We start from the raw sequence: 65,769 nt of genomic DNA on the forward strand, positions 1-65,769 counted from the left end.
AATAATAATTCTTGTTGTTGTTGTTATTATTATTTAAAGACTAAAGAGGACTTTTTTTAGACCCCTGTGCATTTTTTTGTAGAATATCAAATACACAAAAACATATTTTGCATGGATCAACTGGAAAAAACTTAAGAATTCCTCTTGATATTTATAAAATGCTGTATATAAATGTAATTTTTTTTTGGAAACTATGTTTAATAACCTTTATTTTAATTATTTTTTTATTGAAAAGCATTTATCGTTAAAATGAAATAGTAAGTCTAAAATGTCATAGTTCTTAACAATATTTTTATATAAAATATTAGAAATGAACTTGCCAACTGCCTTTTAAAAATATTTCTCCTTTTATCACCTCAGACATAATTTTTCATTGGCATATTTGGGTCAAAGACGAGACGTCCCATTTCCACACACAAAAGAGATTTTATATTCATAGAAAGCATATTACAATCGAGCAAACTGTCTGCTTTAATCTTTTAATCTTTGTTAAAATAAATTGTCAAGATAATATGCATGAATAAATGTTCTGTTGCCCTTCAGCGTAAGAGATATATTTATGTAAAAAAAAACACTGATACTTTTGTTGTTACTGATATTTTAATTTTTTTTTATAATACTGATCATTTTATTAAAAAGGTGTATTGTAAAATAAATAATAAGATCAGTGATTTTAAATTCTTTGTGACAAATGAGTAAAACTGCTTTGAAAGACATCGGCAAAGTCTCATAATTTAAAATGATTAATAAGATTGATTTAAAATTATTTAAAAAGGATTAATAAGCCTGACTTGTTGGTAAATAAACTAGAAATTGTGGTTGAATGTAAACATGCATATCATATACTACATTTATTATTGTATCTATATATATATATATATATATATATATATATATATATATATATATATATATATATATATATATATATATATATATATATATATATATATAGCCTTTTTATTGTAAAAATAAAAAAGGGAAAGAATAAATGATTTAAACAAATGAAGTGTTATTAAATTAAACAGGACACATCAGGATGCATGACAAAAATAAGGCATATTACAATTTAAAGCTGGAAACACCCATTTTTGTCTCAGACCCAAATACACACCTGTGCAGACACACATGCATATCCAATCAAATACAAAAGAAAGTGAACAGACACACAATAAATATACAAAAAAGCATTTAATAAAACTCAATTTAAAAACAAAGACTGCTAATAAATTCATACCACACCTTGACTGTAAAAAATATATATTTGTGCAGGGTTTGAGAGCAGCTCCTGAATCTCACGGTTCAGTCCAACAGACAAACAGCAGCGCTTCACTGACCCAGATGTGTCATCCAGTCAAAGTGTCCTGCATCATGCAAGAGTTACAGGAGGTTAAGCTGACTGCTCTCACTGACAGACAAGAACTCTGCGACTGGAGCTAAGTACACTTTTGACTGACAGCTACATTTATGCCAGAAAGGTTAACAGCGCATTTTAATACCAACATCCTGCAACATCTGCCACTGGCCATGAAACTCAACCTGGATTGTTTTATTTAAAGCAAGCAGAACAAAATGGTGATACACATATACTTATTAATATCATTATATGAATATTGTTATATTTAATAACAGTAATATTACAAAGCTAATGTCTATTTAATTCATTTCTTAGTTTTTTAATTTATTTTATATTTAAAGTAAAAATTATGATAATAATAATAATAATAATAAGTATACTTCTTCTTCTTATTATTATTATTATTATTATTATTATCATTATTATCATTATTATTATCGTAATCCTGATTTTATTTAATAACATTAACATTACAATTCTAAAGTTTATTCATTTTTATTTAAATTTTTTGGGTTTGTTTCATATTTATAAAATAATAATAATAATAACAATTATTATTATTATTATTATTATCATTATTATTATCATCTTCATTATCTTTATCCTGATTTTATTTAATAACAACATTACAATGAAAATATTTATTTATTTTTATTTATTTGTTATTTTATTTGTTATTTGTGTTTGTTTTATATTCATATAATAATAATAATAATAATAATAATAATAATAATAATAATAATAATAATATTATTATTATTATTATTATCTTTCCCAGAGATGGGTTGCGGGTGGATGTGCTGGATAAGTTGGTGTTTTATTTCACTGTGGCGACCCTGGATTAAAAAAGGGACTAAGCCGAAAAGAAAATGAATGAATGAATAATTATTATTATCATTATTATTATTATTATTATCATCATCATCATTATCATCATCAGCAGCATCCTTTTTCATTTTAAAACAAGAAAATTATAGTATTAATTTTTATACATTTTATGTATCTGTTTGTTTTTGTGTTTGTTATTATTATTATTATTATTATTATTATTATTATTATCATTTTTATTATCATCATCATCATCACCACCATCCTCTTTTTTATAAGAATAAAATTATAATGTTAATGTTTACTAATTTTATTTATTTATTTGTTTTTGTATTTATTATTATTATTATCATCATCACCATCATTTCTTTTACAACAATAAAATTACATTGCTAATATTTATTCCTTTTATTTGATTGTTTGTTTGTTTTTACTTATTCGTATTATTATTATTATTATTATTATTATTATTATTATTAATAATTATTTTAATTAGCTTTATTCTTGGCATAAATTGCCATCTTTGTTGTTTCCTTCTCATTAAATATTTTTATTTGCATTCGATGTTTGACTAATGTTAATTTTATGCCTTCTATGTAACATTACAGCCAAAAAAATTTTTACTTCCAGTATAGAAAACCCCCTTAAAGACTTGATTTGATTAATTCCTATTGATAATTAAATGCGCATAACATTTTAAAGTTTTTATTTATTCTGTACATATTTTTCAAATATTGTAAATGTTTTTTTAAACCCCTGCCTAAAATAAAAAACATTTCTAAATTTTTTTCTGTGCATAAGTTTTGAAACATTTAAATGAGTATTTTTGCACTGTCCTGGAATTTTAAGATAACTGAATAAAAATGATAAAAATGCCCACATGAAAAGAAATACTATAGTAATTTAGAATAGATACCATACTGGTAAAGTGTATTATGGTGTATATAATACATATTAGGCGAGGCAGTGGCGCAGTAGGTAGTGCTGTCGCCTCACAGCAAGAAAGTCGCTGGTTCGAGCCTCGGCTCAGTTGGTGCTTCTGTGTGGAGTTTGCATGTTCTCCCTGGCTTCACGTGGGTTTCCTCCGGGTGCTCCGATTTCCCCCACACTCCAAAGACATGCGGTACAGGTGAATTGGGTAGGCTAAATTGTCCGTAGTGTATGAGTGTGTGTGTGAATGTGGGTGTGGATGTTTCCCAGAGATGGGTTGCGGCTGGAAGGGCATCTGCTGCATAAAAACTTGCTGGATAAGTTGGCGGTTCATTCTGCTGTGGCGACCCCGGATTAATAAAGGGACTAAGCCGACAAGAAATGAATAATACATATTAGTATTCACAGCACTTTGTTATTGAATGCTGCAGCATTAACTATAGTGAACTAATAAACCGTAATAAACACTGTAGTAGCCTATACTTTAGTCTTTAAAGTAAAGTGTGATGTATTGTACTATAATATAGCCTATCCTAGTGTAGAAAACTACAGTATTGGGTTATTTGTTCATATTACTATAGTCATTGGGTTACCATAGGTTATAGAATTACCACAACATACAAATTCCAATACTTTACTGTAGTACAGTTTCAAAACACTGTGATATTGTCTATGAATATCTTTCTGGTCAATTTCTTGTTTTCCATACAAGGTTTATTGTTAGAATTTGATGGTTTATAATGTTTAACTGTGTTTAAAACATCATAACTTCTGTCATGGTTTCTAGTGCGTGTTTATAAACACATCCCTAAGAAAGGTATTACGCTTGGTGTTCACGCATCTTATCCTAACGAGACAGGCTATGCCAACTATGAAAGCAAATTGTAAACATGCGCAACAGCTTATAAAAAACAAAACAATCCTGACCTTGTGTTGAAAGTTGTCCAGTGTCTGTGGTGCTCTCGACATCTTCTCTGTACTCGCCGACACTACAAACATCAGCGCAGCATCACTCACTTTACACCCAGCAACTGGAGCGCGTTCTCATATCTGCGCTCTGATTGGGCGAGCGTCAGAGTGACGTCAGACTCGGCGCGCCCACGGTGCTATTGATATTCAGTAAAGAGGTAGAATTACTTTACTGTCATTCAAGAGGTGCTACTACAGGACGTGAACGAAAGCTACAAACACACACACAAACAAACAATCTAAGTTATGGAAATATGTGAGGGAAAAGTTAAAATAGGTCATATTTATGATTATTTTACAGTCTATTCATATTTAAAAAACTTTTAAAATTTTTAACATGTCAGCACAACTGTTGCCTACTTAAAAGCATAGTTCACCAAAAAATGAAACTGTCCACCTCACCATAAAACCAAAACACTCCAGTGGTTTTAAACTTTGATGGGGTTTTTCTTCTGTTGTACACAAAACATTCATTCATTCTTTTCGGCCTATTAATCAGGGGTCGCCACAGCGGAAAGAACTGCCAACTTATCCAGCATGTGTTTTTACACAGCAGATACCCTTCCAGCCACAACGCAACAGTTACCAAATTACACCTTGTTCCCTGAGAGGGGGAACGGAAATGCTATGTGGAAAACTTCCACTATGGGGATTTTGTCAGAATCCAATCATCTGAAAGAGTATAAAAACGGGCCAATAAGTTGGCGGCGTCAGCGTTCGCAGCTAGCGTCAATGACAATTAGACTGGTTGTAAAGAGGCAGCTTGTGCCACGCTAGACATCCTTTTCTAGCTGAAAGAGCCTTTTACAGCTACTAGCTAAGGGACAATCGTTGTGGCGAAGGAACATAGCATTTCCGTTCCCCACCTTAGGGAACAAGGGTTAATTTAGTAACTGTTGCGTTCACCTTCAGGAGGGGAACTTCAATGCTATGTGGAAAACTTTTACTATGGAGAAATTATGGAAAACGCTACAACGAAAGAATCTTACATGAGCACACCTGTATCACCAGAGACGCAGTCTTTCAATGTGACCCCTGGCATTTACTTACCTTATTTACCTGTTTTGGTTTAGATATATTTTTCGGAGAGTCGTAAAAATAAACCTAGTTACATTCTAGGAATTTTAGATACAACAGTATGTTGGGAAAGCGTTCAGTCCCAATAGGGAGGATGCTGCGGAGGCCACCTGCAGCCTAAATGGGGAGACCTTGTGGCAAACAGCAAATGGACTAGCCCTGATAAGGGGGAGTGCTCATATGAGAACATGGTTAGCGGGAGGGACAACACAAGCCTGCCTAGAGGGGGGACTATATCATGGCTGAGTGAGTATATGGAATCGCCAGTGGGATCACACATAGCAGGCAGCTATACCCAGAACGCAGGCTGACCAACAGGCATGCCAGCAATGTAACGGGCCAACACCTGAATCCTCCGCTGAGTCAGATGCTTGGGGCCTCGGAGAAACTCTGCAGGGTTCGCCAGGTGGGAAACTCAGCTGACAAAGCAAGAAAGCGTACGTATCTTTGTGTTAGAGAAAAAGGTGCAGCAAGCGTTTTACAACACCTAACCAAATTTTTTTGTTCAACGGGGTTTCCCAGCACAAGTGAGGAAATTGGTTCCACTCAAAGATAAAAAAATCTTGCAATATATTAGGTGTAGCCCAGCCCACAGCTCTACAATGTCTGTTAAAGAAGCGCCGTGTGCAAACACCCAAGAGGGTGCGCGCTCCGAGTGGAGTGCTCTCACTCCTGGGGGAAACGGCTCGCCCTGGCTCTGATAAGTGAGTGAGATGGCATCCACTGTTCAGTGGGCTGTTCCAACCACTGTTAGATATGACACTTCTCTTCTGCCAATCACCGTAACAGATAAGGAGCTGCTCAGAGGATCTAAAGCTCTGAGTATGGACTGTATAATATGCAAAACGCGAACAAGATACAGCAATAAAAGCGTCAGGTCTGCATCCTCTGTGGTCAGCGATTGCAGGTTCACTACGTTTCCCAGCGCGCCGCCATCGTCGCGTCCTCAGAGCGGGGATGATTGTAACGCCAACCCCTCAGTACGGAGGGGACAGCCTTAGCTCCAGCCAACTAAAAGAAGATAGCATCACACTGATCTGGCATGTTTGGGCTTTCTTCTCGGACAGAAGTATACCACACCGTGAATAGACTCCACTTCAGGGCGTAGGCATGCCTCAAAGAGTCTATAGTCTGAGTGACGCTGTTAACCACATAAATGGTAGGTCACCTAAGTCCTCCGTGCTCCATTTATGGACCACACGTGAGGTTCCATAGATCTCGGCACGGGTGCCAAACGGTGCCTGTCACCAGAGAAGAAACTTCTTCCAGGGGACGTGCCAGGGAGGGGCCATCACGAGGAGAGAGCGAAAATACAGGTCCGATTGAGCCAATACATAGACCTGTTCCTCACCCTCCCTAACTTTACACTGTATCTGTGCGAATAGGCTCACTGGAGAAATGAGTATTATGCATGCCCTAGGGCCAGCTGTGTAGCCAGTGTGCAGAACGCAGTGATTTTGTTGTGTATGACTCCGGGGGAGCAAACGGCAAGCGAGCTGAAACATCTGGCAACAGCGGATACCCCAGTGCGGTTGATATACACCATGTTGCCGTGCTGTCTGTCCTGACCAGCTTGTGTTTCCCTTCTAACAACGGTAAAAGTTCAAAACACGCAGATCTAGGATTGGCCATAGCCCACCGGGCTTATTTTTGGTTACGATGAAGTACTGCCTGTAAAACCTGCTCTCAATCTTAGCTGGAGGGACTGGTTTGATTGCATCCTTCACAAGGAGGACAGCAATCTCCTCTCGCAAGACAGGGGCGGGCACAAGGGCACAAGTTTCGCAAGATGAATCGCATAGCCAAGTCTGATTGTGCAAATGTGCCGTTTTGATTGGCTGGCCTATGCTAACTAGGCAGGCAGAGCCCTCGCAAGTGACTTAATTTGCAAGATCATTGACATACCAGTGGTTGGGCAGCGCAGAGTAAGCGTGCTCAACCAGGGAGCGCTGGGGTCAGGCTCAGGGGGAGGGGCTAGGAGTGTGAGAGAAAGGAGCCTCTGCACTCCTCGAGCCACTGTCGAAGTGTACCAATCCTGCAAGCTGGAAGGCATAGTGCCCCAGACTGGCAGTGTTCGGGCTGTCACATCCAGGGAAGGGGAAGAATGCTCTTTCTCTGAGGATTTGATGGCATTTTTTTTTCTTTTTTAAACGCCGTTAGTTGAAGAGCCCCGCCCTCCACGAGGGAAAGAGCAAATTCTCTCTTCTTCAGATGGCCTGTCTCAGGGGCGCTTAGGGACGGAAGGCTTAGAAGCTCTTGCCTTCTTAACATCCACCATATAAAACCGATATAGTCAGTTCAGCCGCGGAGCTAGGGGAAAAACCATCACCAGACCCACAGCCGAAGCAGCCAAGGAAAGCACGGCCATCATGCCTGCTTTTAGATCCGACGCCACGCTCACCACCCCTGAGGGAGGGAGCGGGTTCGCATCCTCATCAGACATTGTCAGCCCATCCTGCGATGCAGAGATGGACATCTGAGCGTCTGTATCATGAAGTGAAAGGGCAACCATCCGAGGATGGAGCGATTCTCTTGCCTGAAGCTTGGATGGAGCGCATATAGGTCCGTGAGCCTGACGGCAGGGGATTTACTCCCACTGTGTCCCTCAGATCTACCTGACTGCAACAGCGGTGCAGGGGACAACTGGGGTTGGTGGGCCTTTTGAAAGAGCAAGCCACGATCTTAACTGGCAACAGACATGCCAACGCAGTGATGGCATGCACTGCCCCATCAACATGCTGGACCCCCAGACATGAAACGCAGCGCTCGTGCCCATTATCCGAGGACAGGAAACCACCGCATCCAAAAGAAGTGCTGCACAACCGTGTTGTTCTTTTAGAAAAACTTACCGCTCTAGAGGACTGGATCCAAAGGATGCGAAGCAAGGGAGAAACCCAGCTCGACCATCTGCCACTGCGTGTCACACACTCTGGACAGAAGCCAGCTGCTTTCTCGTTCTCTCTCTGTAGACAGTTGGAGAAAATCCTAAGTGACTCTCTCAGAAGCTTTGTGAAAGGCTCTGAAAGCGAAAAGGATGTCTAGCGTGGCACGAACTGCGTCTTTATAACCAGTCTAATTGTCATTAACACCAGCTGTGCACGCTGACGCCGCCAAATCATTGGCATTTCATTGGCCCGTTTTTATACTCTTTCAGATGATTGGATTCTGACAAAATCCCCATAGTGGAAGTTTTCCACATAGCATTGCAGTTTCCCTCCCAAAGGGGAACCTACACACTCTTGCATTTACACATTATGACCAATTTAGTTCATTCAATTCGTCTATAGCACATGTCTTTGGACTTTGGGTGAAACTGGAGAACTTGGAGGAAACCCACGCGAACACTGGGAGAACATGCAAGCTCTACACAGAAATGCAAACTGACCATGCTGGGACTCGAAATAGCGACCTTTCTGATGTGAGGAGAAAGCTCTACTCATTGCACCCCTGTGTCTTCACAAAACAAGATATTTCAAATAAATAATTTAGCCACTGACATCTATACAGGAACAAAAAATGCATTGGAAGTCAATGGATCTTCTTCCACCAACATTTTTCAATATATTTTTATTTGTGTTCAACGAAGAAAGAAACTCAAACAGGTTTGGAAGAAGTGTGGAGGGAGGGTAAATGATTTCCAAGTTTTGGGTGAACTATCCCTTTAAAAAAAGTCTAAGTTTAAATAAAATTTTAGAAATAATAAGAAAATCATCTTTCATCTCTGGGGCGACTCGGTGGCTCAGTCGCTGGTTCGAGTCTGGGTTGGGTCAGTTGGCATTTCTGTGTGGAGTTTGCATGTTCTCTCAGTGTTCGCGTGGGTTTCCTCTGGGTGCTCTTGCTCTATAGGTGAATTGAACAAACCAAATTTGTGTGAATGAGAGTGTATGGGTGTTTCCCAGTACTGGGTTGCAGCTGGAAGAGCATCAGCTGTGTAAAACATGTTGAATAAGTTGGCAGTTCTTCCTGCTGTTTCGACCCCCAATTAATAAAGTGTTTAGGCTGAATTTAATCAATGAAGGAATAAATCTTTTATCTCTTTTGGTTTTGCGTTCCATTTAGAATCGCATACACTAAAAAAATATTTGTTAATTAACAGTTTCTGTATTTTGAAGTTTCCATTAATTTATGGTTTTGAATTGCATTATTGAATTTGATTTTATTTATTAAATTGGATAGCCCCTTGAGATGAACCATCTCATTTTCGAGATTCCCTAAATGTTGGAATGCCTAACATTATGGAGTGTTGAGTTATGCTTTGTCGACTTTTGATGTTGAAAATTCAACTCTGCAGTTTAAAAAAGGTACTTTTGTTGACATTTTAGTACTTTGAGACAAGATATTGTTTAAGAAATAATATATAGAGAAATAAGTCTGTAAAATAACTGTAAAATGTTCTGGCAGCTTATTACCAGGTTTTTGCAGCATGATATACAACACCAACCCAGAAAATATATCACTTCAACTATTAAAAATGTTAATAAATGTCACTTTTCACATAAGAAAAACCCAATAATGCAATTCAAAAACCTAAATAAGTGGGGAAAAACCATGAATCACAAAATACAGAAAAACTGAATGAATGAATGATGGTATGTCTTTAAACATTTTTGTGGCACATTTTGGTTGTAAATAAATACATTTCAAAAGTCATTTCTAAAATAGCTATACAGAAGAAAATGCTAAATTTACATTTAGTTTAATTAAATTCTTCTAAATGTCTTTATGGCATTGCGATGGTGCAGTGGGTAGCTTGAGGCAAGAGGGTTGCCGGTTCAAGTTGGCATTTCAGTGTGGAGTTAGCATGTTCTCCCTGTTTTCGCGTGGGTTTCCTCTTGGTACTTCGGTTTCCCCCACAGTCCAAAGACATGTGCTATAGGTAAATTAAATAAATAAATCGTCCGTAGTATATGTGTGTGAATAAATGTGTATGGGTGTTTCCAAGCGTTGGGTAAAACATATGCTGGAAAGTTGGCGGTTCATTCCACTGTGGGGACACCTGATTAATAAAGGGACTAGGCCGAAAAGAAAATGAATGAATGAATGAATTGTGTTTAACCTAATGAAAGAAAAACATTTTCAGTTCTATAAGTCTTTATTGCATGATTTAGTTGTAAATATGTTGTAAAACATTGTTTCCAAATAATAGTTTTTTAAAAATTAAATTACATATTCATACACACATACACACTGATTCTATTTTAAGTTTTTACTAAATACTTATTTTAACATACTGTATCTTCCAGATTGAAGCAAAATGCTTAAAGACAAAAAATAGAAAACATGTGCAAGTAAACAAAGAAACAAAAAAAATCTTTAAAATAATGAAAATACAGATTTTCCTTAAAAAGCATTAATGTATAGCCTATAGCAAGTAGTAATATATATATATATATATATATATATATATATATATATATATATATATATATATATATATATATATATATATTCATATATATGTGTGTGTGTGTGTGTGTGTGTGTGTGTGATATATATTCTTCTTCTTCCCAGAATCACAGCTTTCAATTTCAATTATTAAATGAACACTCTGCTAATTAAAAGTTGCCACAAGATGGCAGAATAGACCTCGACACCCAGCAGGATGAGTCTAAAACCGGTTGTTTACAGTCTCCATGTATTACAAGTGCCTTCGTCAGAGCGATTTGTTCTCAGAAATTCACAGAAATGGAGAAACCAGATGCAAAAGTGAGAACAGCAGTGGATCAGGCGTCCAAGAACATCTCCAGGACTCAATAAAGCAATTAAACAGCTAAATGCACCTTGTAATGCACAGCTGATTCAATTCAGCATTATAATTGATTGCATTATTTCCCGTAAGTGCCACAAATGAAGCTCAGTAAGTGACGCTAAATGTGATGGATATTCTGTGAGGCCTGATGTTTTAAATCCAGCTCCGTGATTTCTCCACAGTCGACATCCATTATGGTATTAGAGATTAGTGGCTGCGCTGGAGGAAAAAATCAAACTCGCTTTATATTCAATCGAATCAAGTGAGTCTGGCTAAAGTGACCGAGCATTTAGTCCTACGAGCTCTTAAAGGCCCTGCCACAGAGCCAAGACAGACTATATTTTATTTTGCATCAAGTGAAGTCCAGTGGTGCATGGGCAATAGGTCTCCTTAAACGTTTTGACTTTGGGAAGACCTGTAAAGTTATTTAATATTAAATCATTTGTGATTTTTATATACATTGTCTTGGATACTCAAAGGCAAAAGAAAAGTGTGTTTTCAGCATAAAACATAACAAATAATCAGCAGCTGACCAACACCCACACTTTGCATCGACCCGCATAAATGCATTTCTGCCAGAGCAGCACACCCACTATCTTAACCTTATAAATCTCAATTACTGCTTTTGCATGAATGCTGCATTGCTTTATCAGAGTAATGGTTAGGCCCATTGTGTTTTCCATTGTTATAAAGCAAAGCTTTTTATTTTAAGTTGCAGAATTTAACAGCACAGTGTCAGGCTGTTAAAATAAATGTTTTTAACATCAAAAAACACCCAAAAATGTTTTTATCTTTAAAAGAAGATGTGAAGATCCTGTTTTTATACAGTGTATCTGAAATTCACTGTCAATTGTATGAGAACAAGACGAGAGTGATTGGTGACTAACTTTTTTGTTATTTTCTGTGACATTTTATAATGTTCTGATGATGTTTCATGATTAATGTGTGGTATTTTGAGAACTAGGAACTTTCTTTGTTGATCTTTGTCATAACTTTTAGTTGTAGAATTCTCATTCTACAACTAAAAGGAATCCTTAATGGTTCTGTATTAGCATATATGATTCCATGAAGAACATTTAACATCCATTACATACACAAAAAGAAATTGTTACAATTGAACTTTTTTTACAAATTTTTTTTTACATTTTTTTAAAGTCACTGAAGGAAAGGTCTTTTAGGGAACCAGAAATGTTACTTGCATTCAGGAAAATATGTTTAAAAACAAATGCAGCAATGTTTTCTAAACATTCCCAAATATTTATAAATGTTGAATTTTGTCTTAAAAAGTAAGTCATAGGTTTTGAGTAGGTAGTGCTGTCGCCTCACAGCAAGAAGGTCGCTGGGTCGCTGGTTCGAACCTCGGCTCAGTTGGCGTTTCTGTGTGGAGTTTGCATGTTCTCCCTGCCTGCGTGTGGGTTTCCTCTGGGTGCTCTGGTTTCCGCCATGGGTTGCATGGGTTGCGGCTGGAAGGGCATCTGCTGTGTAAAAACTTGCTGGATAAGTTGGCGGTTCATTCCACTGTGGCGACCCTGGATTAATAAAGGGACTAAGCTGACAAGAAAATGAATGAATATATATATATATATATATATATATATATATATATATATATATATATATATATATATATATATATATATATATATATATATATTAGGTTTTTTTTCACCTTTATTTTGATAGGACAGTAGAGATTTCAGACAGGAAGCATTGAGAGCAGAGACAGGAAGGATCAGGAAAGAACCTCAAGCCAGGAATCAAACTCAGGTCGGCGCAAACACGTCAACACACAGTACCACTTGGCTATTGGCAACAACATGATAAATATTTTTGAAAATATTTGACATTTTTATTAGCCTGTTATCTTTTATATTTCTGAATTGTTATTAGTCTTTTAATCACAAAAGAATGCTCAAAAGATGACTTTAGAGTTATACAGTATGCAAGATGTAATAATAGCAATTGGTAGCAGATTTTACGTAATTTTCCATCACATTTTCTCAAAAAGTGTAAATGCTCCCACGATGTTTTTGGTTAACGTTTGGCTTTTTATTATTATTATTTTTATTATTATTATTTTTTTTTTTGTTCTTTTTTTCTGTTCCAGAATGCTGCAGATGTAGAAATGACATTTGTGGGAGAAACCTATTATCAGTGGTGGAAAGAGTAAAGTACAATCATGCTCATGTAAAACTACTATTACTTGCTCAAAAATGTAGTTAAAGTACAGTAAAAGTATCTGTTGTAATTATTACGCAAAGTGTGCGTAAGGTGCCCTTTTAAAAGTTCTCAAGACTAGTGAGTATTACCATGTGAACAGCTGATGCAATTTGTGCAGGCATGTGTAAATTTAACATTCTGTAATGAAAAGGTCATTTAACCATGTTTTAGTGTAATCATACAGTAAACATCTTAAATCTTTTCATCAGTGTCTAAACAATCTCAGATTTAGTTCGTGTAAAAAATTCGGACATTTTTAGTGCTTCCAAACACTTTGCTGCTTTTATAAAGTGCCTATGTCTTTAGGTTGTTATTCTATGTGTGATTTGATTGGATGGGAATCACAGGACTGATTTTTCTATCTAGCCAATTCCCATAAACAAGAATAAAGTAGAGTTGTGACTGCAGGTTGAAGGAAAATAATGAAGCAAAAGTACCGATACAACACTAAAAATGTACTCAAGGGAAAATAAAAGTACACATGTTTAATACTAGTAAATTACAATCCATGAGAAAAAATACTCAATTACAGTAGTTTGAATATTTGTAATTTGTTACTTTACAACACTGCCCATTATCTAGTTATTTTTAAGTTTCTTTCTTTCTTTCTTTCTTTCTTTCTTTCTTTCTTTCCTTTTTCGTTATTCGCATGTGTATATATAAATAGCCCTAATGGTTATTTTTCGTGATTTGGGCTAGCCTTTCAATAACCATTTGTTACCATTTGTAATAAGTTAATTAATTTCACAATAATTGTTTTCACAGGTCTACAACGGCTTAAGGTTAAGCAAATATTTGCCGCTTTTCGCTAGACTCCACCTTTAAACATGGGAAAATGCCTGAACCCACCAAATGTTTTCCCGTTTTGTAAACCAGCCGAGCTGTTTTGTTTACACTATCAAGTCAATCTAGCAGCACACCGTTATTCACACTAATAACAACCCGAGAGAGGCGTGGCCAGAGGCGGGGCTGTATTTAAAAGCAGCACGTAATTGGCTGGAAGCAGAGATACACGTGGGAGCGCACATATTGTCCCTCTCGCCTCTAATCTTGCCTGTAGTCATAACGGCGAAACGGAATCACACCGAACGACTCTTGAGACCCACGAGAAGTTCATTGAAGAACTACATTTCGACACAATGAGAACTTTATCACGCTTGTTTGCTAGTTTCCCACTTCTTGCGGCGTGTTTTCTGGCTGTTTCTGTCTCCACAGCGAGCGGTGAGTGTTTTTGTTTTCGTCTGTTTTTTGAGGGCTGTAGACACAGCATGGCAAACTACGTTACAATTATAAACAAAGCGAGTTTAAGTCGCTTTTTGTTTAATTTAAGGTTATTTATTTGAATGGTCAAAATACCAAACAGCGTATTTCATTAATATATTTACCTTATATATGCAGAGTTTCTAGTTTCATACATTTGGCAATGAATGAATGAATGGTTTCTAGTGTACATTCCTACGCTATCGTATTGTAAACAAGTCTTGGCACATTATGTAAAGTCCTTGCAGACATCTTGTTGATGTCTCTCAAAATGTATATTATTCGTGTCTGTACTTGCGTTTATTGCTCTGGGCTGTATTTCTTTGTCCTTTTGTTACACTTTTGTGTACAAAACATCATGTCCTGATTTTAATCCATTACCAATGACCCACAGGCTTGATACTTTTATAGCTGCGTGGTCAGATGTGGGAGAGCATTGAGCTTTAATTTCATGCATTGCCAACTCTTGTGTTAAAGAGAAAATTCAGAAAATAACTTCTTTTCTTAAGCAAAGCATTTGAGAATATATTTAGTCATAATATATAGCCTTGGTCCTCATAAAGTGCAAGTCAATTGTACTTTGAGAGTCAAAAAAATCATATACAGGAGCACTAAAATAGGCCCCACTTTATATGAAGCGGTATTAACTACTATGTACTTACATATAAACTAATAATTTGTTACAATGCACATATTATATACATTTATGTTTTTACATTGTATTACATATTTAATGAATTGTCTGCTTGTTGTTACATCTGTAGTTAATTTCTGTTTTTACATGTATAAAAACACTTAACCCACTTACTTGTACTATCGAAACATCCCTAACCTTACCCATATTTCACCTCAATAGCAAAATAAGTATCATAATATACAAAATGACCACAATAAGTACAGTAAATGCCACTTATAAAAATAAATTTGGACCAATCCCAGTACATCCTGATGACATTGATTGTATGCGATTTAATATTGTTTTCTATTAATTCACAGCAAATGCTTCTGAGCACATTCACAACAATCTGGTGCATATCCTAAATGTAAATAATGTCTAGTTTATTGCACAGACTGACTGTTTTGCTTGAAAATACAGCAATGCTATCACAATCCACATGTATTAGTTTTGTTTTGTCTGTATGTGTTCATAATGACTCTCAAAACTGCTGGATTTCATTTTATGAATCACCAAAGACTACAGCTTCAGTAATGATATATTTTAACATAGCACTGAAAAATGAGTCATTTGGATAGCCAATAGGATGGTTAACATTAAAAATGACCTATTATAAATTGTTTGGTAATGTCTAGAGTTGAATTGTTTTAATTTGTACTATGAAATTGGCACAAATATTCATTTTTGGTCCATCCGGAAGTTGTTCTCTGTTTAAGAGCACACGTCACTATCTGTTGTTGAGCCTCAGGCCGAGATCTGGCTCCACTCTGTAGGTGTGGCTCAAGTGACCAAATCACTGAGTCACTTCCCTTGAATGTGACCACTTTAATATGCTGCGTAGGCCAGGACACTTCCTGCCACTAATGACCAGTGCTGCACGACAGGTTTGAGCAAACTTTGGCAAATTCATCCTGTTTCCCGTAGCGTTGACTGCTTTTTGATTGGTTTGTGGTTGTGCTCCAGAGAGTTTTCCATGTCAGAGCATTTTCTGTGGAGTTTCCACCTCCTTCATCTTCCTTGTTCACACTTCAAGTGATGAAATTGGCACTGAGGGATGTTTAAATGGAGTTAAACAAACAGTTCAAACAGGGACTTTGTTCATCGTTTACTTATTTTAATGTATTTTCAAAGTCTGTGATTTTTCTTCATGCAAGTCAAAAGGGAGATGTTCAGCAGAATGTTCATGCTGCTATTTTCTATTTAATTAAAGTTAATGGTGGTGGCTAGAATAATTAAACACTATAAAATTGTATGACATGTATACTGTATACTTTTTTTTTAATAATCTTATATTATAAGCAAAAATACTTTTTATAATCCTAAATTCAACATTAAAGAATTACCACATTTTGTCATTTATTAATAGAAAGTTATCTAGATGAATGTCTGAAATCATATTTACTTTTGCATGTTTAAATATGCCATTATGTCAAATTTGATGTCAAAGATGCCAATCATTATTTGTACTAACTGGTCCATAACAAGTCATAAAATTGGAATATTTGCATATTGAAATAAACTTATTTGCTTACTCCCTGGGCCATTTATATCGAAGTTGATATTTAGCCGCACCATATTAGTGTTTTGTAACATCTAGTTTTTATGAGGTGCAGTGATGGACTGGCCATAGGGAGCACCATGACATTTCCCGGTGGTCTGATGGTCTATCTTGCCTGCCACCATGATTCTGGCCTGCTGTCCCAGCCCTGATGAGGTGGGTTAGCCCAACGCTCAAGCCCTAACTTGGAGGACCAGGATATACATTATGGATAATTTAGCTTACCCAATTCACCTACAGCACATGTCTTTGGACTGCGGGGGAAACCGGAGCACCCAGAGGAAACCCACATGAATACGATGAGAACATGCAAACTCCACACAGAAATGCCAACTGAGCCCTCAAACCAGCGACCTTCTTGCTGTGAGGCGACAGTGCTACCCACTGCTCCACCATGTCCCCTTATTTAAATAATACAACGTCTTAACATTCAATGTTTTTTATATTGTAAATGAAACACAACCTTTGACAGTTTTACAAAATTATTCCATTTCAGTTTTTCTACTTCAAAATGTGTTTAGTTTCGTTTCGTTCAGATTTCATTGCAATTATTTTCTTTAGCAATTTATAAGCAAAAAATGTAATGCCTGCTTTTATCACTGCTTTAATAAGACATATTATTTTGACATCTGCAAACAAATGCAAAATAACAGTCTGCCTAAATTCATGCCGACAATGAACAACATGAGAGTAGGCATGGGCCGGAGTAAGATTCTGATGCTATGATAACTAACCATGGATAAAGATATTACGATTTCGCTGTATAACGCTATTGTGATACTGCTGTAAAACAAGTTCTTTTTAACTGTCTGGTTAAAAAGGCGATGCAGTGGCGCAGTAGGTAGTGCTGTCGCTTCACAGCAAGAAGGTCGCTGGTTCAAGCCTCGGCTGTGTCAGTTGGTGTTTCTGTGTGGATTTTGCATGTTCTCCCTGCGTTCGCGTGGGTTTCCTCCGGGTGCTCGTTTCCCACACAGTCCAAAGACATGCGGTACAGGTGAATTGGGTTGGCTAAATTGTCCGTGGTGTACGAGTGTGTGTGTGAATAAGTGTGTGTGGATGTTTCCCAGAGGTGGGTTGAGGCTGGAAGTAAAAACGTGCGGGATAAGTTGGCGGTTCATTCTGCTGTGGTGACCCCAGATTAATAAAGGGACTAAGCTGAAAATAAAATAAATGAATGAATGGTTAAAAAAAACTATTTTCCCCACCATTAAATACAATATATTTTATTTTAGGAAACATTTATAATATTTTGGAACAGTAAACATGTCAGGCTAAATTGTTAAATCATTGACTTCTGCTCACTCCATTTGTTTCAAAAACACAGATTTCTTAACAACACAGTTAAAAACATATAAAAAAAACCTTACATATACTTTAGACACAATATAAACAGAAAATTCTAACAGATTTAAAACCTTGACTTTTCTAAGCCACTGTAAATCTTAAAAATGGTTATCGTCCCATGCCTACTTGACTGTGTAAATCATGTCAATCTCAAAAAGTTGACTGAACTATTTGTCTCAATTATCGAACTGAGAAATTAAACTACTGTAGACAGCAGCTGCATTCTCAAGCATTTTATCAGATCTACCTACATGAGCAAAAACTGCTTAAAATCAGCAAATACTGATTCCTTTCAATAGAGAAAAGCACAACACAGGCCTCTCAGGTCAGCTGACGAAGAGTACGCTAATTATAGCGACCACACAGCCTCCCGCTTTTCACTCGCTCTCTTTTGTGAGAATGTGTTTGCGAGCCGCTAAAAAAGCTGTCGTGTGGCCCGTGCCATCTGGCAGCAGGGTCTTCCCCTCCAGCGATGGGCTCATTTGGCCTGACGAAACCACTTCTAATAGCAGTCCAATGAGATCTGCTTCTCCTGTGATTAAATTTCAATAAGCCCTAATCAATGTTTCATTCATAGGCAGCTCAACATGGCATTTCTCATGATTTTGCTTCATCTTAGTTTCATGCTCCATTTTCCAATCTGCTGCGCTAAATTTTTAAAAGCACATCCATCACTTTTCGAGAAAGTTTTTGGTTACTAGATTTTGCACAAGTATGCTTCGCTGCTTGCACGATTAATGTGGATTTTGTATATATGTGGCTTGAGCATGTCAAAATATTGTGGCTTTGCATTATAGCATTTCCAAGTAGGATTATTATAAGCCTATTTGCGTTGCCTTAGAGAAAGGCTGTTTTCTTTGTACGTCAGAGTGTATTTTTAGTCTTTGTGGGTTATTTTTAAGAACAGATGGCTGTGTTGTTTTGTAGAAATGCCTGTAGATTATAGAAATATCACCTGAAGATGCAGACTCACTGACCGTTTACTTTCAGTTTAGTTTACTTCTGGTCAGAGTACAGTGTGTTTCTTGTGTGCTTTTGATTGGTCATTAAGAAGTTCATAATGTTTCCTTCAATGTATCAAGCTGTTCTAGGAGTATTTGTATTTTTTATGTGGGATTTAGTGGCGTGGGTACATGAGATTTGGAACACCGTGTTCCTCAGTGCTTCTTGATGGCATCTTAAATGATGTGTGAATGGCTGCATAACTGAGAAAGCGCTGAATAGTAACACGCACAAACACAAGCGCATATACACACCAGTAATCATGTGGAGGTACAAATCCAGGACACCTTTAGTGTATAGTGTGAAGTTCCTATGTTGTAACAAGCACTTCTAAATATACATGATAGTTGTAACACAGCTCAGTACTTAGACAGAGTTCATCTATTTTTAACTAGTAAATAGTTTCTGTAACAAGATATGGATGTTCTATGCTGATTTTATCAACGCCAAGACTCGGGGGCATGGTATTAATTTTAAAAACACCTTATTATTATTTACTTGAATATATTTATTAATGCTATTTAATTGGTTTAATTATATATATATATATATATATATATATATATATATATATATATATATATATATATATATATATATATATATATATATATATATATATATATATGTATATATATATATATATATATATATATATATATATATGTGTGTGTGTGTGTGTGTGTGTGTGTGTGTATATATGTATGTATATATATGTATATATATGTATATATTTATGTATGCGTGTGTGTGTATATATATATGTATATATATGTATATATGTATGTGTGTGTGTGTGTGTGTGTGTGTGTATATATGTATATATATATGTCCTATATATACGTGAGAACAGCAGGCGCGAATGGCACTCGCAAGAAAAATTTGAGATCTTAAAAAAAGTGTACGCAGTGGCCTCTGGTGGATTTGCAAAAACAAAAACTGCAAAAAAACATAGCTCTTGGGAAGTATTTTGCTCTCTTTAGAAATCTATAGGGATACGTAATCAGAATGAGCCTGGGTTGAGTACAGTGCAACTAAATCTACTTATTCTATTCTGAAAGACTAGGGCTGCATGTGGAGAAATCTAACATTAGTGTTCAGGGTAAATAAGCGATTAATAAAAATAATTCAATAAAATTGATTCATTAAAGATACAAACGGTTCAATTTCGAATGCCTGAATGCTTTAAAAATAACTATAAAGTGACAGCCTTAAACAACCTCTATCAATCAATGCTAATTATAAGATCTTCAGCATCTTGTGAGCTGATGTAAATGTTAGTTAAATGAGTACCTTCAGTCATTTTCATGTCCTAGATCAAACTATAGGATACAGCTTTTAGGTGTTCTTGCGTTTGCATGCAGTCACATGCACGTGTGCGGTGTTTTGGTTGTTCTTCAGTCTGTTGTTTTTGTTTTGCACCTGTTACTAATACGACAGTCAAGAGCTCTTTTGTTGGCCAAGTGTGTGTGTGCCTGTGTGTGTGATCCGCTCAGCAGATTGTTGCTGAATGACTCCTCAATCTGATGATGACTCATTTCCAAAGCCCTTCCCAACTTTTAACCGTTAATACTTCTGATATAATTACTGCACTCTTGAGATTTTTGATCAGGTTGGGTTTCTTTTTGAAGTGAGTCACTCGAGTGACGTCTCCGATACTTGAAATGAGAGAGCGAGTGGTTTTATGGTTTTGAACCCTTCTGTTATTTTCAGTTTTGAACTGTTCATTTTGGTTATAGTTAAAATGAGTAGGGATTTTTTGGCAGGCCATAATCATAATAGTCGCACATCAAATGTGTTTGTATTTGGAGTGTTTGCTTCAAAATGGTCTGAAATGTAATGCTGATGGGTGTCACTTCTATGCCTTCAAGCTAACTTGCAGAAAGATTGATCACCTAAGATCATAATAATTCAAACACCCACAAAGTCTAATTAAATGACAATCAATCTTCTTACAATTAAACTTTTGAGTACGTAAAATGACTTTATACATTTATATTCTGTATTCACTCTGCTGCTGAAATAGATAGAGCAGTTGTCATTAAGTTATTTTTTTCTGGATTAAGTCTTACTTGTTTTATTTCAGCTAGAAGCTTAAATTTAGGATTAAAATTATTAGCTCCTTTAAGCTATGTTTTTTTCCCCGATAGTTTAAAGAACAAACCATTGTTATACAATAACTTGCCTAAGTAATTACCCAAGCCTGCCTAGTGTCACTTTAAGCTGTATAAAAGTATCTAGTCAAATATTATTCATTGTCATCATGGCAAAGATAAAATAAATCAGTTATTAAAATGAGTTATTAAAACTATAATGTTCAAAAATGTGTTAAAAAAAACCTTTTCTTCGTTAAACAGAAATTTAACTGGAAGAAATAAACCGGGGGGCTAATAATTCTGACTTCAACTGTACACCAGTAATCAAATTATTTGTGTTAATCTGATTAAGACAATAATATGAATAAGGTGTTTACATGAGTTGCTTTTTGAATGTTCTTTTCATGAACCTGCTTTACATATCCGCTTGTTAAGTGGTGATGTGTTGGTGATGTATATAATACTGTTTCCTGGTCCAAGCCGCCATTCATTTAAGTTGAGAAATCATTCGTTTATGATCACTTTTTATTCATATCACACATTAAAGTTAATTTTACATAAAGTCATAGTGTAAACAATAATCTCTGGGCTTGTTACATAACAAATACCAACATTTTTACAATTTATAAAAAAATGAATCACTTTCTAGCCATTGGATATTAGGCATGGACGTATATATTGCGATCGTTTTCAAAAGTATTAAATCGCTTTGTAAACGTTTATTATTACCATTTCATGGGTCTCCCCATTCAGTTGAATAGAGCGCTTGGACCCGAAAGCCAATTCGCGTGACGTCACACTTAACAAACGGATAGCACACAGATCCACTACCATCATTGTGTCACCACGCTATCCACATTTCCTCTGAAATTTCATGTAATTTTGGGTGTGTCATTTTTACTTTTTTAGATTTAACTGCAGTTTCACTTTCATTCAGGAACATTTCATTCATAACCCCCCGGACAAATGAGACATTATTTGTACGAGGGAAGGAAGAGTGTTGGTGGAAGAGTGTTGTTTTAATGGAATTTCATAGCGCACACCATATGAAAAAAAAAACTCTGCATTTTGCTGCGTATATGTCTGTGACTTTACTGACTTGATAAGTGCCGAGAATAGTGTCAAACAGTCGTGTGCATATGAAATATCCTGTGGCAAAAAAAGTGTGGCAAAAATCCTACACATGACGGTAATAGTTTGATTAATGTGTTTACATGTCTGTACACTTCAATTATGCGACTAAAATCTGCGTACTCCACATCGGATTTCTGTTTAGTTCGGTTACAATCTTAATCACATTAAATAATCAAAAAATGCTGTTTACATTGTAGACTCTTTATCAGAGTATTGTTTTAATTGCATTAAAATCTAATTATTGGTGTCTATGCAACGTGCTAAGTAACAATGTTATAAATGGCAGCTTTTAACCTCTGGGTGTCCGCGGTGTCTTAAAGTATTAAACGTTGATAAATCAATTATGAGAAAATTAAGGCCCTTAAAATGTGTGGACATGTAACATGGTGGTGGGTGAGGAGATTCTCCCTATGTGTAAAGCGCTTTAAGTGTCCAGGAAATAATATACGCTATATAAATGTAAGGAATTATTATTATTATTATTATTAATAAACAAACAAAAAAATCTGAACTGCAAAATATAAACTCAGAATTCTGTAATTGATTGTAAATGTTGCTGTTTGTTTTTATCATTGGCAGAAACAGTCTTCCATATTTTAAAGATTCATTCAAAAATACTTATGGCCCAGTGATCAAACAAGTCAATTAAAGAGTTATATATTAACAAAGTAATAAATAATAAAGTTATAAAGTTTTCTATTAAAAATTAAATCAATGTATTTTGGATGTTAAATAGACTGCAAAACCTAACATCTGACTACCTTTATATAATAATAAAAATCGAATCCTTATTTTTACCCAGACTCATGCATGTCTGCTGCAAAATGTTCATTTTTGGATGTTGTATTTCAAGCTCACACACATCTCCAATATCAGCGCAGTCACAGTGATATGTTGTTTTTTAATATGCTTTTACACCATATTTTGGACTGGGTCAACAGCACATTGGTTATTATTACTCATATTCTGAGCTGAGCTTGTTCTTTTTTTTAGAGTCACAGTTCAGTTTCACTGTAGTCTGGCTGAGCTCAATGGCTTTGCTTTGTCCCCGTTTGCTTGTCTTTACACGTTTGACTCTGAGAAAAGCCATGTGATGATATACTGTACTATAGTGCCTAAAGCCATCTCTCTAAAAGCCTGTAGGGAATAATCCGCTCTGAGGTTTTGCTGATCAAAAGGCCAGCTCAGCTGATGTGGCGCTGATCAGATGTTTCTGCTCTGTGTTCAGCTGATGTGTTCAGTTCTGTCTGATGGACTTCCAGAACAGATTTAGGCACGGTTTTTCTGACAGTTCAAATGGGTTAAGTTTAGCTGCTATGTTAGCTGAGACATCATGGTGTTTGCTGACATGAGTTATTGTCTGTTTGCATAAATATAGCATAACGCAGGGACAGTTTGAAGGAATTGTTCACTCAAATAAATGTTTAGTTGTTTCAGTTCTAATTTTTTTAAATTTTTTTTTATTTTATCATGCCATATTAAAAATAAATGTTGATTGGAGTTTTTAATTAAAAGTTAAATAATAAATAGTGAAGATAATAATTTAAGTTGTCATATAACTAAACAAATCATTAATCAATATATAAAATGAATTAAAAGAGAAATTTATTTAACTTGTGTTATTACAAATAATAATATCTTAATTAGTTTTAACATTTTAAACACTAAAATACTTTTAAAGTAAATTTTCTAATTATTTTCAAAATGGTGATGGTCATTAATGTGCTATATATAACACTACCCTGTGTGAAAGCCTTTATTAAAATATTACTTAACTTTGGCTTATCACACCTGAGTTCAATTTATTTAGCAACATCCAGTCCTGATTACTGCCACACCAGTTTGCAGTCAAGAAATCACTTATATAGGACCTGCTAGACAGAGTGAAGTAGACCAAAAGATCCTCAAAAGCCAGAAATCATGCTGTGTTCCAAATAAATTTAAAAACAAACAAGCAAGAAAATAATCGACATCTACCAGTCTAGTACAGGATATAAAAAGTTAAAAAGCCATTTCTAAAGCTTTGGGATTGCAACGAACCACAACAAGAATCATTATCTACAAATGGCAAAAACATGGAACAGTGGAGAACCTTGCCAGGAGTGCTGTGTACCAAAATATCCTGAAGAACAATGCCTGGCCATCTGATCTCAACCTGAAACATTCGGCAACATGACAATGATCCGAAGTACACCAGCATGTCCACTTTTGAGTGGATGAAGCCCTTTGATGGCCTGATCACAGTCCTGATCTGAATCCGATTGAGATGCTGTGGTGTGACCTTGAACCACCAATGTAGCTGAGTTATGACAATTCTGCAAAGATGAATGGACAAACGCAGGCTCATTGCAAGTTATCGAAAAGGCTTGATTGCAATTGTTGCTGCTAAGCGTGGCTCAACCAGTTATTATGTTTAAGGGGCAAGCACTTTTCTTGCAGCACTAGTTAGTTTTGTATTTCGTTTTCCCTTAATAATAAAAATCTTTATTTAAAAACTGCATGAGAGACTTGTGTTCTCTCTAACTAGTATTTACTATTTACAAACATCAACAAACAAAAAAAAGAAATCAGTAAGGAGCAAACACTTTTTCACACCACTGCATGTATATGTATTAATTATAATCAAATAAATTTAAAAGAAACGAGAAAAAAGTTTAAAGTACACTTCAGCAATTAGTTTTATGTTTATGTAATCAAAAAGAAAAAAAACTAGTTTGAGCATGTTTTATTGGTAGTTATTTGTTATTCATTTAATTTAATTAATTCCACTGAACAATGTGGACATGTGAGTCATGTGAGTAAACAATTTTGATAACTATTCCTGTTAGAGGGTTTGCCCCCAAAAAAAATTCCCTCAAAGCACCAAACCAGTTTCATAGTTCCATTTTTATGAAAACAAAAGCAGAAGTGTAACTCCAATTAATCCACAATGAACTACTTTCACTTCCCATCAACTTTATCTTAACCATCGGCAAAAAAAAAAACATGACTGAAAGCTTCCGCTGTCCTTATAGTTTCTGATCCCAGAGGAGCTTTCAGTGTTTATCAGTGCCGGATGAGTTGATCTGAGCTGCTAAACAGTTTATTCCTGTCACACTTTATCAAAGATATTCTGCAAACTCCAACAGGAGAAAAAAAACGATTTCAGGATCCAAAAATTGCTTTCTTTTAGAGGAGCGAAGGGAATTGTGATTTCAGCCTTCTGGTACAGCGTGAAAAGAAGGATGCATTCCTTTCCAAAGATAAACATGGCAGTCGTTTGGGTAAGAAAACCTTGTGTTTATGCAGGCCGTGGTTTTAACGTTCTGACCCTGAGCTTGAAGGCCGTTGCCTTTTGTCACAATTAGAGGAGCCTGTTTGCCAAATGATGTCTTGGCGCCAAATGACTACATACAGTTGAAATCTGCTGCTGAAACTTGGGCTAATTATCATTTGGAGAGCTGTTCACCTCAAATAAACTCTGCTGAGTGTCTTGGTTGTGGTATTTTGGACAGGCTATGCAATTTTTTTTTTGGTGCATATGGTGTTTTACTTGCTTACCCTCATGTTATTTTAATATTATTGAGTTGTATTATATAAAGTTTGTTCTATTTATATTATGATTTCTTTATTCTCCTCTCATTCCAAATAATAAAATAAATTGAAAGCAAATCTTTTCACAGTATTTGACATTTAGTTTTCATTGTCAGGGTCAGAAAAATGAATATCATGATTTATCAATGTTGGTTATCAGCGTACAAATACAAGTTATGAGTGAGCTATCACTTATCGGTATTGGCCAAGATGTCCCTAAAAATCCCTACATGTCAGATGTAAATGATTTTGGGAAAGGAAAGATGTAGTTGTTTTGTATTTTGTTTTTGCAATAGTACAAAAAATGTGTTTATCAGCCGATAAATCAGTTATCAGCATCCAATTATAGCAATATTATCTGTTATCAGCAATAGATATCAGCTACCAGTTAGTTTTGAAAAGAAAAGATGTACATGTGTTAGATTTTTATTTTTGTAAAATGACTATACATTTATTAATCAGCCAATATATCGGTTATCGGCATCAAATTATAGCAATATTATCGGTTATCGGGCCTAAATATCAGCTACCAATTAATTTTGAAAAGGAAAGATGTACGTGTTGGTTTTTTTTTTTGTAGAAAGACTTTAAAATGTATTTATCAGCCGAAATATCGGCTTTTGGCATCCAATTATAGCTATATTATTGGTTATCAGCCCTAGTTATCAGCTATCAATTAATTTCAAAAAGAAAAGATATACGTGTGTTGTATTTTACTTTTTTGTAGAAAGACTTTACATTTATATATCAGTCGATATATCGGCTATTGGCATCCAATTATAGCAACATTATTGGTTATTAGCCCTAGATATCAGCTATTAGTTAATTTCGAAAAGGAATAATATACATGTTTTATTTAATTTGTTGTAAAAAGTACAAATAAATGTATTTATTAGCATTTATATCGTTATTAACTCTCAAAATATCGAAATAAATTTTTGATATCGGGCCAAAGTTTCTATGTTGGTGAATCCAGGGAAGAGTTTTTCTAATATTAGCTCATCGCAGTGTCTTGTCATGCAAAGCATAATCTAGCTTTCACACTCTGCAGTAATTTATCAGTTGCATAATTATAGCTGGTTTAGTAAATCTTCTCACCAGCTTCATGCTGTATGAAGAAATTCTCCCATGTCCTTCAGAGCTAATGTGTTCCAGATAAGACACTTGTGGATTTGCCCACTGCATTTTTGAATTTGACTTTTTAAACCCTCACTCTGCCTCCACATTGCTCACAATAATGAATTGTTGGTGCATTATAGTGTACTGTGTCTTTAAAACCCAGGTACTTTTTTGTTTATTTATTTTATCGTTTAAATTTTTAAATATTGTTTTTATTATTTTTACATACTTTATTCCCTTTAATATTTTGATTGTAAACTCTCCTTTTTATTTCCATTATTGATTTTATAATAAGATTACCACAAAACTATTTTGCTATAGACAACAAGGACTTCAATGCACAACGAAACTTAAGGCCCCGTCAGCAATTTGGCCAATATCCATCATGTCCAACCCTTATAAAAACATGACCAAACTGTGAACCCAATGTTTTTACTTCCTTTTTAAAAAAAAACAGAAACATCCCCTCACAAATTTCTGCTGAAATTAAACCGAATTAAACCCAAATTGAGCTTGCTTATGATTTTTTTGTCATTCTTAAATTAATTTTGCATAAACAAAAACAAAAGTTTAAGCAAGCTATTGAGTCTTTTAATGTTTATTAAGCAAGGCCAATTGAGTTGGAATGGAATAATACAATAACACTGGGTGTAATCTCAAATTCTCTTCCTTTGTCTTTTCTCAGCTGACTTCTGCAAAGTAAATGTGTGTTTGAATGGAGGTACCTGTGTGTCTGGAGCAGAAAAAGATTCCTACATCTGCATTTGTGCTGACGGCTTCACTGGAAACACCTGCAACGAGACTCAGATTGGTAACAGTCTTATATTTAAAACAGACTACTGTAAGAATGGGCAATTGTGTTCCAATTTTCTGACAATTTCTCTATTTAACATACAATATTTTCTGGTATTTATAGCAATAATGATATCAATGATGATGATTCATGTGTATCCAATTAGATATATAAAATCCTGCATTTTTAGAGAGAATTATTATTTTTAGCGAATTATTATCTAGAAATATTATCTTTATCAAGTTTTATGAACACACATGTAATGTATTATCTGTTTTAATCATACTGATATAAACATATAGAGAGCATCATAACAGTTGAATCTAAAGTTAAGCTTGGAGGGCTGGTGAAGCCATGAGAATCATAGGGAAAAGGGAATACCGATTCTTACAATCTCTCAATGAGCCATAAGTTTGGGACAAAGACATTAAAATATTAGCTGACCTCTCGCACAGTTTATTTTGCGAGTAACTGCCTTTCGGTCGACAATACAGGTTGCATTTGTGCAGATACAGTTTACCTTTATTTTACATTAATTAGATTTTTTAATATGTAATATTTGTGTTGATGATTGAATGATTGTGTTTATTTGTGTTTTTTAAGTCTGATTTTGTTCAGTGTATGCAAATGTGGGCTTAGAGTCCAAGACAAATTTTCCCATTGGGGACAATAAAGTGTAAACAAACAAACAAAACAGCAATAAAGACGTCGAGCAGTAGCTGTTTCTTAAAATAAATTAAAAGAAGTTAAAAACACTTATTACACAGCTCTCTGAATAACTTGACTCTGATTGGTCAATCAGAACATTTCAAGGAGTTTTGAGGTAGATTAATCTAATAACATAGGTTCATTCGGGTACTATGAATTATTACGACTGTTAGTGAATACGTTTATGTATATATTTATCTGTCACACCACTGTTATTGACTGTTTTGCACCTTTTTATGACTAAATAATATTATTATTATTAATAAGAAGTCATTCAATTTAAGAAAGTATTTTTCTTTCTGTAAGCTTTAATTTTATAAAAGGTTAGTAAATTATTACAGCATGGATCTTTGAAGTTTTAGAAAAATAAGTATATTTATAATGCAATGTTAATCAATATATCCCTTATTGAAATTAGTATGATTTTTTTTTCTGATTTATGCGATATTAAACTACACCTGGTTGTTATTTCAAACACTCAACTGATGAAACGAAGTAAACTTGGATTAAAAGTATGCCAGCAAAATGTTTTTGTAAACAGGCTGCAAAACTGTATCGCACGCTTTTAAGTTCCAGATTGTAGGCTTTTTCCTCTTGCCCATCTCTTCAGTACAGTTATTCCAGCATTGTACCCACTAAGGCTAGTCATTTCTCATCTAATTTTTTCTCCCAGGCCCCTGCAACCCAAACCCCTGTAAAAATGATGGCGTGTGCGAGATCATCTCCAACTCTCGACGAGGAGACGTTTTCAGCGAATACATCTGCAAGTGTCCAGTGGGCTTCGAGGGAATCCACTGTCAAAACAGTGAGTCCTTAATTCCAGACTGTTAGATGTGTTTCATGCCAAATGAGCATAACGGGTGTCTGTAATCACCATTGAGAATTATCCAACATGAAAATCAAATCTAAAGGCACTTTTTGTACTTACTATTACGATAATCCCATCCACTTTAAGCAATATTAAACTGTAGTGGAAATGCAAAGTGATCTAGGCAAAACCAAACCTAACCATACCATAATGTGGCTTCATAAATCACATTAATAATACAAATTGTTTAGGCATGAATATTGTAATTTCAAATGCATAAAATGCTCACTGCATGTTAAAAAATAAATAAGTCAGTTAAGTTCAATAAGTATTGAAAGATTAGCATTTCAAAATAATAGTCCCCTTGATTTTCAGCGTTCGATTTTTGGTTAAACAGGGTCAGGCATTTCTGTGTGGAGTTTGCATGTTTTTCCCGTGTTCGCGTGGATTTTCTTTTGGGTGCTTCAGTTTCCCCTACAAGTCCAAAGACATGCGCTACAGGTCAATTGAATAAGCTAAATTGTTCGTAGTGTATGTGTGTGAATGAGAGTGTATGGGTGTTTCCCAGTGATGGGTTGCAGCTGCACGGGCAGCCCATGTGTAAAACATATGCTGGATGAATTGGCAATTCATTCCGCTATGGTGACCCCTGATTAATAATGGGACTAAGCCGAAAAGAAAATGAATGAAAGTAAGAGGGGTTGAAGCTTTGCAATACTAGAATTTCTTGTGTTAGTTTGCCTCTTTTACAATGAATTGTTTGTTGTATTGCTCATTTGTATGTAAATTAAAATTATTGGATACATTTTTGGCAAGTATCGGCAAAATAGAATTGCACATGGTAATTAAAGGTGCAGTAGGTGATCTGCCAAAGCCACATCTCCTGAAAAACGAACGCGCACCTTTAAAATGACAGTGGATAACCCACTAGATCATGATATTCGCCAGTTAGAAAAATTTATTATACTTTATAATACTACAGTTCCCAACGAAAAACTGCATTATATTGAGCATGTTTTCAGTTGTGTAGTTAGCAAGCAAGACTTGATGTGCAATATTTCATGCATGCAAGGATCGCTGCTCTCACTCTCTCACACTTTGTCCTAAAGCGACTACTGTATGCTTTGTGGTTGGCCATCAGGGTGCAGAAATTACACTCATTACTAAGCCCTACTTGCATTTCAGGGCGATCTTTCAGACTAGCATGGTAAACAAGCGCATCACAGGTTGTCATTGTGCAAAAATGAAATAATGTGAATTTAGAACTAACTTCACTTCAGTAAAGCAGGCTGGGTGAAATAGTGCTATTTACTGATGTTTTGTTGTTAAACTAAATAAAATCTACATTATTGAGGCTGAAAAAGTCCCTTATGAAACTGAAAATAGATACATCAACCTTTCGCTGAAAGATTTTAGTGGCTGAACAACACTTCTGTACATATAACCCAGGGGTCACTAACCCTGTTCCTGGAGAGCTACCTTCCTGCAGAATTCAGTCCCAACCCTGATCAAACACACCTGAACCAATTAATAGTACCTAAAGCAGCACTTGATAATTACAAACAGGTGTGTTTGGTCAGGGTTGCAACTAAAATCTGCAGGAAGGTACAGTAGCTCTCCGGGAACAGGGTTGGTGACCCCTGATATAACCCATTCGTAAAGCAATAAAATCTACATAGGCTTTGCTTGACTAAAATTGTTTCAAAACAGAACATTACCTGTCTAAGAGAAATACTTCAGCCATGGTGTCGTCCTTCCTCCAGCATGCAAAACTAACTCCAATATTGATTCAGGATTTTAAAAAGTTTTGATTCAGCATTTGTTTTTACCAATGTGACTCTCTGTCTCCTGTGCACATGAATGCGGTGCATGTGCACACGCTAATGGCAGATCTGCATGAACGGTTGCAGACGTACAAATCTACAGTTGTTGACAGCCAGTTTCGGCTATATATATCAGAATTATGGAAATTGTCAGCCCAACACATTTTAATTGGATGATTTTTAGTCTTATGCCTTACTCAGAATATAAAAATACATATAAATACATATAAATACATTTAGATCATGTACTTTAATCATTAGTATTGGAATGTGAAGAGACTTTCCACCTGCACAACCAAAATCTTCTTCTTTGCAACGTTTTAAATAAGTAGCTTTTTTATTTCCTACAAACTTTGCCTGGTAAAATCTTTGATGAAATCACAAGTTATAACCCCGCTTTTTTTTTAATCTGCAATGGAAGACTACCTCATCACATGCAGCTGTTCTCTTTAGAAATGTGTGACTAATTATTTCACCAAGCACTCTGGTCTATGTCAATCCCAGAAGCTCTCAGGATGTAATGAGGGCAGATGGCCGAACTTCCGCTATGTTAACAGATGCATCTGTTAAGACGGCAGAAAAGCGCTTCAGTCTCTGCTGTCATCTGTCTTTGGCTGAGGGGTGAACAGACCTACAGCCCTCAGCGCAAAACATAACAAAAAAACAAAACAAAATGGCCAAGTCATGTCTGCATGGCTGCTCACACAGACCCACAGTTTAGTTAAATAACATTTGTGTGATACTAAAATGTACTTTGATTTGTTTATTTAATCAGCATGACCTGCATTAGCAACCAAATTTACTCCTAATTATGAAATGCAAGTAGGTTAGCTGTTATGCTGTTGATTGAAAGTGGCTAAAAAGGTGGGCTTTCAAGATGGGGCATTGGTGATGAAGTAAATTTAGTTTTTTGTTATAGTTAAAATCTTCTATTTTAATGTTGTGCATTTAGTTTTTTTTGTCATTTTGTTTTTTAAAATGTTTATTACTTTTTATTTACTTTGCTTTTATTTTGTTTTCTATTTATTTAATTATTTACAGACATTAATTAAACATTTCGGTTCGTCATTATGCATAAAAGCATTTTATTTTGCTGAAGTGTTTGAATTAATAGCATTAAAGCACAGACATTTTAAAATAGGAGTCACACTCTATTCATTGGATTATTTATTGAATTTAAAATATATTTTTTTAATTAAGTGTTTAGTTACACCTGTCCAACTGCTCGTTAACATAAATTTCTTATCAGCCAATCACAGGGCAGTAACTCAATACATTTAGGTATGTAGACATGGTCAAGATGATCTGCTGCAGTTCAAACTGAGCATAAGAATGGGGAAGATAATTTAAGTGACTTTGAACGTGCCATGGTTTTGGGTGCCAAACGGGTTGATCTGAGTCTTTCAGAAACTGCTGATCTACTGGGATTTTCATGCACAACCATCTTTAGGATTTACAGAGAATAGTCCAAAAAGAGCAAATATCCAGTGAGCGGCAGTTCTGTGTGCACAAATGCCTTGTTGAAACCAGAGGTCAGAGCAGAATGGCCAGACTGGTTCCAGTTCTCAATCCAATAGAGCACCTTTGGCATGTGGTGGAACTGAAGATTCGCATCATGGATGTGCAGCTGACAAATCTGCAGCAACTGCATAATGCTATCATGTCAAAATAGACCAAAATCTCTGAGGAATATTTCCAGTATCATGTTGAATCTATGCCACGAAGGATTAAGGCAGTTCTACCAGAAAGACCAGGGAGATAATTATCATATTGAATTACATTTTTTGATTAGTATTATTTAACAAAAGTATTATTTAACAAAACATAAGACTTCTTTAGCGTAGCTTGGTTTGAAAGCTTTTAGATTTCAGCTATGACTGCCGAGGACGAAGGCAGGGACTGAGCCTCCCCCCCTTCCTCAGACAGGGCAAACCTGGTTTAGGTGGGGAGGATGGTGGGTGAACGTCTGCATCGGTGCCTGCAACCAAATGAATGAAATGAATGGACCGCTTATATAGATTCCTTGTTTCTCTATTTCTCTATTTCTCTCTATTTCTCTTGTTTGGCTATTGGTTGGAACGAATTGTGATGAGTGACATGGCATTAGATCTTCCTGGTAGAACTTGGAAAAACTACATTTCTGAAAGCAAAAGAGGGTCCAACCCAGTACTAGTAAGGTGTATAAAGTTGCCAGTTAGAGTAATATTAAAAATATCTTAATTATGCAATAAATTGTATTTGATTTTCTAATTCCGTGTAAAATTTTTATTCTTTTTCGGCTGCCTCATTACAGAAAAGAAAGACTAAGAACATTATGTTGTTCAATATCTAGATTTTCTATCAATAATATAATAAAACAAACACCTTTTTAAATAGTACATTTCAGTGTCATTTCACCTCTTATTCATATTAGTATGCATAATGTATTTATTTTATTTGTGCATTTCTTTAAAATGTGCTGAATTAGATTTGGAAAGCGCTGCAGAAATTGATCAGGTAGGAAAATTAGTTCAGTTTTGGTCAGGTGTTATGTGCCTATTCCCATTTCACTTTAATTTTATTCAGTATCTTGAAGAGTCAGGGTTTCACAGATTTGACCAAGTAAACTTGTCATCTTACATGTTAAGAAATTAATCTTTAGGGAGACAAAAGATAAGCCAGAAATCCTTCCCTAATTGAATGTTGCTTTTCCACGCTATACATTACAGAGAGCATGAATTGTTCAGTTCACCACTAAACCTCCTTCACATTCACTCTGATTATGGAGGACATTTTGACTTCGGTGCCAGCTTTCCCGGCTCTTGATAGCAGGGTTATGATGTTTTGACTGGGTTTGGTTCAGCATGCGGGCTCATCTGCAGAGCTCGGCTGGAATGTGGCTAGATTAGCAAAGCGATGACGTTAAATTGACTGTTTAGAAGCTCTTTAATCCCTCAGGGAGATGTCTAAATCAGGCTTGGGTGATGGCAAAGATTGCAGAGTACATACTAACACACAGTGTAGTCTACTGCCAAACATAGTGGCAGTTCAAATGAAAATATGACTAGCGTAGCACACCCACGCTGTCGCGCACTAGCCTTGTTGCTGGGGTAAAAAGGCAAGTGGAGGAGGCGAAGTAAATGAAGTCCACACACATCCTCTGCTCACAGCTGCCAGAAATGTTTCACTGACAGCATGAAATTGGTCTGAAAGCCCGGCAAGAGGCCGTGAAATGTGTGTCAAAAGCTTTTACGCAGCGGTCACATTAGCTGAGGCGATTGAAATAGAAACCTGCTGTAGGATTTAAACACCTCTTTTTTGTGTCAGAGAGTTAACGAAGCGCTCGATTCAGGCGTCTGAAGCTAGCCGGCTAAATTGGTGCTGCCCTTCTGCTACTGTGGTGTAATTTCCCCATTTTCCACTGAATAAGAGCTTGTTTTCTCACTCCAATTTCGCACCTCTAATTGCTGTATTTTGCCTCAACCAGCGTCTTTATTTTGCTTTTTTCCCCTCAGCAATCTTTTTCAGCATTGCGGTCAAGGGATTTTAATGTTGTTAAAGGTTAAGCGTTCACAGCAGTGCTTTTTTTTTGTATAATTTTTGTACTGTTAATATGTTTTTATTTTCATAATTTGCTTATATCTTTATATTTTTAGCTTTGACTTTAGTTTAAATTTAACAATTGTGTTTTATGAATATTGTTTTCATTTAGATTTTTGTATTTCAATCTGAAAATCATACACTTAAAACAGTTCTTCAAAAATAAATAAATCCCTATAAGAGCAACTAAATATTTACTCGTCCATATACTCCTACAATAACAAATGCTTTTACCTGGTTTGAAATGAAGCAGGATAAAGCACAAGCTTTAAAAAATTCTAGTTTTAAAAATGTGAATTTTATGTCATAAATTGTTTGTTTAGTTTGTAGTATATTTTTGAAATATTATTTGTAATATTTAATTTAATAAGCGCTATCCACTGTGCCACCGTGCCACCCTGATTTGAACATTTAGAAACTAAATTACTAAAACTAAAAACAAGAAATAGTGACTGTAATGCAGAATACAATCGAAAGTGCTATATACAGTGGGTATAGAAAAGAATCACCCCCCTTTAAAATAATAAAATTGTTGCATTGTAGCCTGAAATGAAGACAGACACAGTTTTGTTTTTATCTAGGTGTAATTATTCAGTACAGTGTATAACATCTATGTAAAAGATATAACACCAACATGTCAGAAAACAATTAACAAGCATAAATCACTCTGTTGTGAAAAGGATCACCCCCCCCTCCTAAAAATTACTGGTAAACTCAATCAGGTGTAGCTAATCACCTTCTTAATGACTCACAATGCCATTTCACTTTCATTGTTGGTCAATTTGATTAGCTCAGCATAAAAATAGCTTTATTGTAGCATTTCAACCCTAGGTAGTGCAACTGAAGCAAACCATCAACTATGGGTGGCAAGGCATTGTCAAAAGATCTCAGGGATAAAGTTGTGGCCAGACACAGGTCAGGGGAAGGATACAAAAAAATTTCAAAAGCTTTATTAATGCCTAGAAGCACAGTGAAATCCATTATTAAGAAGTGGAAGGTATTTGGTACAACACAGACCCTTCCTGGATCAGGACGTCGCTCTAAACTGTATGAAAGAGCCAGGAGAAAACTGGTCAGAGAGGCAACCAAGAGGCCTACAACAACTCTGAAGCAGTAGCAGGAATTTATGTCAAAGAGTGGTTATTGTGTGCATGTGACAACAATATCAAAAATTCTCCACAAATGTGGCTTGTATGGCAAGGTTGCATGAAAAAAGCCTCTTCTTAAGAAAAGCAACATAAAGTCGAGACTGAGCTTTGCCAAAATGCACCTAGAAGATTCCGAGGCCACATGGAAAAAAGTGTTATGGTCAGATGAGAAAAAATTTGAATTATTTGGCCTCAACACCAAACGATATGTCTGGCGGAAATCCAATACAGCTCACTATCCAAATAACACCATACCTACCGTAAAACATGGAGGTGGAAATATCTTGTTATGGGGCTGTTTCTCTGCAGCAGGAACTGGAGCACTTGTCAGGATAGTTGGAAAAATGGATGGGGCAAAATACCGACAAATTCTTGAGGAAAATCTGCTGCCCTCTGCCAGAAAGTTATCATTGGGAAGAAGGTTTACTTTCCAACTTGACAACGACCCAAAGCACACAGCAAAACTGACCACACAATGGTTAAAGGAGAAAAAGGTGAATGTCCTGGCATGGCCAAGTCAGAGTCCAGACTTAAACCCCAATGAATATCTGTGGAATTACTTGAAGATTGCAGTCCACAAACGGACACCATCAAATTTAACTGAACTTGAACAGTTCTGCAAAGAGGAGTGGGCTAATATTGCAAAGTCTAGATGTGCAAAGTTAGTAGAAACGTATCCCAACAGATTAAAGGCTGTAATTAAAGCAAAAGGTTATTCAACCAACTACTGAAACAAGGGGGTGATTCTTTTTCCAACCCATTGATTTCGTTTTTATTTGTTCATTTTTTTTAGACATGTTGGTGTTATATATTTTGGTTGTGTGTTATAAGTTGCACCAAGTAAATACAGTTTGATAAAACAAAACTGTGTCTGTCTTCATTTCAGGATACAATGCAACAAAATGTAATTATTTTAAAGGGGGGTGGTTCTTTTCTATACCCACTGTAGCGACTGTGATGTTGTGCATTCGGTCAAGCAATCACACGACAACATTACAGTATCAGAGAGAGGTAAAAGCCTTCCTTTGTGCCTTTCCAGCTTGCCTTGTCTTTTGGATGCCCCAATTTCACTGTCACATGCATGTGGAGATCTGCTGACCTTGCGTTTTATCGATTTGGATGATGCTGCGGCTGACATAAGATTGGGTTTCATATTATGTAGCAAGATATTGATGTTCTCAGAGTAATACAATACACTGCTTTGTTGAATTTCCACTCTGTCTCATTTGCAATCATTTGCTGTTTCACAATAACCTAGATTCTGTAGCTTTAGTCTTTGTTGCAGTGTCCGAAGTACACACTTTATTGTACTGAATACGCACTTATAGTGTACAGTTTTTCAATCGTGATAGTATTTTTTTTTAAATACTTGATGATATAATATTAATTAAATAAAATACCAATTAAGTGTAGTTACTTTTGTAACTTTGTGTTGCCTCGCATTCTAAAACCACCATAGTAAAATCATAATGCTAGCATGCTTAATGTTAGTTTATATGCTGTTTACAACATATAGCTTCCTCCGTATAGATATAAACAGTGAAAATATTTAAAACCACTCAACTGTTTAAAGTCCAGAAGTTGCTGCAGAGTTATATTTCAGTACGATGATGTGTTTCCAACTGAAATGGAATATTGAGAAGGGGGTGGGGTTTTGTTTTTGTGCTTCTTCACTCATTTTTACAACAAATAAGGACTACCATTGCAGAGTGGAAGCAGACGTTCAGATTTTGATTTATTTCAGTGGATTAACGTGTTTTGGCAGATTAATTAAGACTAACCGTGTGAGCTTAATTGCAAAACAGTCATTGTAAATAATTTTCATGCTGACTTTAAACCGTTTGTAAAAGTTGCAGTTAAACACAGATTCTTTAATGATAAAGTTAGCATTTGGGTTGTTGGTATTAGGAAATATACTTATAAACATTGGTCGGTAAATAGCTGGTTAGTGTCATGCTGAATGTGTAACAGAGTTGATAATATTAGCGTTATTAGTTTGTTGTGTTGTTGTAACTCAACGTTGGGTCAAATAAGGAAAAACCTATCTGTTGGACATATTTTTTTTAGTTAAATTGAAATAATTAATCATAATATTATTAATAAATAATTAAAATAATAACATTTGAGTTTTACCATTTTTTTAATGCTTTCATTCAATCTCTGGGTCTGGCGGGAAAACTTTTAGCTGAGCAGAAATCATTGAATCTGATTTGACCATTAGCATCTCGATCATGAAAATTTGACAATTGTTCTGTTTAAGGCTTTACTATTCTATGGTTACATTGTGTGCTAAGACCAATAGAAAATTAAAAGTTGCTATTTTCTAGGCAGATATGGCTAAGAACTATAATTCCTGTAATAATCAAGCAACTTTACAGCTATGGCTATAACAGGTGCAATGATATTTTGCATCGCTTGAAAAAAGTCACTAGCTAGGTTACAGTGCTGTGAAATTGCGGCTGCTACAGTCATGGTACAGCAGCAAATTCCCTTGAATATTTGCCAGAATGAGAGTAAAGTTCTGAGACATAGCCTAGAAAAGGGCAACTTTTTATTTTACTTTACATCTTAGTACACATTGAAACTTCAGAAGAGTCAAGTTTTAAATAGCAAAATTATCAACATCGTTTTTTTTTTTTTGAGATGCAAATGGTCAAATCCAATTGCATGATTTTATAAGTTAAGTTAAAAATGCTCCCACCCGATCTGTAGATCAGCTGAATGCATTAAAAAATTTGTTAAACTCAATGAATATGACATGAAATACATGGTATCCTGTAGTAAAATTATTTTAGAAGACATTTTAATTTAGAGAATATGTGAATATGCAAGTGTCACAGCATGAAATGTTTGAAGTTTGAAACTTTGAAATGTTGCTCAAGCAAATTCAGTCCAGTTGGGCTGTTTTAGGTTGTCCAGCTCTTAACACTTGGAGGGAAGTGTCGCCCGCTGACCTCTGGATGTTTGGAAGTGTTTCAGTGTGTCTGAGCTCTGCGTTGACCGTCTGCACTCCACAGATAATCCCCTTGATTTCCTTCAGTTATACTGGAATGTTACATTCTTCTGACTGCAATCCTTGCTTGTTTTCCCCACAGCGTATAATGCACTCTCTGGCATGTGAGGAGTGTTATGTGAGTCATCTTGTTGACGTTTTAGTGCATTTGACACAGTTTATATTTGAAGCATGTTCGTGATGTGACATGGTCCCTCGTAAATGGATTAGGGAACTTGCAGTCAGATGGTGTCCTGGTCTCCAATATCCTCTTAAAGAGCGACTGTAAAGATCCAGTCTTTCTGGGATTATGCTGTGTCATACACGTGTGCAAATGGGATTGCAATTCTAGGTTGCTAAAGATTTTAACTTGATGTCTGTCTGCCCTCAATTTTATACATCTGTACAACAGTATTACTGGTCAGAGATGTTTCTACTGGATTACGATGTAAACGTGGTGAAAATGCCAAATAAATTGGAATTATGCATGCAGCTCATATAACAAACGTTAAAATGAAAATGTTGCCTAGGCAAAATGTATGGCAAAAAAATATTTCAAAACAAAAAAAATCTATATTAATATTTCTATAATTTTAGATTTTTAAAGAAATACATATATATATATATATATATATATATATATATATATATATATATATATATATATATATATATATATATATATATATATATATATATATAAAATTATTTCTTTGGAAGTTTTTCTCTTATTTTTCTTGTTTTATTTTGAGTTTTGTGTGATAAAAAAAAATATTATATACAATAATATTGACAATAACAACAACCAAATGGCTACTTAAACAAATATTTTAATAGCAATGCAAAATATAATAATACTTGCGACCAACACATTATATATACAAACCAATTTTGTACAAAAACATTTTATCAGAACTATTTTCATCAAGACATTATTGATAGTAGATTTTTTTTGATAAATAATTTTTTGAACATTTTAAATATATGTATGATTGTCTTTTGTCTTTAGTTAATAATACAAGACATCCAATTTCATATCATACTAAATTGACAGGAAGTTGTAATTGCAGAATAAAGGCCCACAGGCATATCGACAGATAATAATATAAATCTGGATGTAATTCGAAATTTTCATCCATATGAGCCAGCGTTATTTAGAGGTAGTTAACTGGGAATAACATGTTGCGACTGATCAATTAGAAGCGAGCATTCCAGGCAGCCATGTGAGAAAAAATTATAACAAACTTTTAATAATCCACTTGTGGAAATAAAATGTCAGTATATGGGCCAGATAATCATGCATCATCACTCATTGTAAATCATAAAATTCTAATTCATGAATGAGCAGACTAAATTTTCATCATACTAAAAACCTTTTGCTGTCAAGTGTGTAAGACCTATTGGTTTGAAAAATAGGGACAGCCATTAAGTATATACAAAGTTGTTTTTGATGCTTGAAAAGCCCTTTTCATTTTTGACCCACATACTGTATATAGTATGTTCTTTACTTTAGACCAGGGGTGTCAAACTCAATTCCTGGAGGGCACAGTTTAGTTCCAACCCTGCTCCAACACACTTACCTGTAGGTTTCAAACAAGCCTGAAGGACTCAATTAGTTTGATCAGGTGTGTTTTAATTAGGGTTGGAACTAAACTGTGCAGAGCTGCGGCCCTTTTGGAACTGAGTTTGACACCTGTGCTTTAGACCTTTGTAGAAGCTGCATGCTACCAATGAGCGCCACCTAGAGCTCACATACCAAACTGTTTTGCTTTTTAAAACTTGATCTTTACAGGACTCTTCTGTTTGTTTCAGATGTGAATGACTGTGCGGGTCAGCCCTGTCTAAACGGAGGCACCTGTCAAGATCTTGATGGGGACTTCAACTGTAAATGTCCCTCGCCCTATGTTGGAAAACACTGCAATCTGCGTAAGTACATCAACACATGCACATTCACAGTTATAACATATTGGGCGTTTCAGTCGATGACTTCATTCAGCACACGATGTCTGTGTGTCTCCCCTGTGAATGCACTTATCACACTGTTTATCCATATGGAGCCTGTTTTGACTCTTCAACACTTCAATGTCTGCCAGGCCTGTAGACAGATATTAAATCAAAGGTATATTTTTCAAAATAATTCAAAAAATTTTATGAAAAGTTACTTTTAATAAGGTTGCTTAATGGATTCATGTTACCAGTACCAATACATGACCATATATGTTCTTCTAAACTTTGGGATTGTGAATTGATGGAATAGTAATACCTCTTAATATTTTCTTTTGTATTTTTCTTCTTCTTTTTTTTACATAGAATAAATTTCATAATTTATGTTCAAGAAAACAACACATGAACTCTCTTCTTTTACAAACCACATCCTAATATAAAGACTGGCATTTTAATTAACAAGCAGTTTCTGCAGCATTTGGCCCACTGAAAGCAATCACTGCGAAATGGAACTAAAAGATGCCATATTGTTGCAAATCATTTTAAATAGTGTTAATGAGGAATTCTTTTATATTTTGAATGAAATGTGTATCACTTAGGTACTTGAGCTCGGAGCAAGTAACTACTGAAAAAGGGATACAAACCTTGACTTATTCATGTTGCCAGATATTTGTTGAAAAAACAGCAGCTAATAATAAATCCAATTTAAAAAGTGAATTTACTTTGTTGACTTTAGAGACCTGTTGGTTTTAAAGTGATTAGTTGACTTTACTTTTAAATAAAAACAGTAAGTAAACCCATTGCATTAAAATTATTTAATAAATAAACAAAAATTAAGTCAACTTTACAGTTCTAAGTTCCAACTGGTTTACTCACTTTTAGGTATTTATTTTATATTTAGGTTTATTCATTTTTTTTAGGTAAAGTAATTAAATGCCTTTTACTATGTAACAATAATTACGAAAAACTATTTTAAAAAATAAAAAATGTTTTTCTTTTCTTAAAAATGTTCTAACTTGAATTGCTGTAAAAAACAATTGGAAACATGTATTTTCATTTATTCATTTATTCATTTTCTTGTCGGCTTAGTCCCTTTATTAATCTGGGGTCGCCACAGCGGAATGAACAGCCAACTTATCCAGCGTGTTTTTACGCAGTGGATGCCCTTTCAGCCACAACCCATCTCTGGGAAAAAATGTATTTTTTAAAGTACTTTATAGTATGTTGCCATATAGCAACAGCATCCAACAGTGGATCTAACTTAGAAATGTCAAATTTAAAACTTTCCTAAAATTAATAACTTTGTTGTTTAAAATGATTTAATTGGAAAATGAACAAAAGTATTATGTTGCCATAAACATATATATAGCTTTTAATAACTTGATTGGTTTATAAGTCAATATGGTTTGACTTCATAATTTGGTTTATAAATAGTAAGCCTATAGACCCTTAAAATAAGCAGACATGGCAACACTACACGTGTGCACAAACCATGATGTTTGGGTTGTCTGTGGTATAATTCAAATTCCGAACAAAACGATATATGACTAGTAATGAATAGTGAGAATCAGCAGTTATTAAGAAATATTTAATGAAATGTTAAATAATAGTCAAGTCCCTATAAAAAAATTGTTTTACTAGTTTAATAAACACAAAAAATCTATTTTCTTTTATTTATAATTTTTATCTATTTTATGTGGAATTTTTGTCTAGATCTGCCACTGCAGACTGAAATGAATGAGCTAGCTTGCGAGGGACATCCATGTTGCCAGGTCCAGTTATTATAAGCATTTCATCATTTAACTTCTATTTTTAATTAAGTTATTCCGGCATTAATAAAGAGCCAAATTAAGGGCTGGGTTAGAGGTTCCAGTCTTTTTTGCAAAATACAAGATTTAAACTTAATTTTGAGTGAATTTTTCAAGGGATTGATTTTGCTGGTTTTTTAATAACAACATCTGACAGCACTGCACTTAATCTGACAGGTGGCACTCAAAAAATCTGCACAGATAGTCTATTACTGAGGAAACCACTTTTGGTAAGACAAAGGCAACGATCACCATGATATTATCTGTACGAAGTGGTTTTAAATATCATCAAAACAGATCTGTAAAACAGCAGAAATTACACTGGCCAGGATGAAGGCTATGCTATTTTATTAAGTTTTGAAGCTGCGTAGTTTTACATTTACAAATTACAAAGCCATGCTAAAATTCCTAAACATTCACAAAGAACAAGCTCTTATTTTTTATTCATAAACCAGTTCTTAATGAAAATGTTTACAGCAAAAAGTGTTGCCGTGAACCAACATTAAATATCTACATATATCCTGTCTACAGTCATGTCTGTGTCGCTTCTGTGACATATGCTCATCACACTGTCTCTCCATCTGTGAGTCTGTTTGTCTCTCGAGCATCTGCTTATGTCTGCTTCTTTTTCCCAGGATGCATCTCTCTGCTGGGAATGGAAGGAGGAGGAATTGCTGAGTCTCAGATCTCTGCATCTTCAGTGTACTATGGCATTCTGGGACTGCAGCGATGGGGACCCGAGTTGGCTCGGCTTAATAACAAGGGACTTGTTAATGCTTGGACCTCTGCAACGCATGACAAAAACCCCTGGATTGAGGTAAACATGTTTTTTTTCAGTTTGAGCACTTTTTTTGCTGTCTTCAGTAGTTTGTTGATGCTAGTTCTTGTTGCATATCCTGTTTTTCTGTTCTGACTGTAAAAAAAACAGCCTGGTCTGGTTTGTATACAGTTGACTGAACACCTCAAATTTATGTAGAGCTTTGGGAAAAAAATCACTATGATTAATAGTTATGTGTTTGAGTAAAACATAATTTTTGCTTTGTTCTGCAATCTACTTTTGACATTTTATCCAAACATAAATTAAAAAATGTTTTCTGCATAAAACAATATTTTATATTTATTTTAGACCACACAAAAGTAATATTTTTCTTTAGAAATGTAAAAAAAACCTGGTTAAAAACACTAAACACTTTATTTTTTCTTTTGAAAAAAATCATATTTGAAAGAAATGTTAGCAGACCTTTATAGAATAAAACCAAGATTTACATTTGACCCAATAAGTCCAGGACATCCAGAGAAATTGAGAATTTAAATATTAATTTTTCATAGGTGTATCTTGGTTATGACATTTAACTCACACAAACTATACGCATACACATTATAAAACTAATTATATGATGGGCTTTACTGGTAACATGCAAATTTGGGCTCCAAAAATTAACTATTGAAAGACTTATTTTAAATCTGGTTTTATAATAGGTCAACCTGCAGAGGAAGATGCGCTTCACTGGCATCATTACCCAGGGTGCCAGTCGCATGGGCACAGCCGAGTTCATCAAAGCCTTCAAGGTGGCGTCCAGTTTGGATGGAAGAACCTACACCATGTACAGACCTGAGGGCCAGAGCAAAGATATGGTAATAATCATTTTTTTTAAAATAAAATACAGTATTTATTATTGTGTAGTTATCTATATTATGAGTTGTCTTATTTTACAAACAAAATTTGCTGATACATTTAAACATTTGTCCAATAGAAAAATCAGTAAAAAAGAATCTAGCTAAAATAATTAATAAATTGTAAATAATAAAAAAGTAAATATAAAAAGAACAAATAACAGATTTAATACATCTAAAACCAACATAAAACACTAATAAGTTTGGAAATAAACATAATTAATTATTTCTAATGAAAATATTGTATACAAATGATGTATATGTAGTTTTATTTTATTTTTATTGCTGTTTGGCTCAGACCTCAGTCTGTCTACTGATGTTTTTTTCAACTGCGGGTGGATTTAGTTGGTACTTTGGACTGTGGGGGAAAGCGGAGCACCCGGAGGAAACCCACGCGAACGCAGGGAGAACATGCAAACTCCACAAAGAAAAGCCAACTGAGCCGAGGCTCGAACCAGCGACCTTTTTGCTGCGACAGCACCACCTACTGTGCCACTGCTTCGCCTAGTTGGTTACAGTTGAAGGAAAAAAATTCTAAATGATTTTCCTTTTTCAATCTCTAAAGTTTGTTTATTTCACTTCGCCTCCATAATTTTAAACATATTTTTAAGATGGATTTTCATAGTTGGAAAATTAAGGTCAAGGTATAATTTATTGTCTCCGATAGGAGAAAATAGTTTTATAAAAAAGGTTCTGCTGTACAGTGACACCAACAAGACATACATACATACACATTAAAATCTAGTAAAACAACAACATGTTAATTAAAAAGCCACGAAACGGCATTTGAAAAGTTACAGTAAAGGTCTTAAATTTGTCGTCCTTGCTATAATATAACACTGCTTAAGCATATTTAATAAATATAAAATATATTCATTGTGTCCTCCAGATTTTTGTTGGTAACATGGACAATGATGGGACAAAGACGAATTTGTTCGAGCCTCCAATCATCGCTCAGTTCCTCCGGATTGTTCCTGTGGTGTGCCGTAAAGCCTGTACTCTGAGAATGGAGCTGGTCGGCTGTGAACTCAACGGTAAAATCCTAATGACAACAACAACATTGCATGTTCTACATTCTTATGAATAGATTTATAGGAGCTAAAGCACAAAACACATCCAGTAGTATATGGTAAAACTGCTGTGGTTTCATGGGGGAAAGTGTCATCATTTCCTGCTCCTCTTCATTTGTGGTGAAGTCAAAAACCGCCGTGTGTTTGGATGAAGGAACAAAATCAGCTGTTTGTAAACCGAGACATAAAACTTAAAGACATTTGACTTATTTAGCATGTGACAGAGTTTTCAGCTGCATGCAGTGATGATGAATCACACTGGGTAATTTTTGTGGTATGTGCTTAGTACATGTCGTTCTTCCTTTCTGCTAGCATTTCAAAAAAACTAGCTTGGACTTGATTTTATTATATTATATTATATTATATTATATTATATTATATTATATTATATTATATTATATTATATTATATTATATTATATTATTGTTATTATACTATAACATCTATATAATTATATATTTTTGTTAAGTATAATGATATAAATAAACATTATGGGCCCTATCATACACCTGGTGCAATAAGCCCCGAGACGTGTTTGGCACTATGTGATGCTGTTTTCAGACCGACACAACCCTAATTTTCCCTATATATATATATATATATATATATATATATATATATATATATATATATATATATATATATATATATATATATATATATATATATATATATATATATATATATATATATATTATCTATATCAATTATTATCTATTATTATTTTATTAATAATGCATTATAAAAATTCTATCTAATGCATGAAAGATTTTCCTGTATTAATAAATTCTTATTAAAACTAACATTAAATAAGTATGAAATTGATCAATTAAAAATGACCGATATATTATGCTTAATCATCTGTGTGAAACTCTAATTTTCAGCTAATATAATGTTGCGCATGTCAATGTCTCATTCACAGCATTGCCCACTTCACTCCTCCATGTGTCTCTGAGCAGCTTCACATACACACACAGCGCCGACTGTCGCCTGCATGCGCTTCACACACTCTCAACTGCATGACTGCTTTGGTTTGTGCTGCTTGTGCTGACGCTTCCCATCCATCTCTCTGCCACTTCCCTTTGTCCGCTGTCTCACTTCACAGTGTATTTGAACACGACAGGTTGCTCCGAGCCGCTCGGCGTCAAGTCTCGGCTCATCAGTGACCGGCAGATGACATCGTCCAGCGCTTTCCGCACCTGGGGCATTGAGGCCTTCACCTGGCACCCGCATTACGCCCGTCTGGACAAACAGGGCAAGACCAACGCCTGGACGGCAGCTACAAACAACCGCTCCGAGTGGCTGCAGGTGAGACACGAAAAACTTTTAGGGTTGTAAAAAGAGATGGAGAACATCAGGAGTGTGTCCTAAACTAGAGATAATGATACATTTTGAAGCTGAAGAGGTCATGTGAAGTGAGAGGGCTACTGGTGTCAAGCAAGAGCTTCAGATTTCTGAACCAGAAAAATATGACTGGTAATACGACAAGGAACATTTTTCATTAGAGGGATATATGGACAGACGATGGATGTACAGATAGATGGAAAAATGGATAAGTGGGTGGGTGGGTATATGGATGGATTGTTAAACAGATTGATGGAAAGATAATGATAGATGACGGATAGAAGGTGGGATGGATGATGGATACTGTGATGGAAGTATGAGCATGGCTGGATGGATAGATAGACTGAAGAACAGATAGATGGATGAAAATATACTGTAATTGGATAATCGATATATAGACAGATGAACAGTGACGATGGATGGATGGATGGATGGATGGATGGATGGATGGATGGATGGATGGAAAGATAGATGACTAAAATAATCGATGGACAGATGTGTAGATAGTTGGATGGATGGTTTTTAGAATAATGGATGGATCAATGAAACGACAGATGGAAGGATGATAATAGAGGATGGATGTAAGGAGGGATGGATGGTGTGATGGAAGGATGAGCATGGGTAGATGCATGTATGATGGATAGTTAAACAGATGCATGGATAATGGAAAGTTCGACATGAACAAATAGACGTATGAATAGATGATGGATGTATGGATAAATGGTTACTGTAGATGGATGATGGGTAGATAGAGGGATGAACAGATACAATGATGGATGAATGGATGAAAGTAGATAAAGAAATGTATGGACAGATGTGTGGATAGTTGGATGGATGGATGGATGGATGTGTGAATAGTTCTTAGAATAATGGACTGATGGATGAACAGATAGATGGAAGGATGTTAATATAGTATGGATAAAGGGAGGGATGGTTGATGGATAGTGTGAGGGATGAATGAACATGTGTAGATAGACAGATAAACAGATGGATGTTTGAATGGATGATGAAAAGTTAGACATGAACAAATGGATGAATAGATGATAGATAAGATAACACCCATACACACTTATCCACACACACACTCATACATTATGGCCAATTTAGCTTATGCAATTCGCTTACAGCTCATGTCATTGGACTGGTCGGGAAACCGGAGCACCCGGAGGAAACCCACGCCAACATGAGAAGAACATGCAAACTCCACACAGAAATGCCAATTGACCCAGCCGGGACTCAAACCAGCGACCTTCTTGCTGTGAGGCAACAGTGGTAACCACTGAGCCGCCATGCCACCTTCATTTAGACATTTTTATATATTACAATTTCATTTTTAAACTCTGCAAAAGCATACAGAGAAACAAACTAAAAATAAAATTATCACTTACTGTATACTCGCCAAAAGACAACAAAAAGGGATGTAAACTTCTGAACAAGATGATGCATCATGGAAAACTGATGTTCTACATAAAATTCAGAAAGAAAAAGTTTTTAGATGTCATTTTTCTGTAGAGAACCCTCCTTAGATTAGATAAATATTTAGATTAAGTTCCAAAGCTTGAGTAATCTAACAAAATGCATTGCAATTTATTAAAAAAAAAAAAAAAAGTATTTGTAATCTGCAGTGAAAAAAATGGCTTTGGATGAATCTATGACACATTTGTTTTTCATAATTCTGAAATGAACAGAAAGTTCAACAGAACAACATTTGTGTCAAATGAAAATCTTTTGCAACATTATAAATGTCCTTACAGCCCATTTAATGTATCATTGATGAATAAAAATGTCTATTTCTGTATGACCTCAAACTTCTAAACTTATATATCACTCTGACTTTAAAACGAATGAGTTTTGTAGCCTGAAAGGAGGATCTCCTGGATTCTGTCCACACTGAGTCAGTGTTTCTTCTCTCGTCATCTGGCTCATAACTGTTTGCATAGGAAATTAATTCAATGTTGGCCGTCACTTTGGGATCGTCACACATTCACACATTGAATGACCTTTTTAAGGCTGAGCGCAATCGAATCACCGTTGATTTTCAATCTTTGGATCTTTTAAAGCATTGCTTTGGGATGTCATCATTTACACACAACACATCTGGAGGCCAATAGTAAATCTTTCTTAAAGGGATAGTTCACCCAAAACTGAAAATTCTCTCATCATATAGTCACCCTTCACTTGTTTCAAACCGGTTTAAGTTTGTTTTGTATGTTTAACACAAAGACGTTTTTTCAAAAATGCTAGAAACCGTTACCCATTGACTTCCATAGTGTTGTTTTTTCTACTATGAATGTCAATAGTTACCAGTTTATAATATTCTTCAAAATATCTTCCTTTGTGTTCGACAGAAAAAAGAAACTTATAAACATTTGGAATCACTTGAGGGTGATAGGGAGTAAATTTTGGGTGAACTTTAAAACAAATGATTGTAACTAAATGTCAGTTTCTGATGTAATGCCTCTTGCTGAGTTGTTTTGATCTGTGTGTTTTAGGTGGATCTGCTCAGACCAAAGCGCATTACAGGAATCATCACACAAGGAGCCAAAGACTTCGGCAATGTGCAGTTTGTATCTGCCTATAAAGTGGCTCACAGTGACGACGGCCAACACTGGACGATACTCAAAGAAGACAAGACCAAAACAGATAAGGTTGGGTTCTAAACACAATTTAATTCATTATGTGAAATCAGCGTGAAATTACCTTTAACTTAAAGAAAACCACCCCATAATTTATTCTCAAATCATCCTCTTTATATATATATATATATATATATATATATATATATATATATATATATATATATATATATATATATATATATATATATATATATATATATCTTCTTTCAGATGAATACAGTCGGCTGTGAACACTGTGCTGTATAATAGTGGTAGTGGCTTTTATTTTAAAGCTTCCAAAAGCACATGCACATCTGTCATAAAGATAACCCATACACCACCAGGGGTTAACACATGTCTCATGAAGCAGATCCATGTGTTAAAACAAAGAAAATCACAATTTTAAATTTAAACTCAATTTTCAGATTTCCACTGACTGCTGATTACACGTTCTCAAACTTCTGACTCAATGTATGAAGCATGACGTAAGACACGTTGGTTGCCAAAGCTCTGGGAGTAGACCAGATGAAGATGACAAACATTGAAATCCTCTGACATTTTAACTTCTTGTTGTTCCAAATAACTGCCAATTAGTTTAGGGGAATTCAAATATTGTGTTTTTTGTGTGATCAAGTTCATTTTTTTAAATGGAGACGTGTGACATAAACATGCAAACAGGCAGAGACGCTACTCTGCACACGGGGTGTCATGTCACAAGAACCAACCAATCAGCTTCAGACTTTGTGACACTTTTCAATTTTTTTATTAATAACATTTGTATCAGAGGTACGGCAAGGATTTGTCAGTGGTAGGGATGCAACAATTAACCAGTTTTACTATTAACTGCTGCTTACTAATTCGTCACTGTTAATTAATTGTAAAGGCTTCACAACATCGCGTTACTGCACAGAACAAAACTGCTGCAGTTAAACAAAGCTATACCAACTGTGTGCTAGTTTAAAGTTTTAACTATGGCTGAGGCTGTTCACTAAGGGCCGTTCACACATCCCGTCTTTTGCGTGAACAAGTGGAAATGCAGCGATTAACCGGTTTCTCTATTAACCGCACTTTAATTCATCATGGTTAATTAATCGTAAAGACTTCTCAACACTGCATTTCAGCACGGAACAAAACTGCTGCAACTAAACAAAGTAATGCCAACTGTGCAGTAGTTTAAAGTTCCTAGATTGTAGACCGAAGCTAATACTCTATGCACTCTGGATTAACTATGGCTGAGGCTATTAACTAATGGATGTTCAGATGTTGCGTCTTTTGTGCACACAAGTTTGTTATTTCTTGTCTTGCACGCATATTGGGAGTGACATGCACATGGTGCGCACATGGCACGACCCTAGTTAAAAGAATCATATGACATAGCATAGCTATGTGCAAGTTCGCTATTTGGAAAGTTTGCCATTTTGGCAGCAACATGCACGAAGCGCACAAGTGACGTGACATGCTTATGTTTTCCAGGCACACCTAGTTGAAGAAAAAGAGCGAGTCATGTGACAAGATCTGGACCGATCAACTTCATACTTTTGTTTTCTAATATTCAGCTTAGAGTTACATTAGACAAATACAATTTTTTTATTTTTTCGTATTGTTATGTATTTATTTATTATTTATTGTTCTGTCATTTATTTTCAGTGTAAAACTCCCACATAGCTAAATTTCTCTGGCCCAGCTCTGGCCCACACAATCAGGTTTTGCTTGGCCCACATGCCGCAGTGAATTACGGTACATGACTGGACCAAATCTGGCTTCCAGACAAGGGCCAAACACGGACCATATCTGGGCCAAGTCTCAGCCAAGTTAATAACTCATAACTGGGCCTGAACTGGGCCAGATAGGTTGGTGTGTCACGATTGCAATGAAATTGGTAAACCCATGGAGTGATGCGCTTTAGGCACACTATGGGCACGCTTTTTCTCAAAGTGACCTGATTGGTAGATTTTTTTTTCTTTACTCAAAAATGATTTTAGTGTATTTTAAATGTGGGTCAAGACTGGCCAAACACACATGACCCACTTTCAAATTTTTAAATCTGGGCCAAATACTACGTTTTTCATCTGGCCCAAATCTTGTGTGCCGCCTTAAAGACGGTGCCACCTCAGCCAAACCCGGGCCATGTTTGGCCCACATGCTGTATGCCAGTGCCGGATGAATGCCTGCTGTGCCAGCTTTATGCCAAATCTGGGCCAGAATTCTTTGCTACTAGGGCTATAACATATGGTTAGATACCAAAAACTTTTTCACTTATTTTGAAATCCAAAGAAAAATGGACTGTTGTTTTTTTTTAATTATTCTTATTTTGTGCTGGGTGATGCAGTGGAGCAGTAGGTAGTGCTTTCGACTTACAGCAAGAAGGTTGCTGATTTGAGCCTTTGCTTGGTCAGTTGGCATTTCTGTGTGGAGTTTGCTTGGTCTCTGTGTGGGTTTCCTCCGGGTTCTCTGGTTTCCCCCACAAGTCCAAATAAATGTGACATAGGTGAATTGGGTAAGCTAAATTGTCCGTAGTGTATGTGTGTGAATGAGTGTGTATGAATGTTTCCCAGTGATGGGTTGCAGCTGGAAGGGCATCCGCTGGGTAAAACATATGCTGGATAATTTGGCGGTTCATTCGGTGGTGGTGACCCTAGATTAATAAAGGGACTAAGCCGAAAAAAAATGAATGAGTGAATGAATGATTTTGTCCTGTATTCATTTGTTACTGATCAGCAAATTATAAGGAGTTTTCATGTGATTTTCTAAACTAGTAGTGTTTTGAATCGAATGAATGCATAATAATCATGATAACCGTGAAACCATGATTATTTGCATCCATTGCTTTCTTAGTCAGTGATTGTTTCTCAGATGGTCCAGCTGATATGTCACAGGAGTGTGAGCTCAGAAGTAGATTTAAATTGGTGAAGGAAGTGATGTTGCCTCACAATATCCAATATGTGGTTTTAGACCTGATGTGTGAACAGCCCCTATCTAAATTTGTCTACAGTCACAGAAGCTGCCGCTATAAATTCTTCTTATAAGTTGTCTAGATTAGAGCTTGCATTCAGCAGCCCCTGGAAGCCAATGATTTGTTTTCATAACTTAAACATTTGAAATATTTTTGTTACAAAAATCGATCTGCTTTATAAGACATGCACTAACTCTCTTTTGGTGTATGGGTTATTTTTACTATGGATTTATGTGATTTTGGAAATGGCAAAAATTGCCACTACCCAACACCGTCATACAGCATAAAAAAACAGGAAAATATTTAAAACTACACTGTTTACTTCTGTGTTCATCTGAATGAAGATAGAGACATACACAGAGGATGTATTGAGGGTGAATCATTTGTAGGGTAGTTTGATTTTGAGGATCCCTTTTAATATGTGTTTTCCATCAATAAACATTCAGTTTAACTTTTTAAATTGTCAAACCAATAAAAACTTAATCTATAGAAACATTGTAAGTGTAAAATAGTAAAAGAAAATTAAAAATGTTATAAAAATAAAATGTTTTAATATGTGCAAAAAATTAAATTAAGTTAACCTGTTAATATTTAACATTTAAATGTAATTTTCACAAAAAATACAAATTGGGTCACACATTGCTGCATTTAATTTATATTATTTTTAAATTAAATTTATTTGTTTTTATGCTAGTTACTAAATAGTCAAAACTGCTTAAATTACAAGTAGTTTCAAAATTCTTTATTGAAAGAAATCTGTAAATTAAATTAAATAAACATTAATATTAGCTGGAAAATAATAAAACTAGAAGGAAGGTTTAAAATGTTCTTTTAGCTATTCATTAAATTGTTTAATTTTGTTAATGAATTAATAAATTTGTTTAGCCTACTAAAATCTATCTATCTATCTATCTATCTATCTATCTATCTGTCTGTCTGTCTGTCTCTCGACCTATCTACAAAATTCTGAGATGGACTAATTAATTATTTAAAAAAAACAACTTGAAACATTCATAAGATCACCTTTAAAGAAAGTAATGCAGCTTTTTCTGAATGATATGATCAGTTGGCTGCACATTTTCTCCTTTTGCCTCCTCTCTCCGTCAGATTCGTCCTCATCTCACCCCGTCTTAAATCTTTTCTTCCTCACCTGCAGATCTTCCCTGGCAACAGTGACAACAACGTGCACAAAAAGAATGTGTTTGACCCGCCCTTCTACGCGCGATTCGTCCGCGTGCTGCCGTGGGCGTGGCATGAGCGCATCACTCTGCGAATGGAGCTGCTGGGCTGCGACGAGTAAACCCCGCCCACTTCTCTCTCAACCTCTCCTCTCTATTTCTCCTTCTCCCTCTTTATACTTCCCATCATTCCTTCTTTTCTCAAACACACCTGCACTGCCTCACTCTCAGCAACAGAGGTCACCATCGCCACACGAGCCAAACCACCACCAACAACACACTAAGCTCAAACCCACAGCGTCACCCTTCCTAAAACAATTCAATACTTATATACAGTGTTCTCCGCTAATATTGGCAGCTTTGGTAAGTAAAACTATATTTTAAAATATATGTTTATATATATTGGCATTAGTGAATATGAGCAAGGAATACTGGGGTGAAAATGAGCGAGTTTGTCTTGATATTACCTCATATTTATATTTTAAAAGGTTAAATATCAATGTGAATATACTTATTCCTTGAGGTCACAATATTTGTGGCACAAAAATGTGACCCTAGACAGCAAAGCCAGTCATTAGAGTCTAAAAAGAGTTTTTTTTTTTAAATACATTATTTGAATCTGAATAAATTAGCTTTCCACTGATGTTTGATGTATGAGGATATTACAATATAAGGTTGTGATACAACTGGTATAACATCTACAATCTGAGGGTTAAAAAAATCAGAAAATTGCTTTTAAGGTTGTCCAAATTAAGTTCTTGACAGTGTATACTAATCAAGAATTACATTCTGATAAATTTACTGTACACTGTAAAACCCAAAAAGTTAATGTAACTCAAAACAGTTGAGGAAACCAATTGTAACAAACCATTTAAGTTTAAAAACTAATCCTAATGACAACTGTGAACTCACTTGATTTTAATAAATGGATCAGTTTGACAGTAAAACCAGATACATGAAGAAAACTCAAACCAACTGAGTACTGTAAAACCCAATAAGTTAAGGCAACTCAAACCATTTGAGTTAAAAAAACTAATCTATAAGAGTACCGTGAACTTACTCCATTTAAGTTGAAGTAATGAAGTATTTAATTAATTCATTATCTTCAACACTGAGTTCAAAACTCTTTTCAAATGAGTAGAATTAATTTTCAGTAAATTTTGAGTTAACTACACTCCTTTCATTTGATAAAGTGGAAATATGATCTTTGCTTTATATTTTAACGTTTTTTGGCATTAAAGAAAAATGTATAATTTTGACCCATAAAATATGAAATTAAGCAATATATTTTCAGGCACGTAGCCAGCCTGGTGAAAGCGGTGGTTCTTTTTTTTTAAGTAGATTTTTATTTTTATTTTATTTTTTACCTCATTTTGAATGTGATTATGAGGTTTAAATACTCCATTCTGTGACATTTTAGGCACTATTTTCAGCTGGATTGGCTTGTTGGATGATCATCAAAACCACGATTTTTGATGGATCAAACGTCTTTCTAAAAATAAAGATTAAAACACAAATTTATTACATCTTATATCAGTAGAAAATAAATTTCAGACAATTGTCATTTATTAGGCAAATCACAAACTGGCCAGCACATTCAGCTTTCATCAGTCAGAATTTTATATTACAGAGCTTCACAATATTTTCCAAGTCTAAAAAGTACATTTGAAATTTCATGGATAACCACAAAAGCCTAATTAGTATTCAAATTAATTGCTATGTGATTGATAATTTTTTTCTATCAAGAATAATGTCCAAGATTTAGAATGAATTTTTTCTGTATTTAACAACAACAACAAAGTAGTTGACTTCACTTATGTCACATTCTGCTTGGTCTTAAAGCCTTCGATGGGTTAATTCCACATTTTATGATGGCATAGCTGTCAAAATAGGACAAATGAGCTCATGTATGGGGCAAATTCTGGACCTTTGTCAGTGGGGGGTGGGTGATAAAATGTATCTTTTTTGTTAATATGTTGAACAAAAGATTAAATGATAAAAATACATATTTACCAAAGTTGCCAATATTATTGGAGGACACATTATGCCAAAGTGACAATTCACCCAAAAGTGAAATTCTGTCAACAATTATGTTTTTCCAAACCTGTTTGAGTTTCTTTCTTCCATTGAAAAATAAGATGAAGAAACTTGTAAACCAGTAACCATTGACTTCCATAGTATTTTTCCCCAAATAACATTGTTCATAATATCTTCTTTTGTGTTCAACATAAGAAAGAGACATACATGGTTTGAAACCATTTGAAGGTGAGTAATTGTTAATGTTTAAACTACCTTCTTATTATTTATTCACCCCTATAAGTATTTCAGACCTATTAAACAGCCAATCATAAAGAGGTGATCTTGTAAATAAAAGTAACAGTTTATTACTTTTCATATCAATCAGTGTGTTAGTTTGCTTGTAAATGCATTCAAGCTGTTTTATATCCCACCGTATGAAGTAGTTGAATTAGGTAGTCCGAAAATAATGTTGTGCTCTTTGCTGATTTATATATTATGTAAGGAAAGCTGCCATTTGATCTGTTAAAAACAATGTTTGCTTTAAATCAAGTTTTTTTTTTTTTTTTTTTTTTTTACCGAGCTGCCATATTTTACAGAAAATAAGTCACAGCAGGTCAAAATTGAATTTTTGAGAGGAAAATCATTGCACAATTACATTTTTTATCATTTAAGAATTAATGTAAAGTAGGGTATTACTCACACAGACTATTTGAAATTTGATAATTTGGATCTTCTAGATTTAATAGGTTTATAAATGTTTTATTAAGATTTAATTTGTTTAATTTTACAACCTTTCTATAAAAGAATTTGTCATGTTTTTTTTTTTTTTTTTAAATGACATTTGGTCAAACTAATAAATGTTTTCATTTGTTCAGATTAAAACTAAATCAGGGTTATTTAATCAAATATTGATTTCTAAACTTCTGAAAAAATGTAAACATTCATATTGTTGAAAATATTTATTTAAAATCTAATTAAATGGTGTTTTGTAAACCTTTTTGTGAGGTTTTTGTTACCCCGAAGTGATGATATAAAAACTGTGACTTATATTCCTGAAAGTACGGTAAAGCATTTTTACAACCTCAACTACATTAAAAATGTGACACTCAATTGTCTATTATTATTATTATTATTTGATGATTTTATTTGATTTTGGTGCCTCAGATCTCAGGTGCAGTTGAATCAATTGCAGTGTGCTACTGAATTTAGTAGATTTTTTTAGCGTAATTTTATAACATATCAATTCTGGTACAAACAAAAACCACCTTCAAAAGCCAAAGCGGTCTCATATTTCTTCTGTTAGCAATTTTTTTTTTATAAAGGGCCACACATTTACAGTATAAGCTTTGACGTCCCAGTCGTATAATGAGATGTATGATGGGAGCAAATCTAATTTCAGGATAATTTCTACGGTGGCACTGAATCTGGAATATGACCATCCAATTTCCATAATGTTTTCAAAATGATTGTAATCCCCCCTTGGCCCCCGAAGCATCCACTCGAATAAATTTACACTTTTGGGCTTGTGCAATATGATATGAGTATTAATATGAATTTAATATTAATGGAGCTTAAGGAGAAAATATACGAGCAGTATTCTCTGTAGAGATTTGAAGTGGTTTTCAAGGTAACAAACACTGAAGAATATTCTAATAATCCAGCATGATTTAGGCTGCATGTTTGCTTTTGATCGAGTCATTTTCATTGCAGTAAAGGACTTTATTTCTATTCAGTGTGCTTTTTCTTTTTTTGTATTATTTTTAAATGCCTCGCACTGTAGCACAATTCTTGTGTTCAGATTGTTTAGATGCATTTCCTTGGTATCTCTTGAAATATTTTCCTCATGTTTTCAACTGTAGAAAGAAATAAAGAATATATCAATATTTACGGTCTGTGAATCATGTCGTGTCTTGTTAGGAGTACTCATAGAATCATCTAACAGCAAGGTGGAAAATTTAAATATTCACAATATCTAAAATTAATTTAATAATTAATTATGATATATGAGAACTTTAACATTTTTTGAATGTGTATATATATATATATATATATATATATATATATATATATATATATATATATATATATATATATATATGATTAAGGATTAACATTTGTCTCTGTGTTTTATTAAAAAAACCTTTATAATAGCAATGATATTGATAATGTAAAACAATACATGTATTGAAAAAATTAAATTGAAGGTTTTAGAATAATAATTATGATCAAATTAAAAATGTGTTATTTTAAATGTTATTTTAAGTGTATATTTTCCCGTACAATGTCTCTTCTGTGATTATTGACTAATAGACAGGCTTTATAAAGGCTCAAAGCAGGAAGGCATCAGTGATAGTTGAAAGAATAGCAGGAAAACAGCAGCACCCAATGGGCAATGCCAGGAAGGATTCTTCTGTGGAAAAACAAGGCTATTTTTGAAGAGGTGGCCTTTTGTGGCAAGTATTTTGTCAAGAGCAAACATTCTTTGCTTTCTAATAACATTTCGACAAAGGAAATCTCGCCTCGTTCACTTGACAAGTTTATGAGGGTCGTAAATTGGGTCAGCATTTTAAAAATTCACCCTAGGTGTCAAAACCATCGACAAAAACACAAGTATTACTAGAGTTTTGCTGCGGGAGTTTGTTTGATGGTAGCTGCCAGAGTAAATAAATCAAAAACCCACAAAATGACTAAATTCCGTTCCCTACAATAGCCATTCATAACGGGAAAACTTTGAAATCACTTACATTGTTTAAATCTGACTTTGAACCAAGCCATTCATTTATTTAATGTTTGAAACCTGATTAAACGTAAACTTATTAAGAGAAAACAAAGAGACTTTTACTGTCTGCTATGTCACAGGCTGCAACTGACAAGTTCTTCGAGAGAATCCAAAACATTTACTTACAGTCGTTTCTAGACCTATTCATTTTAGGCAAACAATTAGAGTACAATGTTCTTGCTGATTTTTTTCTGTGAAGCCTTCAGTTTTTGAAAGGGTCTTGGCGTTCCTTGCCTCAGGCGAGCCTTTCATCTCAGCTGTGGGACAAATAATAATGGACGGAGATCTTTACATGCGCCGCTGAGCATCTGTCAAGAGACGTGCAAATCTACTCGCTCTCTTTTTCTGTCTTTAAAGGTGGTAAATTGTGGTTTGAACAGTCGTTCGTAGTCATTCAGTAGGCTATTAGCGATCTATGATTCAAAAGTCCCCCTGAAATCAAAGTTTTTAATCTTAAATGTTATCAATAGGTTACATAAGGCGAAAAGTAAAATATAAGCATTCAAAATGTACAGTTTTTTACTTAACATATTTTTCGACTTCACTGCATCAGATCCTCTCTGACCAAGGTAATTTGTTGAAGTTATTATTTTCTGACCGTCGTGTCGATTTCTACCAGTGAACGCTGTTCTAATTTCATCTTTTTTTTAAGCAGAATAGTAAAACTGTAGGTCATGTGAAGTGCTATGAAATTTTGAAGGCAAAAAACAGTCATTTTAGTCTTTCTTCAAACCAGGCTTCAGTGATCTAAATTATGGGTTGCACTGTTTTGGAATCTTACATTAAAACAACTAAAAACAAACCATTGCAAATGCAATAAGCTTGCAGTACAATTATTTGTAACATCAATTGTTTGACTGAAGAGGTGTTAATTCTTAACTTTAAAGTGTAAAACAAACATTCAGATATATAGTGGATATCAAAATTCATTGTAAAAGTTTACCTTTACAGCTTTTAGAAAGTCCTGTTTTATATCATGCTAACATGATGCTAAGCATATTTCATGAGTGACATACTTTGAAGCACATTATTTAAAAAAAAGTATCCAAGAACCCTGATCACTTTCAAATACCTCCCTATACTGGTGTTAACCCTTTGTGGGGCACTCTTCAGCCACTTTTCCACTTCCGGGTTCAATGGTTCTTTTTGCCTAACTGTTCCATTCTGTGCGGATACGGACCAGTCAACACAGATATTCTCAAAAAAATGTTGAGTTATTTATTTTACTGAGTGTTTGAGTAAAAAATATTTGGTGCTTTGTGGGATTATTTTTCATCTTTATTGGGTTATTTATTTAATAACCCAATTACCAGTTGGGTTAAAATTTTGAACTGTCAACTTATTTAACTGACACAGAACAGCTGGATGTTAAAATGCGTGCGTAATATTGTTTTGTTTTATAAAGTTTGTTTAAGCTCCAAAGCAACAATATTTCTGTTATAATTATCATGTTTACCTCTCTTTGTGTGTTGTGATTTTTATATCGGTTTCATCAGGACTCTTAATTAATGATGATACAATCGCTTCGTAATCGATCTATATTAAACAGATAAAAACAGTTTATCTACCTTCCATGTTCATCTCTACATTTAATAATAATACACATTTGAGATATTCGGCTGTCATTCTCGGACCCAGCGGAGACTCTACCCAGTGTCGCGTCCAATCTTGGTGAAGGTTGCCTTTTTATTAGAAAACACATTTCCTTTCACTAAGAAACTATATTGCAGCATTTAAATACTAATAAAGATACATAAATATGCTACATTTTATTCAAGAAGTTGCTTGTATGGTTTCATTTTACCTTATGGTCCTAATAACGGAATGTAATACAAATGCGCAAATGAGCACAGTAAGTGTCACGATAACCAGCGATCGTTCTCCATAGATCGCTGGTTCCCACACAATAACCATGGACTACACTTCCGCCTTTTCCTGGACTACATATTTAGACATGCACTTCGTCCAGACACCCATGCTCACTCATCTAGACTGATTACACTTGCAACACCTGAGGACTAACAGAGACTGATTGCATTCACTACATAAGCCACAAAGATGAGTCTTGTTGATCAGTAGATGACATTACAGCACATTTTCCCTGTCTTGTTTCACGTGTTTCGACCCAGCCTTGTTTATCCTTGTTCTCCTGTTTAGCCACCTACCTTACGACCTATAGCCTGTTTACTGACTACGATTCTGGACTGCCTGTATATACCCATTTGCACCTGTATTGACCATTGCTTGCCTGACTACGATTAAACCTGCATATTGGATCTTACCCCAGTTGTGTGTCATCTCCCCCGCCGTTACAGAAGACTCGGCCGGTATAAGGGATCCAGCGGGAATAAAGATCATGCGTCTTTGTCAGGAAGCACGGTCCATTGAGGTGTACGTAGAGAACTTTATAAATCTGGCCCATCTCACAAAAATTAGTGAGTTATGTTTAATGATTTTCTTTCGTGGAGGACTTTTAGAGCTACTATATTCCCACATGCCACTGCACAATCCCCACTGGACGCTAGCATGATATACTGATCTTGCTCTACAAATGAGTGGTTCCCCCTTCATCGTAGGCGAGGTGGAGAAAAATCCAAAATATGTTTGGGGAGGGCAAAGAACAGCAAGACCCGCTGGCAACGGGGCTTGCGACTCATCCCACACAGCCATCTCACAAGATGGCTGTTCCCAGTCTGCCAGCTCACAAGATGGCTTCCTGTCCCAAGTCTGTTCCTGCTCCTGAAAAGCCATCTCCAGAGCTGCCAGATCCTCCAGAGCTGCCACTGCCAGAGCTGCCAGCGCCGCTGCCAGAGTCGACGTTGCAGCCAGAGTCGACGCCAGCGCCGCAGCCATAGTCAATGCCGCTGCCCGAATGGCAGCCGCCACCTGAACTTCCCGAATGGCTGCCGCCGCCTGAGCTTCCTGAAGGGCAGCCGCTGCCTAAGCTTCCCGAACGGCCACAGCTCCATGTTCCAGACCCACCGCAGCTCCATGCTCCGGGCACTCATCTGTCTCATGATCCAGGGCCACTGCAGCTCCACGCTCCAGGCCCTCAGTAGTTCCATGCTCCGGGTCCTCCGCAGCTTCACTCTCCGGGTCCTCTGCAGCTCCTCTCTCCGGGTCCTCCGCAGCTTCATGCTCCGTGTCCTCCGCAGCTCCACTCTCCAGGCCTTCCGCAGTTCCATGCTCCAGGCCCTCCACAGTTCCACGCTCCAGGCCCACCTCAGCTCCACACCCCAAGAACTCCCCAGCTGCATGGTCCTCTATCCCTCCCCCTGTTCCGCCTCCGCTCCACCTCCCACCTGAACAGAATTTGGAGCGTCTGGAATCCATTCTTTAGAGGGGGGGGGCTATGTCACGATAACCAGCGATCGTTCTCCATAGATTGCTGGTTCCCACACCATGGACTACACTTCCGCCTTTTCCTGGACTACATATTCAGACATGCACTTCGTCCAGACACCCATGCTCACTCATCTAGACTGATTACACTTGCAACACCTGAGGACTAACAGAGACTGATTGCATTCACTACGTAAGCCACAAAGATGAGTCTTGTTGATCAGTAGATGACATTACAGCACATTTTCCCTGTCTTGTTTCACGTGTTTCGACCCAGCCTTGTTTATCCTTGTTCTCCTTTTTAGCCACCTGCCTTACGACCTATAGCCTGTTTACTGACTACGATTCTGGACTGCCTGTATATATATATATGTCTTGACCGTGCCTGTATTGCTTGCCTGACTACGATTAAACCTGCATATTGGATCTTACCCCAGTTGTGTATGTCATCTCCCCCACCGTTACAGTTAGGTCTGACTTTGCTTAAAAAAAAGTCTTGTCACTACAGAAATAATGTTTAGTATAGAATATAAAGTCATTATGCAGTGAAGAAAAATTTAATATTGTGGATGACTTCCATGAGCTTGGAGGACTGCATCCATACATCTCTGCAGTGACTCAAAAAACATTAATAGTCATCTGGACTGGCAAAGAAAGCGTTCTTGCAGGACTCCCAGAGTTACACCACACATGCTCAATAATATTCAGGTCTGGGACAGAAACGTTGATGTGGAGGCTGAAGTATGAGAAAAAGCGCTATTCTGCTGAAAAATTCCTGTGGTTTGTATTGTAATGGCCAGCACAAATGTCTTACCTCCAAGCTGTTGATGTTGCCATCCACTCTCTAGATCTAACACACGTCCCGATACTGAATGTAACCCCAAACCATGATTTTTCCTTCACCAAACTTGACTGATATCTGTGAGAATTTTGGGTCTATGCCGTTCCACTGGGCCTTTTACAGTACTTTTTTTGGGATGCAGTTCAACAGATGATTAATCTGAAAAATACCCTCAGCCACTTCATGATCAACTAGAAATTAAGTTTTTATTTGTTGCTCTTACAACTGGGATCGGAGACAAGACGTTTGTCAGGTAGTGTTATCTTAGAACCGTTTATGGAACCATGTGTAAGTTTTTTTAATTTGGCTCCTAACTATCTGACAAACCCTATGCTCCCTACATTCCTACTTCTTTTTTTAACAATGTAAAAAATTGGACAAACTGGAGCGATATATTTTCAAAATAATCTGTTTTGTACTGCTAAAATTAACTAGAAGCAGTTGATACCAAAAGCCTAGCTCATTCAACACAGAAATGTCCACACATTTTCACATATTGAAAATAAGGTGTTTCAATAGCTTGTTTATGATAAATGTGACCGAGAACCAACTAAAAAGGATGGCTCTGTACATTTAGAGGTCATAATACTGAGTGATGCTGTCAGTTCAACATCCTGGTCCTTCCAAAGGCCGCCTAACAGTCCTTTCCTCTTTCATATTAGTGATTTAAATCTCCCATTAACTGTAGCACTAAATAACAAGGGGAAAAGGTCAGAATTTGGGGAAGAGATAAAAGATGAGAACTCCTGGCTGCCGGACAGAGGTGTGCTGACAGAGAACAACAAACTCTTCAATCCCCGGTGATCACAAATAAGAGGAAAAGTTCACATCTGTGGGGCTACGGATACTTTACTCAGATATTTACTTTGGAAAATTAGCACACATTTGCGGGTTTCGCTGAGGAGAAGTGGAATTATAGCCGCTGCCTTTTTCCACAGTAATCTTTTTTCAGACCTCAGTCAAAGGTCAGCAGTCATGTTTCTGGTGTGTAATTTTATACACATTAACAGTTTATTATTGAATTTCAGGTTCATTATTCTTAATTGCTGTAAAAAAAAGAAAGTCAAATATTTATCCAGTCATGATTTTGAACTATTTTACACATTCTTGAGGCCTGTTTACACCAAAGATGATAAAAATCCAAAAATCATTCTAAATATGAATGAATAGCATGAGTCCTCAACAGCACTGTAACAGTAATCAGACAAGAACAAAATTATGATATACTAAGTCAAAGTTTTTTAAATTAAAAATCTTGATTCAATCTAATTTATGGATAAATGACTTGTGAGCTCATTAACTCAGCAGAACTCTGGATATTTTATAAGTAATATGCCATTATTGAGTCCTTATTTTTTTCAATCCAACACAAGAATATTGTGTGGTACCAGTTAAGATTACTTTTTGGGAATCAAGAAAATGGTATCCTAAAACTAACTTACCCAGAAAGTTGCAGGATTTTTTTTAATAACAACTTGAAGCAGAGGTTTCCAAACTCGGTCCTGGAGAGCTGGTGCCATGTTGATTTTAGCCCCAACTTACCTCGACACACCTGCAAGGATGTTTCTAGAAAACCTTGTAAGAGCTTGATTAGCTAGCCCAGGTGTGTCTGATTAGGGTTGGAACTAAACTTTGCAGGACAGAGTTTGAACACCCCTGACTTACGGAGAAAAGAAAATGTTCCTGGGAGATTCTTCAAACCTAGATTGCGTAATGAAAGCATTTAGAACCTACAGAGGACGTTCTGGGAATTATTTATTCATTCACTTTCTCTCAGCTTAGTCTCTATTTCAGAGGTCGCCACAGAGAAATGAATTTTATGTTCACTTCTCTGTATGTAAGAAGGTACACCCACTGAATGACTCTGGTTTACAAGTATCTTCTGGGACTGGTGCCTTCATACCCAAGTTCCCTTCTTCATCAGTCAAAAAGCCAGTATGCCCTACGTTGAAGGGAATCTTATCATTTGATTGTTCCCAGGGTTCGAACTGAAATAGGGAAGCGAGCCTTTAGTCATGCCGCCACCTCATCCTGGAATACTCTTCAGTCTAAACTAAAAATGTTTGAGCTCATCCCAATTACATCGTTTTGCTTTATCGTTTTTACCAAACAACAACAGTCTATTTCTCAATGTGTTTTTAATATATTGTATGTGGAATAGCTGAACAACTTAACTGTTTTTTATATTATATTATTTTTCTATTTATTATCAATACTATTATAATTTCTTTTTTATAAGTTGTGTGTTTGCGGACCTCTTGGTCAGGTCACCCTTGTATATGAGATCTTGATCTCAATGGGTTTTTCTCTTAAATAAAAAATCGAATGAACCCCCAATTATTCCAGCATATGTTTTATGCAGCGTATGCCCTTCTAGTACAGAAACATCCATACACGGGGGCGGATTTAGTGGATTGGGGGCCTTAGGCAACTTGAGCAATGGGGCCCAAGTCCTGAAATGTACCCCTTATTTAATTTCTTTTTTTTTTTTTGCTGCTTTTTATATTACTCAATCTTCTTTTCTATGTTTTATCTTAATGCAATCTCTATATTTTACATAATTAGTTTTCTTAAAATAAATTTGCAACAAAAATAATAAATCTACATTTTTAATAAATTAGACTGCTGGACTGCTCTATGATTGGGGGTGGTGGATATTTTATTAAATTGTTATTACATAACACTACATTATTATATTATATTTCATTAAATAATATTTATGTAAAAAGTTCTCTCACTATACAAAATATGATAGAAAATGATGTTATATATAGTTTATACTTTAAACAATAATTATATTATAAAAATATAGATATTTATTGGGGCCCCCAGATTTCCTAGGGCCCTAATCGGCCACTTATCTCGTTTATTGGTTAAATCTGCCCCTGCCCATGCACACTCATTCACACACACACACACACACACACTCTTACACTACGGCAAATTTAGATTATTCAGTTGACACATGTATTTGGACTGTGGGAACTTGGAGCACCCAGAGGAAACCCACATAAACACAGAGAGAACATGCCACATACTAACTGACCCAGCCAGGACTTGAATCAGCGACCTACTTGCTGTGAGGTGACAGTGCTTACCACTATGCCACCATGCCGTCCTGTTCTGGAAACAAAAAAACAAACAAAAAAACGCCAAAGGGGTTTGTCATAATTTTCACTTTTTAATCATAAATTCACATTTTTATCTCATCATTATGACTTTTGAAGTCACAATTTAAACTTTAAATATTCATGATATCAAGTTAGTTATCATTTCAACTTTTTAAATCATAAATTAAGTCATAATTTTGACTGATTGTTTGTGTATGTTTAAAAAAAAAAAACATTTATTTTACAGATTATGCTCTCATGAAAATGAAGCCATTAGTGAAAGTGTAGTTTTTGGTGCATCGTTTATAGGTACCGGGAATGTGGTTTCAATGGTTTAACTAGTGTG

The 65,769-nt window shown here is 35.4% G+C and overlaps 2 protein-coding genes across 7 annotated transcripts in view; one reads left to right on the forward strand and one right to left on the reverse strand.

Annotated features, from left to right (window-relative positions):
- The window catches only part of abhd2b (abhydrolase domain containing 2, acylglycerol lipase b), an 18,686-nt gene extending 14,578 nt beyond the window's left edge, over positions 1–4,108 (reverse strand). Inside the window, exons 1-2 of one of the 3 annotated variants that reach the window (XM_087310861.1) lie at positions 4,043–4,108; positions 1,243–1,364 (exon numbers count right to left, since the gene is read on the reverse strand). The gene's annotated coding sequence lies outside the window, so the exon portion shown is untranslated. 3 annotated transcript variants of the gene reach the window in all.
- A 10,078-nt stretch (positions 4,109–14,186) lies between these two features.
- On the forward strand, positions 14,187–57,238 carry mfge8b (milk fat globule EGF and factor V/VIII domain containing b). 4 transcript variants are annotated; one of them, XM_087310859.1, is made up of 10 exons: positions 14,187–14,351; positions 27,578–27,703; positions 29,067–29,198; positions 40,556–40,669; positions 43,131–43,312; positions 43,975–44,130; positions 45,059–45,203; positions 46,345–46,547; positions 49,076–49,231; positions 53,311–57,234. In XM_087310859.1, the coding sequence occupies exons 1-10, from the start codon at positions 14,270–14,272 to the stop codon at positions 53,452–53,454; spliced, it is 1,440 nt and encodes a 479-aa protein (XP_087166985.1). In that variant the 5' UTR covers positions 14,187–14,269; the 3' UTR covers positions 53,455–57,234.
- The last annotated feature ends 8,531 nt before the right edge of the window (positions 57,239–65,769 follow it).

This window comes from Danio rerio, chromosome 25, assembly GCF_052040795.2.
Source record: "Danio rerio strain M-AB ecotype USA chromosome 25, GRCz13ab, whole genome shotgun sequence".
In the NCBI taxonomy this organism is placed as follows: domain Eukaryota; kingdom Metazoa; phylum Chordata; class Actinopteri; order Cypriniformes; family Danionidae; genus Danio; species Danio rerio.

Excerpts from the sequence above, each read along its gene's own strand:
- mfge8b (XM_087310859.1), top strand. The coding sequence starts at position 14,270 with ATGAGAACTTTATCACGCTTGTTTGCTAGTTTCCCACTTCTTGCGGCG. Across the intron at positions 27,704-29,066 it reads CTGCAACGAGACTCAGATTG|GCCCCTGCAACCCAAACCCC; the intron begins GTAACAGTCTTA and ends TTTTTCTCCCAG. Across the intron at positions 45,204-46,344 it reads GGTCGGCTGTGAACTCAACG|TGTATTTGAACACGACAGGT; the intron begins GTAAAATCCTAA and ends CTCACTTCACAG.